General features: G+C 37.7%; 2 protein-coding genes and 1 non-coding gene across 3 annotated transcripts; 1 reads left to right on the forward strand and 2 right to left on the reverse strand.

Annotated features, from left to right (window-relative positions):
* Nucleotides 1-14,982: 14,982 nt before the first annotated feature.
* On the reverse strand, nt 14,983-17,103 carry LOC138873967 (uncharacterized). Its single transcript, XM_070152462.1, has one exon. The coding sequence runs from the start codon at nt 17,101-17,103 to the stop codon at nt 14,983-14,985; it is 2,121 nt and encodes a 706-aa protein (XP_070008563.1).
* Nucleotides 17,104-53,787: 36,684 nt separating this feature from the next.
* Nucleotides 53,788-59,533, forward strand: LOC104235863 (uncharacterized). Its single transcript, XM_009789691.2, has 3 exons — nt 53,788-54,892; nt 56,737-56,904; nt 57,884-59,533. Exons 1-3 carry the CDS (start codon nt 54,338-54,340, stop codon nt 59,531-59,533), a joined length of 2,373 nt encoding a protein of 790 aa, XP_009787993.1. The 5' UTR covers nt 53,788-54,337.
* A 2,875-nt stretch (nt 59,534-62,408) lies between these two features.
* On the reverse strand, nt 62,409-62,480 carry TRNAH-GUG (transfer RNA histidin (anticodon GUG)). The gene has a single exon. It is a non-coding gene; the product is annotated as a tRNA-His (tRNA).
* Between the last annotated feature and the right edge of the window lie 2,227 nt (nt 62,481-64,707).

Below are 64,707 nucleotides of genomic sequence, written 5' to 3' on the forward strand. Positions count from 1 at the left end.
ACCACCAATCTTAGTCCCGCCCAAGCCAGGTAGACCCTTACTACTCTACCTTGCAGTGTTGGATGGAGCTTTTGGCTGCATTCTAGGGCAGCATGACGAAACGAGGAGGAAGGAACAAGCCATATATTATCTCAGTAAGAAGTTCACCTCGTACGAGGCTCGGTATTCTTTATTGGAGCACACCTGTTGTGCTTTGTCTTGGGTAGCTCAGAAGCTGAGGCATTACTTCTGTGCCTATACTACATATCTCATATCAAGGATGGATCCTTTGAAGTATATATTTCAGAAGCCCATGCCCACTAGAAAGCTAGCCAAGTGGCAAATCCTGTTGAGTGAGTTTGACATTGTCTACGTAACTCAGAAAGCAGTCAAGGGACAAGCACTGGCAGACCACCTCACTGAGAATCCCGTGGATGGAGAATACTAACCCCTGAAAACATACATTCCTGATGAGGAGGTATCATTCATAGGAGAAAACATTGCAGAATCCTATGACGGTTGGAGAATATTTTTTGATGGAGCAGCAAATTTCAAAAGAGTCGGCATAGGAGCAGTCCTAGTATCAGAAACTGGTCAGCATTATCCGGTGTGCGCCAAACTCAGGTTCCCATACACCAACAATATGGCCGAGTATGAAGCCTGCATCTTAGGACTCAAAATTGCCATTGACATGAACGTTCAAGAGCTTCTAGTAATCAGAGATTCAAACTTACTTATACATCAGGTACGAGAAGAATGGGCAACCAAGAACTCCAAGATACTCCCGTATCTACATCATGTACGGGAATTGAGAAAGAGGTTCACGAAGACGGAGTTCCAACATGTTCCTAGAGTTCAGAATGAGTTCGCCGATGCATTGTCTACCCTTTCATCTATGATACAACATCCAGATAAGAATTTCATTTATCCCATTCCAGTAAAGATCCATGATCAGCCGGCTTATTATGCCCATGTTGAAGAAGAAGCAGACGGAAAATCTTGGTTTCATGATATTAAGGAATATTTGGCAAAAGAAGAGTACCCAGAGCTTGCAAATCCTACTCAGAAATGCACACTTCGGAGATTGTCCAACAACTTCTTTCATAGCGGAGGAATCCTATGTAGGAGGACTCCCGATTTGGGACTATTAAGATATGTTGACGCGAAGGAAGAATCCAGGCTACTAGAGGAAATTCACGCTGGGACCTGCGGTCCACATATAACAGTTTTGTCTTAGCAAAGAAGATACTTCGGGCTGGTTACTTTTGGATGACCATGGAAACAGACTGCATCCAGTAGGTTCGGAAATGCTACCGCTGTCAGATACATGCAGACATGATAAAGGTACCTCCAAAGGAGCTTAATGCAACAAGCTCACCATGTTTGTTCGCTACTTGGGGATGGATGTTATTGGACCAATCGAGCCTGCCGCTTCCAATGGACACCAATTTATCTTGGTAGCCATCAACTATTTCACTAAATGGGTCGAAGCAGCATCTTACAGAGTAGTGACTAAGAAAGTCGTGGCAGATTTTGTCCGCGACCACATTGTTTGTCGATTCAGAATTCCAAAGTCAATCATTATTGATAATGGCCCAACCTCAACTACAACTTGATGAAAGCTATGTGTGAAACTTTCAAGATCAGATACAAGAATGCCACAGCCTACTGGCCACAAATGAATGGAGCTGTAGAAGCCACCAATAAGAATATCAAGAAGATAATAAGGAAAATGATATAGAAGCATAAACAGTGGCACGAAAAGTTATCATTTACTCTATTGGGGTATCGCACCACAGTCCGCACATCAACCGGGGAAACCCCTTATATGCTAGTTTATGGTACAGAGGCTGTCATTCTCGCCGAGGTAGAAATTCCTTCCCTAAAGATCATACAAGAAGCTGATCTCGACGATGCAAAGTGGGTGAAAATTCGTTATGAGCAATTAGCTCTTATAGACGGAAAGAGAATGAATGTCGTCTTCCATGGTCAACTCTACCAGAACAGAATGTCCAGAGCCTTTAACAAGAGAGTTAAGCCAAAACAATTCACACCGGGGTAGCTGGTGTTAAAGAAAATTTTTCCACATCAAGATGAAGCCAAAGGAAAGTTCTCTCCCAACTAGCAGGGTCCATACATGGTTCACCGGGTTCTGACAGGAGGAGCCCTCATACTTGCAGAAATGGACGGAGAAGTCTGGCCAAAGCCGATTAATTCAGATGTAGTCAATCATTACTATGTGTAATATTTATGCTTTCCTTATATAATATAAATTGAACTACGCCTGACCTGATTCCTGTTTAAGAGGGGATACGTAGGTAGCCCTATGGGTTCGGTCACAATTCAATAAAAATTTCATCTCCCGCGCAATTGGGAACTGGGGCAGAATTTTGAGGAGGACCCGCAAAATTCCGTAGCAGGAGAGGTTGCAATGTCCTGAACCACGTCACAGTCATCGGTTTATCTAAAAGCTATTTCTAAGTTATACATTTATGTCATACTTTTACAAAACCATGCATATTTATTATCGAAACTGCTTTGTTTAGCAACGCTACCCCAATGATACATACATTATCACCAGATCAAAGCCGAGCAGGTCAAGCAAAGCCAGCAGGGACACAAACTAACCTTCCCTTTACAAAACTCACGATTTTTCTTTGGATGCATGCACTAGGATTGCGAAATCATTAAACACAATATATGCCCATGAGACAAAATATTGTTCAAAATATGACTCTCTGAACCGTTGCACTTGCAAACATTGCCATCAGCATACACCAGTGATGTCTCATATGTCACAATGCTCCCAGTAATCACAACATTGCAATCTGCTATCAGCTAAGAAAACTCTACTAGCATTCGTTATTTCATTTTTTGCATAAGGCTACCATTCTGCCTTCCAAGACTAAACGATGTCTCCATCTGCATTTTTGCATAAGGCTACCATTCTGCCTTCCGAGACTAAACGTTGTCTCCATCTGTATTCCTGCATAAGGCTACTATTCTGCCTTCCGAGACTAAACGATATCTCCATCTGCATTCCTGCATAAGGCTACTATTCTACCTTCCAATCTGCATAAGGCTACCTTTGCCTTCCGAGACTAATGATACACTCAAATTACACTTTAATAACTAGTGTAAGGCGGTCGGTGTCAAATATAATAACCTAACTAGGTTAGGGTCGAATCCCACAGGGAATAGGTGTGAAAAGGTTACTCAAATAGTGTGTTACTTGACTAAAGTCGTAATTCTATCCGGTTAATGGTAACAAGAGTATTAATTGAGTTTGGTTTGAAGAAATAACTAATTGTGATATTGAGAATGTAAATAGTTCGTTTAAAGAAACCAAGGTTGTGTCCCCATTAATGAAGTGTAATGCTATCGGTGTTAATATGATATATTTCTAATGGAAGGTTCTTTTGATATGCAAATGATTTCTAAATGACTACCCAATATTTTCCAATAGTTGGGTAGTATTACCTCTTTACGATTTTTCCAAATATAAAAGAGTTGCAATTAAGAATAATCAATATATGCCAAATAAAATCCACTTATTCCTAAGCGATTATATTAAACAAGGTTTAAAGCCTTGAGTCTTTGATATTTACTTCTACCAAATTCCAACCCACTTTCCCAAGCAAAGTAAGAATTTAAGGGCACTTATTAATGTTTGCAACCACCAACAATAAATGAAGAATGAGAAGTAAATAAATATCAACCAACCATTATACATATATTCAATGTTAAACACTCATTAACATAAACCCATTTAGGGTCCACAACCTTAGTATTTAAAGTTAGCTACACATACTAAAATACAAAAGGAAGAGAATATTTAATGTCATAAAGCTTACAAAGTGAAAGATTCTTGAACCAAAAGCTTCCAAAAGAGAGGAATATTAAAGCCTTGTATTGTAGCTCCCAAAATCAGACCAGATGCCCCCATAAAACTCCAATAAATCTATTTATAGTTGGTCAAAATTTGGGACAAAATTTGGATAAAAATACCCTTTTGGTTAAATATGCGATCGCGTATCTGTCGTATAACAGACATGCGGTCCGCATTCTTGACATGGCCATTGCATATTTCAACCCTAGTTTCCAAGCCTTCATCGCATTCATTGTTTGCAGTTCGCATTGTAGAAATGCGATCACATTTCGCGTCGCATTTTCTACCTTCAGCAACCCTTATGTTAAGTTTGCGGTCAATTCTGCGGTTCGCAAACACATTATGAGATCGCAGACTGGACCGCATTTCTTGTCCTAGACTTTGCCCAGAAAACTATTGTGGTTTGCGAGTTCATGGTACATTCTACGGCTCGCATGTTGGCTTTACGATCGCATATCCATATTGGCGATGCCTTTTTGCTATTTTCTTGTCTTTTTGAATTCATTTCCATGCTCTTAAGTCCTTAAACCTCATACACTGCAAAAACACTAAAATTATATAAGTATAAAAGATAATTGCATCTAAAACAAGCTAAAATCTAAGCAATTTGTATCAAATGTGCCGAAATTCTCCGACATATCAACAACCCCAACTTAAACTCTTGCTTTTCCTCAAGAAACTAAGACTACACTATCCTATTCTAGACTCCATCTAAAAGATATGAAACAATAGTGACCATGGATGGTGTCTGTTGTTAGTACTACAAGCATGCATTTTTTATTGTCTTACCCTTCCTGAACCATCAATATATACAAGGAAACTAATCAACTTGTGAAACTTTGAGCCTCAAACAATGTGACAAAATGTTAACCTCAGCTGAGTGCACTTGCCTTTGACTCAAAAACTCAACTTTTGTCCAAACTCACAATTCATATGCCCTCACTAGAAATAAAGTCCCAAAATCACAATATTCACAATGACAACAAAAGGGATGAATTCACAAATACACTCACCCTCAAAAAGAAGGTTTCAAGTGTTATAACATACCATACCATAGGCTTGCCCTTATTTTAATTCATCGCTTTATTCTAAAACGCTCGGTTAGAGATCCCATAAGGACTTTTTAAGCTTGTAATGTAGGGTTAGGGAAGGGTCGGATAAGCATTTGGGTACAAGTGAATACACCCTCCTTGAACACTAATCACATGTTTCTTTCTTGTGCTCTTTGCTTCTTTTCAAAACACAAAGCTTTCATTAGCATCAACTTCTCTACCATTTAGCCACCTCAACTACCTCTTTTATTCTCTTCAAGGCTCCTTATGTATAAACACTCACAACTCTTATACTTTCTTCTTTTTTTTCTTTTTTTTTTTATATTTTGCTTTTGGAGCTTGAGTAGTTTCACATTTTGAGGTACACTTTCCTATGCACATTGCACAACCTTGCCAATTTACGGCTTGACCCACACCCCCAAATTAGGCTTTTAGCCTCATTCTCAATGCTCAAGGAGGGATGGATTCAAAAGAGGGAATTATTTCACAAAAAGGGAAAGGTTTGTAATGAGGTAGCCAAAGAAAAGGTTAAAGGCTCAAATGGGGTGACTAGTGATACTATTTATACAATAGGTGGCTTGAAAGACTAACTAGTTTTCCAAAAATGGCAAAGACTGCCTAAGTTCATTTCTCCAACCAAATGTAATTATTAAAAGCATCGAAAAACCAACCGGACAAGTTCTAGATGATAGAAGTAAACACAAGAATTATTTACACAAAGAACTCACACACATGGCACACGAACTGTTTGGCTTACATAGTTTGAAGCCCTCGAGTCAACACTTGGCAACTCAAAGCTTTCATCACATATACATGTATAACTCTAGGTAGACATGGAGTCACAGAGCGAGTCTCAAGTTCACCCAGTTGATATCTCTTTTTTTTTATATTAATGGAAGGGTATATGCTATATACAAACACACATGCTTGAACCTACACAAGTATACCAAACCGGACAACATGCTTCATTCTACTGACCTGGTTCTACTATTATACCCTTGGAAAAGAACCCAGCAAAGAAAAACCAAGGGGAATTCATTGCTAATTACTAAATATGGAAACACAAATGAGTACAAAAGTTTGCTTATAGCACAAAAACATAAATATGTACAATAGTTGTCAATTTCACAAAAATATATACAAGGATACCACCCCAACTTAAAAGCATGCATTGTCCCCAATGAATAAGAACATAGAATAGAGTTTAGGTGCTCCCTGAGGTGCACTAAGCGCTATGGGGGTTAGAAGCCAACTGAGTGATGGTGGGGTCACCCTCTGATGCTGAAGCTGATGCTGAAGCTGGGATTGATGAGATCTCAGCCTGAGGAGTGGCCTCCACTAATGGAGGAGGGATCTCTGGCTGGCCCAGTACTGGATTTGTGGCTTGTGAGCTGCTAGCCTCGCCCGCTAATAGCTGAGTGGCCGATGGATCTATAGGGGCGGCCATATTTGCTAGCGAATGTTCTATCGCCATCTAAATTTCTGCTTGCTCCTCGTCCTCAACTGTAGGAGCAACAATCTTGTGATGACCCGGTCAGTCGTCTCATGAGTTACCGCTCTGTTTCCCCTATTTCTGCTTCTTTATGCATTGTTATCCATGTTTGGGGGTATCGAGTTGGTCAGATCGAGTCCGGAATTAGTTTGGTGAAGTTTGAGACATCTAGTCTCTTTTAAGAAGGCTTAAGTTAGAAAAAGTCAACCGGATATTGACTTATATGTTAGAGGGCTAGGATGTGAGTTCTGATGGTTCGGTTAGCTTCAGGAGGAGATTTGTGACTTAGGAGCGTGATCGGAACGGGTTTTGGAGGTTCAGAGTAGAATTAGGCTTGAATTGGCGAAGTTATTATTTTAGCGATTTCCGGTTGATAGGTGAGATTTTGATATAAGGGTTGGAATGGAATTCTGAGAGGTTTAGTAGCTTCATCGTGTCATTTTGGATGTGTGTGTAAAATTTCAAGTTATTCGGACGTGGTTTGGTTGGGTTTTTGATCAAAAGCGTATTTCGGAAGATTTTTAAAACTTAGGCTTAAATCCGATGTGGTTTGGTAGATTTGATGTTGTTTGAGGTGTTGTGATGATTGGAACAAGTTTGAATAAGCTATTGGGTTATGTTGGTGCTTTTGGTTAAGGTCACGGGGGCCTCGGAATGATTTTGGATGGTTAAATGAAGAGTTGAAGTGTAATTGCAGCTGCTGAAGTTGCTGCTTCTAGTGTTTTTGCACCTGCGGTTTGGGGACCGCAGCTGCGGTGCCACACGTGTGGGAGAATAGCTGTAGAAGTAGTTTTAAGAGGATTCATCAGGATCCACAGATGCGGTTGTAGGGCCACATCTGCGAGGCCGCAGGTGCGGAAGCTTGACTTTAGATGCAGTTTGGGTATTTTAAGTGACTTCTATGGGAGCGGACTAATGGCCACAAATGTGGTACCGCAAATCGGTTATGGGACCGCAGATGCGAAAAGGACTGGGCAGAATGTATATATTCCTTCCTTCACGATTTTTGAAGGGTTTAACCATTTTTGAACTCAAAATTGGGAGCTTTGGGCGATTTTGAAGAGAGAAATCAAAGACACTTCGTTGAAGTAAAGATTTTAGACTTAAAACATATTTCTATGGTAGAATTTCATGAATTAAGGCTGTAATTAATGGGATTAAAGGGCTAAAAAAGGGAGGATAGGGCTTGAGTTTAAGAGGCCTTTAATGGAGGATTTGAGGGGTCATTTGGACTCTGATTTTTGATGTTGTTGATATGTATGAACTCGTGGGGAGATATGGAACCCGTTGTTATGAAAATTTCTGAATTTCGAGAAGTGGGCCGGGGGCTCGCGTTTTGGCCAATTTTGGCATTTTTGGTATTTTTCGATTGTTTTTGCTTGGGCTTTGATCCCTTAGCATATTGTGATGTATTCGATCTGATTTTGGATACATTCGACGCATGTGGATGCCGATTCGAGGGGCAAAGGCGTTGCGAGGTAGAGGTTTAGCTGGTTCGAGGTGAGTAATGATTGTAATGATGCTCTGAGGGTTTGAAACCCGGATTGCACATCATAGTGCTATATTGAGGTGAGACACACGCTTGATGACGAGTGTGGGGTCGTGCACTATTGGGGATTGTGACTTAGTCCGTCCTGATTAATGATTTTACTGCGTATTTGACTAAAACTTATTTGTTATCACCATGATTTGGGTTGATTGCCATACTTGGGATTCGTGCTAACTATTTGAATCCTTCGGGGATTTTTATTACTATTTCCTCACTGTTTTGACTTATTACTTGAACTCAGTCATGTTATTTTTCCACTATTTTACTACTCAGCCATTTTTACTCAATTTTTAGACTTAAATGATGTTTTTAAATGATGTTTGGGCTGAGAAATACTATTTTACTATTGCCTGAGGGGCTTGTGATAATATTTGGACTGAGTAAGGCCTAGGGCCTCGTTGTGAGGATACATTGATACTGATATGAGGCCGAGGGCCTGAGATGCATATATACGTCATGAGGTGGCTTGATTGATATGAGGCCGAGGGCCTAGATTTGATGCCACGAGATGGCTTGATATTGCGGCCGTAAGGGGCCCCTCCCGGAGTCTGTACACCCACAGTGAGCGCGGGTACCCATTGTGATGTGAGATCGAGCCTGAGGGGCTTATATTGTTCTGAGATTAAGCCCGAGGGGCTAGTACTGTTCTGAGATGTTGCCCGAGGGGTGGATTTGTTGATATTGTGCCCCAGGGGCGAACTTCTATTTGTTTACTTACCTGTCAATTACTTGTTTTACTAGTTGAAAAGGGATTTACTTGACTCTTCACTATTTCACTGTTTTTAAGTGATTTTTACTGCTTCGTTATAGAATGCCTTGTGTTTTACGTGTTTTCTTACTTTCAGACGTTATTTATATTTGTTACTCACTGAGTTGGAGTACTCACTTTACTCCCTGAACCCTGTGTGCAAATTCAGGCGTAGCCGGTACCGCTCCTGAGTGTTGATTCCTCCAGTTCCAGGCGTATTTCAGAGACCACGAGGTAGTTGTTGACGTTCGCAGCCCCGTCTCTCTACTTCTCTATCCTTTCTATTTCATTTCAAAAACTTGTAGTATTTTATGACTTTAGTATACTAGTATTATGGTTTAGAGATGCTCGTGACTTGTGACACCCTGGTTAGGGCTGTGTCGGGTTGGACTTTCCGCATTGTTATCGATATTTCCGCTATTCAGTATTGTTTAAATCATGTTTAGACTATTTTTATGTGGATTAACTGCTTTAAAAGTTGAGTTGGGTTGCACTGGCTGGCCTTGTCTTCACAAGAGGGGCCATCACAACCGGATTCGGGGTTAGGGTCATGACAAATCTTCTTGCCCTTCTCCTGAGGGCCATCATCCTTTGTGGACCATGAAATCCTCTCTCTCGTCTTCCTCCTCACCCTCGGACTCTAAAGAATATCCGGAATCCTCCTCAGAAGGAATCTCAATATGTGCAGGAGGAGCTGAGGGCTGGGAAGCCCCGGCAGTTGGAGGTACAATATCCGTCATCAGAGTGGAGAAGTCAAGGCCCAAATCTAGTGTTGTTGTGTCTGCTCCCTGCTCACCTTCCTTGGGCAGGAAGGATGATAGATCGAACTCCAAAGTCTGCATCTTGTGGAGCTCGGTCTTCATAGTGGCAACTTCCTCCGGGAGCTTAGGCAACTCACTAACCTCACCTCGCTCTATCTTCTCAACGCTCAACTCAAGATGTTGCAGGCGATCCCCATAAGTTGTTTGTTGTTGTTGGAGTGCTGTCACTGAGGACTGTATAGGAGTCAAGGCCTGTTTGATGAGGTTGGGCAAGTTCTTCAGAAGCTGTTATACCTTAGCATTGGCATGCTGAGCAATGAGACCAAGCCTCGAGATGGCTGGCAGTGCAGCAGAAAGCTGAGCAGTGGTGGACTGAGAGGCAGGCTCTGAAGTAGAAGTAGATGCTACTGGACCTTGAGAAGTCACAGGAGTTTGGGAGTCTGAAGGCTCTACATTAACTGGACCCTGAATGTGAACCTCTGGGGGAGCAACAGCATCACTAATACGCGTGATATCAATGTCCCTCATCTCCTTCCCTGTCCTGTTAGTGTGTGGCATGGTAGGGACCTTCACAGCTTTACAGAGGGTTGTGATCAAATAGGGAAATGGAAGCAAAGTGGCGTGCTAATTTTCTAGGATCCCTATCTCTTGGAAGATAAGAGCTCCCACATCAATCGTAATACCCGCCATAATACATGCAATGAGAAGAGCTTTCTCAATGCCTATGTCAGTCTCGTTCCTGGACGGTATCAGTCGAGAGGTGACAAAGTTAAGCCAAAATCGACTCTCTCGTGTGAGATCCTCCTTGTATATTTTATGCACAGGGTTGATCCAAGCAGGGGTCCTCTTTGTTATCACCGAAGCAATCCAACTACGCTCATTTTCCCTATTTGCCCATTTGGCAGCATACTCAGCTGCGCCCAATCTCCAGCCAGGGAAGTACAATTCATTAATTGTCTTACTGCTGTAGAACACACTCTGCCCCTGAACCAGTACAGTGTCAATAAAAATCATGTTGATTTTGTGGTGCGCAGTCCGGGAGGCTCCATATGTTGCATAGAACTCATGGACATGAGTTTCATTATATTCAACAGGCGGTTTAGTGAAGCACTCCCATTTTCTTGCTTTGATATTCTCCCATATATGGGGGTACTACTCTTGTATCCCGTTCAAACTCAATTGCTTTTCGGCCAGGATTTTCCGTTTGGTGAGCCCTTCTCTATACAGAGCCCTAAACCCATCAATCCCAAATCGTAGTTGGAAGTCATCTCCGTATTTCATTCTTGCCTCAGCCTGTAGGTCAACTGAGGGCAAGATCTCCTCCTTATCAGACTGGAAGGGACATGGAACATTAGGGTCCGTTCGTGATCGTTTTACTTGTAACGCATGATGACTGGAGGATGCCCTTTTCTGGGTAGAGGATGCATGTTTCTTGGGAGCCATATCTGCATAAAACTGAAATGTGAGCGACATTGTAGGCAACAGTGAAAAGAAAACAGAAAAATTCAAGAAAAAGTTAAAGATGCGACAGGTTATACGGTCGCATAACCACTATGCGGACCGCAAACTTGTCACAAACTTGATAGTTCACTATTGATCTCCGTCTGCGATGGGTTATGTGATCGCATAACCACTATGCGAACCGCATAACCATCGCAGACCTGATTGCTCAAAAAAACCAAATCACAAAATGTGATCGCAAATTCCACCGCAAAGTGGAAAATGTGATTGCAAAATAGCCGCAAAAAGCAAGGTTTTAAATTGGGTGTTCTGTTTCAGTATGCGGTGGCTTTGCGGTCCGCATATCAATTATGCGATCACAAACGTCGCTGCATTTGATCATCTTCCTCAACCAACTAGGGTTAGTTATGCGGTAGGAATGCGGATCGCATTTTGATTATGTGAGCCACAAACTTCATCGTCCCCAACGATTTAATTCAACCCTCAATAATGGCAGTCCTAATTCTTAGTACCCAGCACCCCAAACATATTTCCTACCCAAAAGACTATCACAATATGGGAAGACATCTATTTACAAACCACAATCAAGAATAAAGAAAGGAAATAGAAAAGAAACACAGGAGAAACAAAGGCAAAATTGAAGATAAAAAGAATTTAGGGCAATGAAACATACCAGTGAAGATGAATAAGCACACTAAGGAGATGAATTCTCAAGTGTTTTCGTCCTTCGTTAGATGCCACTAGCCGTTTTGCCCTTTTTCGTTCTTTGTTTGCCCCTTTTTCATTTTCTTTGCTTTGTGTCTTTCTGTTAAAAAAATTGTTTTATTTTGAACGTGTGAGAGCTAAAGGGATGCAAAGGATATACCTGAATGATTTGCGGTGGGTAAGTCACCGCATAACACACTATGCTACCGCATAAGTGTTATGCAGTGGATTCAAGTGAGTTGCAGAAGGGCCAAAAATGTGGTGCACTATGCAATCGCATAGCGAAAATGCGGTCCGCAAAGTGCACCAACTCGTCGCATCTTTACCACCAAATTTAGCCAAACACACTGTGTTGGTTTGCGACCAAAATGTGGTTTGCATAGTGAAAATGCGGCAGCATATGTGTAGCAAACTACCCAAGGTAATTTTTCTTCCCTTTTTCATGCAATCTTATCCTGTGTCATGACCTTTTGAATCCCCTAAACTCTAACACACACTTTAAATTGCTCAATTAAATCTATCTAACAAAAAATTAAAGACTCAAAGGCCAAAAAGGATGTTACCACACATGGGTTGCTTCCCATGAAGCGCTTGGTTTAACATCGCGGCACGACGAAGTTGGCGTTCCTTTGGATTCACTCATTGGTCGGGCACAGACCATCTTTGAGAGCCAGCTGCTCCACAAAATGTTTTTCTCCATCTGTACCCAAGTAGTGCTTGATTCGCTGGCCATTCACTTTGAAGGTTCGGAGCCCATCCTCCGATTCTAGTTCCACAACTCCAAAAGGAGAGAGATTTACCACTTTGAATGGACCAGACCATTTTGATTTGAGCTTGCTCGGGAACAATTTGAGTCTTGAGTTAAAGAGCAAAAGAAAGTCACCTGACTTGAACTCTCTTTTCAAGATCTTGTCATGGATGAACTTCATCCTTTCTTTATACACAGCTGCACTTTCATAAGCGTGGAAACGGAATTCCTCCATTTCATTGAGTTGTGTTAACCTCAAATTTGCAGCTTCAGCCTAATCCAAGTTCAACCTTTTTAGAGCCCACATGGCTTTGTGTTCAAGTTCTACGGGTAGATGACAAGCTTTGCCAAAGACTAACCGAAAAGGGGAAGTGCCAATAGGAGTTTTTCATGCCATGCGGTATGCCTATAGTGCGTCATCTAGCTTTCTTGACCAATCGGTCCTGTTTGCATTGACAGTCTTTGCTAGAATGCTCTTTATCTCCGGTTGGAAACTTCAACTTGACCACTTGGTTGGGGATGATAAGGTGTGGCCACCTTATGCTTGATGCCATATTTCTCTAGTAGCCCCGTGAAAGCCTTGTTACATAAATGAGACCCACCATTACTAATAATGGCTCTAAGAGTGCCAAACCGAGTGAATATGTTTTTCTTTAAGAATGCGGTGACACTTCTTGCCTCGTTGTTTGGTAAGGTAATTGTTTCAACCTATTTGGACACATAGTCCACAACTATTAAGATATATTTCATCCCACAAGATCTTACAAAGGGACCCATAAAATCAGTTCCCCACACGTCGAAGATTTCTATCTCCTTCACAAAGTGCATTGGCATTTCATGCCTCTTGGAGATTGATCCTTGCCTTTGACATTGGTCACAAGCCTTGACCATTTGATTGGTATCATGATAGATTGAAGGCCAATAGTAGCTGTATTCAAGCACCTTAGCCGTCATTCGATTTCGCCCATGATGAACCCCGATCGGTGAGTCGTGGCATGCCTTTAGAATTGGCATAATCTCTTCTTCTGGAACACACCTTCTGATGATGTTGTCAGCATAAACACGGAACAAGAATGGTTCTTCCAAATAGTATTGCCTACAATCTCTCAAAAACTTCTTCTTTTGATAGGATTCCAATCCATCCGAAATAAGGTCACTAACCAAGTAGTTGGCAATATCGGCATACCAAAGAGCAAAAGTGCTAGAACGTGCCAATATGTGTTCATCCGGGAATACATCATTGATCTCAAGACCTCCCTTTGGCCTCCCTGCCTCTTCAAGCCTTGATAAATGATCCGCTACTTGATTTTGAGTTCCCTTGCGATCCTTGACCTCGAAGTCAAATTCTTGCAACAACAAGACCCATCGAATCAACCGAGGCTTTGCATCCTTCTTTGCCATAAGATAGTGAAAAACAGCATGATTTGTGTACATTATCACCTTGGATCCCAACAAATAAGCCCGGAACTTCTCAAAGGCATAAACAATGGCAAGAAGTTCTTGCTCAGTCACTGTGTAGTTCATTTGCGCTCCATTAAGTGTCTTGCTTGCATAATAGACCGGGTGGAGAACCTCGTTGTGACATTGGCTAAGCATTGCTCCAATGGCTACACCACTGGCGTCACGCGTGAGCTCGAAAGGAAGAGACCAATCGGGTGTGACAATAATAGGTGTTGTGGTGAGCCTTTGTTTCAATTCCTCAAAGCCTTTGAGGCATTTCTCGTCAAACACAAATTTGGCATCTTTCTCAAGGAGTTTGCATATAGGATTTGCAATCCTGGAAAAACCCTTGATGAAATGCCTATAGAATCCGGCATGCCCTAAGAAACTTCGAACACCTTTAACGGAAGTAGGTGGAGAAAGCTTGGAAATATTCTCGATCTTAGCCCGGTCAACCTCTATGCCATGTTTTAAAATTTTATGCCCTAATACAATGCCTTCATCCACCATGAAATGGCATTTCTCCCAATTGAGCACAAGGTTGGTCTCCTCACATCTCTTAAGAACTTGTCTAAGATTGTTAAGACAATGCTCAAAAGAGTCACCTACCACCGTGAAGTAATCCATGAAAACCTCTAGAAAATCCTCCATCATGTCAGAGAAAATGAACATCATACATATTTGAAAAGTAGCTGGTGCATTGCACAAACCAAACGGCATCCGGCTAAAAGCAAAAGTCCCATAAGGGCAACTGAATGGCATCTTCTCTTGATCCTCCAATGCTATGTTGATTTGGTTGTAGTCGAAATATCCATCAAGGAAACAATAGAATGACCTTCCTACTAGCCGATCAAGCATTTGATCAATAACAGGCATAGGGAAATGGTATTTGCATATGGCACTTTTGAGCTTCCGATAATCCATACACACCCTCCAACCGGTCACCGTTCTCATTGGGATGAGCTCATTTTTATCATTTTCAATTACGGTCATGCCTCCCTTTTTCAGCACACATTGCACCGGGCTCACCCAAAAACTATTGGCAATAGGGTAGACTACCCCAGCATCCAACCATTCGATGATTTACTTATTTACCACCTCTTGCATTGATGGGTTCAACCATCGTTGATGTTCCGCACTTGGTTTTGTCTCACTCTCCTATTGGATGTTGTGTTCGCAAATTCCCGCGGGAATCCCTTGGATATCCGCAATTGTCCATCCAATGGCTTGCCTACGCTCCTTCAAGACTTCCAACAATTGTTCAACATGTACATCATTCGACAAAGAAGAAACAATTACCGGTAAAGTATCATTTGAGCCAAAAAATTTATACCTCAAGTGTGGTGGAAGTGGTTTGAGTTCTATTTGCGGTGGTTCGATAATAGAAGGCTTTGCGGGAGGAGTGGCTCTATTCTCCAAGTCGATAAAGAGCTTTGCTGAAGCATAAGTGTAGGACCCAAGCCCCTCCAATGCATTTACCAATTCCATATACCCCTCCATATCTTCACCATCAAAGTTCACCAAAATAGCCGCCAATGCCTCACCGAGGTACTGTTCTTCCATTTTCATTTCAACCGCATCCTCTACTTCATCAACAACATCGATCACCGAGATGCTTTCATACTCATGCGGTAGTTTCATACCCTTGCTTGCTTGGAATGTAACCTCTTCATCATTCACACGGAATTTGATCTCATTCCGTTCTGAATCCATTAGTGCTCTTTCAGTTGCAAGGAATGGTCTCTCCAAAATGATAGGGATCTCTTTGTCAACTGGACAATCAAGGATTACGAAATTGGCGGGTAAATGAAATTTTCCCACCTTCACAAGTACATCATCAACAATTCTCACCAGTCGTTTGATGGAACGATCGGCTATTTGCAATCTCATACTTGTGGGCCTTGGCATACCTAACCCTGCTTTCTTATAAATGGAAAGAGGCATCAAGTTGATGTTAGCCCCATTATCACAAAGGGCTCTTGCAAAATCATGTGCCCCAATGGTACAAGGAATGGTGAAAGATCCTGGGTCTTCTTTCTTTTGAACGGTGGATGTTGCAATAATGGAACTAACCCGATGAGTCACATTCACCACTTCGTTTTTGGTGGTTCTCTTCTTGGTGATCAAATCTTTCAAATATTTAGCAAAACCCGGCATCTCTTGAAATGCTTCCACAAATGGAATATTCACTGATAATTGCTTGAGGATGTCATAGAACTTTTTGAGTTTGCTATCATCAACCTTCCTAGCAAGTCTTTGAGGTAATGGAGGAGGAGGTCTAGGAATAGGTGGTAGAGTCTTTGGTGTCTCTTTTACCTTTTCCTCTACCTTATCCCGATTTTCTTGTTGCACTTTCAACTCTTTCGGAACCTTCTCAACTTCAACAACCCTTTGATCATCAACCTCAACTTCATGTTCATACTCTTCAACTTCAACCACTTGTTCACTCCCTCCTTGTAGTACCTTCCCACTCCGAGTAGTAATCGCCATGACATGAGAAGTTGGACCACTCCCACTACCCTTGGGGTTCGCAATTGTGTCACTTGGAAGTGTCCCTTTTTGCTTCGAATTTTGTTCCCTAGAGAGGTCTCTCATTTGCATCTCCAATTTTTGAATGGATGCGGTATGATAAGCAACAAGCTCGGTCATATTCCTCATAAAAGTGCCGGACTTCTCTTGATTTTGCAATACCCGTTCAAGCATGCTTTCCAACTTAGACTCACTTGAGGAACCTTGATTTGAATATTGACCCTTTGGAGGAACATAAGGGTTTGAACTCCGATTTGGGAAGTTGTTGTTGTTGTTCCAATTACCTTGATTTGAGTCGCCTTGGTCATTTCTCCACTGTTGGTTGCCTTGCCCTTGTGGGTGAGGCCTCCATTGATTTTGTTGTCCTTGACCTTGGTAATGTTGCCTTTGATATCCACCTTGAGAGTTGTTGACATAGTTTGCCTCCTCAAAGTTCTCATTTGATAAGGGTTGCACATCTTCCACCACATTTACTTTCTTCGTTTGGCTTTCTGTGAACATCTTTGTCAACACATTGACATTTGTGGCAAGCCCTACAATAACTTGATCTCTTTCTTGATTTTCCTTGATCATGGTGGTCAAAGAGGGAGACCCATATGCAATTCCACCTGTGGTGTCCTCTAAGTGCCATGCTTGATTATGCTTCGCCATTTTGTCAAGTATTTGTGTTACCCTTGTGAATGATTTATCCATGAAAGATCCATCAGCTGCATTCTTGGCTATAGATTGGTTCACAGGATCCAAGCCCATGTAGAATTTTTCCAACAAGATAGAATTCGGAAAACCATGGTTGGGAGATCTCACCAAATATAACTTGAACCGATCCCATGCCTCATATAGATGTTCTCCCGGTACTTGCTTGAAAAAGAAAATTTTATCCCGGAGCTCAGACTTCTTACTTTGCGGGAACCATTTAGCTAAGAATGCCCGGACAAGTTCAGGCCAAGAATGAATGGAGTTTGGTGGCATATTCTAAAGTCATTTCCTTGCGTCCCCAGCTAGTGAGTATTTGAAGCACCTCAACCTTAGAGCATCATCCGAGACGTTGTTCTGCTTATGCATCACACACACACCTAAGAAGTTTCTAAGATGTTGTGGCGGATCATCATCAGTGGAATTCCTGAAATACCCCTCCGCTTTGAGCATAAGCATTAAACCATGTTCCACCTTGAAAGTTGCAGTGCCAACGGCGGGAGGTACAGTAGCATTTGTATCCTCAATATACTCCTATATGTCCGCAAAAGGATTTTCTTCCATTTCTGCCTCCATTTCTTCTTCATATTCGGCCATGTTTTCCTATCAACACCAAGAAAAACAAGCAAAGTGTGATGGAATAGACTCAGACGTAAAGTAAAGCACACACTAATTAGTAATTTCAAAACCGTATTCCCCGGCAACGGCGCCAAAATTTGATACGCTCAAATTACACTTTAATAACTAGTGTAAGGCGGTCGGTGTCAAATATAATAATCCAACAAGGTTGGGGTCGAATCTCACAGGGAATAGGTATGAAAAGGTTACTCAAATAGTGTGTTACTTGACTAAAGTCGTAATTCTATCCGGTTAATGGTCAAGAGTATGATAAGTTGGTTTGAAGAAATAACTAATTGTGATATTGAGAATGTAAATAGTTCAATTAGAGAAACCAAGGTTGTGTCCCCATTAATGAAGTGTAATGCTATCGGTGTTAATATGATATATTTCTAATGGACGGTTCTTTTGATATGCAAATGATTTCTAAATGACTACCCAATATTTTCCAATAGTTGGGTAGTATTTCCTCTTTACGATTTTTCCAAATATAAAAGAGTTGCAATTAAGAATAATCAATATATGCCAAATAAAACCCACTTATTCTTAAGCGATTCTATTAAACAAGATTTAAAGCCTTGAGTCTTTGATATTTACTTCTACCAAATTCTAACCCACTTTCCCCAGCAAAGTATTAATTTAATGGCACTTGTTAATGTTTGTAACCACCAACAATAAATGAAGAATGAGAAGTATATAAATATCAACCAACCATTATACATATATTCAATGTTAAAAACCCATTAACATAACACCCATTTAGGGTCCACAACCTTAGTATTTAAAGTTAGCTACACATACTAAAATACAAAAGGAAGAGAATATTTAATGTCATAAAGCTTACAAAGTGAAAGATTCTTGAACCAAAAGCTTCCAAAAGAGAGGAATATTAAAGCCTTGAATTGTAGCTCCCAAAATCAGATCAGATGCCCCCATAAAACCCCAATAAATCTATTTATAGTGGGTCAAAATTCGGGACAAATTTGGACAAAAATACCCTTTCCGATTAAATATGCGATCGCATATCTGTCGCATAACAGACATGCGGTCCGCATTCTTCACATGGCCATCGCATATGTCAACCCTAGTTTCCAGGCCTTCATCGCATTCATTATTTGCGGTCCGCATTGTAGAAATGTGATCGCATTTTGCGGCGCATTTTCTACCTTCAACAACCCTTATGTTAAGTTTGCAGTTAATTTTGCGGCTCGCAAACACATTATGTGATCGCAGACTGGACCGCATTTCTTGTGCTAGAATTTGCCCAAAACACTGTTGTGGTTTGCGAGTTCATGGTGCATTTTGCGGCTCGCATGTTGGCTTGTGATCGCATATCCACATTTGTGATGCCTTTTTGCTCTTTTCTTGTCTTTTTGTGGCTTTTTGAATTCATTTCATGCTCTTAAGTCCTTAAACCTCATATACTGCAAAAACACTAAAATTACATAAGTATAAAAGATAATTGCATCTAAAATAAGCTAAAATCTAAGAAATTTGTATCAAATGTGCCGAAATTCTCCGGAACATCAACTAAACGTTATCTCCATCTACATTCCTGCATATGGCTACTATTCTCTCTTCCAATCTGCATACGGCTACCTTTTTACCTTTCGAGACTAAACGCTGTCTCTATCTGCATTTCTGTATAAGGCTACTCTTCTGCCTTCCAATCTGCATAAGGCTACCTTTCTACCTTCCGAGACTAAACGTTGTCTCCATCTGCATTTTTTCATAAGGCTACCGTTCTGCCTTCCGAGACTAAACATTGTCTCCATCTGCACTTCTGCATAAGGCTACTGTTTTGCCTTCCGAGGTAAGCTCTACCTCCATCTGCATCCGTACCTTTGCATAAGGTTATCATTTTGCCTTACGAGGATGAGCTCTACCTCCCAATTTTCTTCGAAACTAAGCGTCATCTCAAGCACTATTTATTTTGCTTCTCTCCGAGGCTAAGCTCAGCCTCTAATTTTCTTTAAAATTAAGCGCTATACCAAGCTCTATTTATTTCACTTTTCTTACGGGCTAAGCTCTGTCCTTCAATGTAATACTACATCTTTCATGGGCTGAAATATCGCCGACTCATTCAAAGGCATCATCGTTCAGAGGCACCATCTTCATAGCCCGAGAACATTATGTCATGGCCTGAGGATCCCTTTCAATCTTTTGCATATCATTATTCAAAGGCATCATGGTTCGGAGGCACCATCCTCATAGCCCGAGAATATCATTTCATGGCCTGCGAATCCTTTACCATACACTTCATGGCCATGACATCATGGTCAAAGGACGTCATCCTAACCGTCTAAAGACAACATTCATGGTCCGACGGGAATTTGCATCATGTTTAAATTATGCACGGTATTTGCTTGTATTGTTCCTAATTACAGGTAAACCGACAAGCAACAGCCATCTCGGCAGGAGCAATCCCGCTCCAGTTCCCGCAGCCATATCAAATCTAACCATTCCCACAAGCCATCCACTCATCCCCTAGATATTGCGTCTGTTCTCGAGAAGTCTCCATCGGCATACTCCGCCGATGGATCCTGAACTACATACAGTCTGATTCCTGTAAAACCAGGGATATGTAGGCAGCTAGGGTGCGGCCTAAAATTTTCTTTAAACCATTTCGCTCGGTCAAAATTGGTCATCATATCTTTACCCGACAACTCTTTCATCCTTCCCGGGTAAAGAGGGGCAGCTGTTGATATTCAATTTTTTTCTATATATTTTCAATATGCAAAATACTTTCAAAATAGCATATATATATATGTATGCATATATAAGCATGTCCAAATGTTTTATTATTTTTCCATAATTTTGTAAGGTTTTTAAATCGATTTATTTCCTTTTTTATCTATAAAATCTCAATAATTATTTCCAGAATTAGTATTTTGATGATTCGTTTATGGGGTTTTTATATTTATGCCAAAATATGGCTAAAATAAGTTTTTACATATTTTTACAAATTCATTTAGTATTTTTTTAAAGCTAATTGCATATAATTGCAATACTAGCTAATTGTGTCTTATATTCATAAAATCAAGTCTAGTATTTTTAAATTTTTAGTTATGTGTTATAAATCATGTTAGTATTTTTAATTTATTTTCAGAAACTATTTACTATTTTTTATAATTTAAAAGGGAAAAATGGCTATTTAACTCGTAACCACATTTGTATTTCAATTATAACCCAAATCAGGCCCCAATTTCCCCAGCCCAATTTTATTTTTAACCCGACCCCAACCCAATTTTAACCAACCCAAACCCGAATTACCCACCTACCTTTTTAATCTAGGTCGTTGATCATTCATATCAACGGCCACCATTCACCCTTCCATAATTAAATCCAAATGACCCCTTAACCTAATTTATTTCTCACCACCCGCCGCCCTTGAACCCCTCTCCTCTCAATTCTCTCTACAGCCTCACATAAACCCTAGCCGCCGCCACTAAATTCCACCCTAATCCACCTCAATCCCCACCTAACACATGGACTCCCATGGCCGTTTGAGATGTATACCGGCCTCCTCATCTTCTGGTGTCCCGTTCGTGTGATTTTATGGACAGATCTCAAAGAAGTATGGTCCAGTTCTTGTTCAACTTCTACTCATGGCCTTTCTCCGGCCATCCATGGCCGTTCAAGTCAGATCCTTGACTTTTCTGGCTAGATCGGTAATTTTCAAAGTCTTTCTCACTTTTTTTGGGTTCTCAGAAACCCTAAACCTTTAAGATCTTTTAATTTTCTTCATATTGTGAACTTCTTAAGTGTTTTCCCAAAGGTTCTCCCATTTTCTTTCAAAATGGCTCTTCATTTTTCAACTATTAAGGTTTTCTCTTAAATCTTTTTAAATATCTCTTCTCTAATTTTAATATTGTTTATAATTTTACTATTCAAATGACTTGTTTATGTTTTCCTTCTACTTGATTCAGCATATTGAAAACCCTAGGTCTTTTTTGGTCTTATCCGAGTCCTGAAACTGTCCTTGTTTGTTTGAATGTATACTTGTTCGATTAAGTTCTTTATTTCTGACTCTCTTTTCCTTGTTTGACTTATCTGATTTTGAGTTCTTATCATCTCTTAAACTTGACTACTGTTGAAGCCCTAATTTCTTAAAAGAGTTTCCCTCGCTTATTACTATGACTTTGAAGGACTTTACTTGTTTCTGACTTTCTTACCTGTTAGTTGGGATCGCTGCACTCTGATTCTATGTGACTACTCGACCTTGTCGACTACTGTGCTTCAGGTATATTTCTTTTACTACTAAATCCTTGCTTATTCCTACTACTACTGTATGTTTGTGTTGCTTCTTTTTGTCAACATGTTTGACCCTGCACGCATGTTCATTCCTTGCTATTTATATGTTGAAATGCAGAGTCATGACTCTTTATTGAATGATCCTGATTCCCTCAATATTGCGACTGATTGCAAAAGTTTTCTTATGAACCCTAATTTTACTCGTTTGCTTAAATTAATTTTCCCCTCCCTTAATTATTGTGATATTTTACCTTGCTGAATTCTTTCCCAAAGCTAAGCATACTTTGTACTTAGACTCAATTATTTACTTCATACTTTTATTGGCCCCTTATATGGCAATAATCAATCTATTTTAAACTGATTTCTTTCCTTAATTAACTCTGTTAGTATCCGTTTGAGCAAGTAATCCCTTGATTAAATGGGAGTACTTGTGTTAATTAATTCTGATTGTGGTTATTTCCATGTTGAGTTGAAACTTTACTAGTTACCTTATTCTTCACTCGTTTTCAAAACTATAAATACCCTACCCTCTCTTCTTTCAAACACACGAACAATTGAGTTCAAACACATGAACAATTGAGTTCAAAACACACTTACACTCAAAACTCTCTCTTTCTCTATTACTACTTGTGTTATTGCTTTGTCTAACCGGCTAAAAGCCAAGACTAGATTATGGAATCCTGCTTACTTTACCTTTCTGCACCTTACTTTCTCTACTGGTATGTCCTAGTTATTTTTAAATCCTCAACAACAACATGCTCTTTTAACTGTTTCAGTTTCCCTCATTCTTGTTTACTTCTGTTCGTGGTTCTGCAATCAAGTTACAATACTAGCATGTTGTAATATGTTCCCTTTCCCTTTAGATTAATGCTCCCCCTATGTGTGTTTTTAAAGCATATTTTGTTAGTCACTTGTTGTGTACATGTTGTCTTATGAATCCCAAACCCTCATATCCCTTCTATGTGTCTATGTTCCTTTGGCTGGTTTGTAGTCATGCCAGCATCAGCTATTGTTGTGCATTACTCAAACTTGACCCTCTTTGAATGGCTATTGATTCTGTGTAGTTTTGAGTTTTACTACTACTGCTGATTGTCACTAATTACTTTCAAAAATAGACTATCAGTCCAACTTTTTAAACAAAATCTCTTTCAACATGTGTTCTGCACTTCCACTATATTTTTAGAATCTAGGTTCTGCCCCTCTTGTGTGAGCCTTGCCTTGGGACTCTTGAGCTCCCTCTGAACTTGGACACATAAGAGCTGGACCTTCCACATTGCACCAATTCTGTTTGGTTATGCAAATCTGGGTGTGAGCACTGACCGGGATCCCTTGAGGTCCTTAGGGAACTTTGACACACCCAAGTATGAGAAAGGCTTTGAAATATTGGCACTGAAGTGGTTCATTACATAACCTAGAGAGGAAGTCAAGATCAGGCTTCCTTTGGTTGTAATTTCTTATTTCTGCACTTCTTTTGTAATTCAATCATTTGTTCTGTAATAATTTGTAAACAATATCGGGATGATTAGTGAAAAGGGTGGTTAGTCATATGTTGTGGGTAAATTGGGTAGATAGCATGCCTATAGGGTCTATATCGATTCCAAGCAAGGCCTGTTAGATATCATGCATATAGGATCTGCTCTGGTTTAAGATAAATTCTACTTGCTTTACTTTCACACAATTAGAAACCATGTCTATAGGATCTAAATGGCTTTAATAATAGAGATCATGTCTATAGGGTTAAAATCAGCTTTATAATTAGATATCATGCCCATAGGGTGTAAAGTAATTGAAGTTTAGTTTTCATTACATCATGCATTCAGATTCGTATCCCTAGAAATCATGCCTTTAAGTCCAAAGTCAGTTTTTCACTCATTCCTTCCAGTCGCTCAGCACTCGGCAATCGCACTCGCACTCAGCACTCGCACTTAATAGGTACCTACGGTCACTGGGGGTGTGTACAGACTCCGGAGGGGATCCTTCAGGCCAAGTGCTATAACAAGCCACCTCGTGGCATAAATCACTCAGGCACTTGGCCTCACTCAATCATAAATCAGTAACAACATGTTGCGGCATGCAGCCGATCCCATAAATATCCTCACAGATCAGGCCCTCGGCCTCACTCAGTCATAAATTAGTAACAACATGTTGTGGCATGTAGCCCGATCCCATAAATATCCTTGCAGATCAGGCCCTCGGCCTCACTCAGTCATCAATCTCTCCAGTCTCTCGGGCTCTCAAAAATCATATAAACAGGCCAAACAGAGGTAATGTCATGTATCAACAATGAACAGCAAGAGACGGAGGCATAATAAGCAAGAAAAGCTATGACTGAGTACAAAAAAGCAATTAGCAGCTAATTCAGTAAGTACACGACCTCGCAGGTCTCAAAAGTGATCACATAAGGCCTAAACATGATTTCTAACATGAAGTACAGTCAATTTCTATGTAAACAGAAGGAACGTGTATTAAACAGTAGGCCAATTAATTCCACAATCTCGCGGGACGGACCAAGTCACAATCCCTACGGAGCACGCCCGCACGCCTGTCACCTAGCATGTGTGTCACCTCCAAAATAGTCATACGACACAAAGTACGGGGTTTCATACCCTCAGGACCAGATTTATAACCGTTACTTACCTCAATCCAAGCAAAATCTTACTCCGCAATGCCTTTTCTGCTCAAATCGACCTCCAAACATCTCGAATCTAGTCACAATTAACTCGATTCATTCAATATATATTATAGGAATTAATTCCATATAAAAATATTAATTTTTCAACAAAATCCGAAATTAACATAAAAATCGCCTGTGGGGCCCGCATTTCGGAATACGACAAAAGTTACAAAATATGAACCCCCATCCAACCACGAGTCCAACCATACAAATTTTACTCAAATCCGACTCCGAATCGATGTTCAAATCTTGAAAATTTTATTTTTATGGAATTTTAGAAAATTCCTCCATTTCTCCTCAAATATCAATAATCTAAAGCCAAAAATGAAGATTTATTCATGGAATATAATCATAAGAGTGTCAAGAACACTTACTCCAAGAATTTTCATAACTTCTCGCTCAAAATTGCCCAAAATTCGAGCTTGGAAGTCCAAAAAATGAGGAAAATTGGACTGCTCATCCTTTACATTGTTCAGAATTTTCGGGGTACTGTTCATGCTTGTTACTCTTCACGGATACTGTACACAGATAGTGTTCACACAGGTGTGGTCACTGTTCACACGTGCAAAATATGCAGAAACTGCCCAGAAAATTTCAGTAGATAAATACAAGTTCGAATTGATCCGTTAACCTTCCGTAATCCACCTGAGGCCCTCGGGACCTCAACAAAATACACCAACAAGTCTTAAAACATCATACGAACTTACTCGAAACCTCAAATCACATCATAAAATGCCAAAACCGTGCATCACACCCCAATTCAAGCCTAATGAATCTTAGAGCGTCCAACTTCTATATTCGATGCAAACCCTATCAAATTAAGTCCGAATGACTTCAAATTTTGCATACAAGTCATAAATAACATAACGAAGCTATGAAAATTTTCAGAACTGGATTCCTACCCCGATATCAAAAAGTCAACCTTCGGTCAAACTTTCCAAAAATCTTCTATTTTCCAACTTTCGCCAAAATGCGCCGAATTATCCTACAGACTTCCAAATCCAAATCTGAACATGTGCCTAAGTCCAAAATTACCATACGAAACTATTGGAATCATCAAAATTCCATTCCAGGGTCTTTTTCTCAAAAGTCAAATCTCTAGTCAAACTTAAGAAATCTTTAGTCTTAGATTTCTAGATTTCGTTAAATGTTGACTGAAGTCAACTTAGTTGAGTTTTAAAGCTCTAGTTCACAATTTAATCCATTTTTCACATAAAAACCTTCCGAAAAATTATACGGACTGCGCACGCAAGTTGAGGAATTATTGATACCACTTTTCAAGGTCTTAAAATACCGAGATGATATTTTGGGTCATCCTATTCCAGGTATTGCATTGAGGTGATCTATATTATAAATAAACCTAGGACCCCCTTTTATTTTTTACAAGCATGTTTAGCTTATAACTCTTTTTCTAAAATCTTGCCCTTTTAATAATTGTTTGCACTTGGTGTTTAACTTAAATCCCCTCTTAATTGAGCCTTATTTGATTACTTGCTAATTGCACAAATTCACAAAAAAACTATCTGGCTGGGAACCACACTAGTGGATCCTGAGGGGTGCCTAACACCTTCCCCTTGGGATAATATCAAGCCCTTACCCTATCTTTGGTTATCAAACATAGTCGTAGTTAAGCCTTATAGGTGTCCTAGTGCACCCTAAATCATTAGGTGGCGACTCTTTGAAATACCCAATTCCCAAAAGGAAATGAGTCATTACACCCCATAAATGTCGAAACCCGAAACTCCTCTCCGACGGAAGGAGAAAAAGGGGGCGCGACAATTCAAAATGGGTGTTATTAAATATTGTTTATAGTACATTTTGGTAGTTCATACTGAAATTTGATCACATTTAAAGTTGATTTGAGGTGATTGAGATCGAATCTTTCAGCTGAAAATCGAAGAAGAACACAGTTACCTAATAGTATAGTGCTACGGTATAGAATATGTTGTAGGAGTATATAGCTATATTGCAACAATTTACTATTATAGTATACAATATACTACAACAGTATACTGTAATAATCAAAGAACAACACAATTATCTAATAGTATATCATTACGTTATATAATATGCTATAGGAGTATATAGCTATAATGTAACTGTATACTATTATAGTAGATAATATACTATAACAGTATATTATAATAATGTGCAATATACTGCAACAGTATGTTGTAATAGTATACAATATACTATAATAGTATGCTATTTTAATGTAATAATATAATGTTGAATGAAGAACATAAAATATCATTTTCATATATTGTATGCTATTTTGGTATATAAAATAATTCAATAGTATATAGTTTACTACAATAATATATTGTTATAATATACAATATGATATTAGAATTAGGTCATTTTGAATATTACTTTTTAAAATTTTTAACTGGATCCTTTTTAAATATTTTAACAAATTTCTCATGCTTTTTAATTTTTGTTTTCTCAAAAGAGGTGTTAGATGGAATTCAATGGAGATGTTATTTATTGTAGTAGAAGTAGATGATGAAAATAATAATTATTTCTCTCTTCTCGATATTAACTTTTATGGGCAGCCAACGATTTCACCTCTTGTTGGCTTTCTCAGGTTCTCGCTTCCCTCCTACTTATGTAATGTGTCAAGAATAAATTAATAGCACAATTTAATCTCACAGTTTAACAATAGCCTCTTATGACGTTCCATTTAACTTTATGAAAGTATAACCACAATCACGATTCTCCTATCTCCTTTCACTAATAATACTACCCACAGAAGGTGCAATGAGTAGGAAGAGTAATTAGTTTGGTGGGTAGAAAAATTAATGAGTAGGTAAGAGTAATTAGTTTAGTTTTTGTGGGTAAGGTTATAAAACTCTCCCCACTCATTAATAACAGCATGATTATTTATACACTGTATTAAATCGGTTATAATGCACTCCCATATTATTCGTATAAACATACTTCAGATCTAGAAGTTATTATGTTTTATTAGGATTTACCTTTTATCTTTTTATTTAATTAGTTTAACAAAAGGTCTCATACTTTTTGGTCAAACATATATATTAACAAATCAAGAGTAATAACTTAAAATGATGAGATATGTAGGCAAATGTTCTAGCCTAAACCCCTGAAATATTGTGTACTCCAAATTAATTTTTCTTGATAAAAAGCACGATAACAACAATAATAAATTCACTGTAATCCCACAAGGGGGTCTCGGGAGGGTAGTGTGTACTATAGGTGTTTATCGGGCGGGCTGGGACGGGTTGCACAGAAAAAGATCAGCCCGTCCATTATCGGACCAGGTTAGTTAGCGGGCTGGGATAAACGGACTGGTAGTAGGTTGGGAATTTTCGGGTTATTTTGGGCCCGTTCGGGTTCGGGCTTAACGGGTTCGGGCGGGCCGGACTAGTGTAATTTTTTTAATTAACTTTTGTTTTTCTTATTCAATGTTATTGATAATTAAGTGTTTACAAACTTTTAAGGCTTAGAATTAAACTTTGAAGTTTAAACTTTACATTTTTAAATTTGAAATTTATATTTTAAAATTATAAAATTAAAATTAGAAAGTAAGTGGCTACAAAAATTATTTAATAAGACCAATAGGCAAATTATTTACAAAATTGAAGTTTGCATTTAACAAGTAAATTAACGAAAAAAGAGTAAAATTAAATTTTCATGCATAATAATATTTCAAATTAATCTAACAAACTGAAACATTAAGCATAAATACGTCTAATAATTTTAAAATAACACAAATTGTCTTAAATCAACTTAAATACGAATTTCTGGAGTACGCTTAAGACAACTCTTGATATACCTCCTTAAAGAGCCTGTGCTACACTTTGGCGAAGATTTAAGACTTGACCATAGTTCTTGCACTTTACTTTCTGAGCTTTTTCATTTTTTTCTACCACCTCAAAGTGTTCCCAAACATATGAGTGCACTCTAGAAGTATGGGGCATGATTTAACTTGAAGTCTTGAATTGAGAATTTGAGTTTGAGAAATGAGAGATGAGTGAAGAAATGAAGATGGGGTGTATTTATAGTGTTTCAAAGGGTTAATTGATAGACTGAAACTTGATAGTAGATACTTGATATCATACTCTACTTGAATACTTGATATTTGATAATAATAATTTTGTAATGGCTTAACTAAATAATTGATGAAACTTGAAATAATAAGTAATTGAGAATTTGAGATTTGAGAATTTAAGAACAATAATATCAAGAGAGAATTAGAGTAGTAACTAGTAAGAGAGTGAATTGTGAGAAAAAATGAAGAAGAAGAAGAAGAAGAAGAAGAAGAAGGGGGGCCATATATAGGTTTTAAAAGGTTAAAAATGTAAATTTTCAATTATTAGGGGTGGGAGGGCTATATTTTTAATGGGGGAGGCCGAAATGGCCATTTCTGCAAAATCTGACCGTTCCCCAACGGTCATTTCTAAATTTGATCGTTGGCAACGATCCAAATAATTTTAAAAAAAAAATTCTCAACGTTAACCAAGCTGAAACGGGCTGCATCCTGTTAACAACCCGTTAACGGGTCACGGGCTTAGCTGGTACGGTGCACCGTTATCCAAAACATATTCGTCCAAAACCCGCCTCCCAACCAACCTGTCCCAGTCCGCACAATAAGCAACAATAACGGGCTGAACCGGGCTGACCCGGGTTGAAGCGGGTTGAAAAAGGACCAGCCCGGCCCGGTTAACACCTTTAGTGTGTACGTAGACCTTACCCCTAACTTCAAGAAGGCAGAGAGGTTGTTTCTGATAGACCCTCGGCTAGGAAAGATAAACGGCAGAGGTTGTTTCTTGATAAAAAGCAAATAGCTAATTATTGTTTGACTGAAATTAATTACTCCTACTTTAATATCCGTTATCTTATATTGACTTATTTTAATCATTAACAAATTTGACGACCAAATAAAAAACCAATAAATATCCAAACAGTTCAATTTCAAGTGAGCAAGACTACACCATCTGCAGCAGGGTTTCCTTTAGATAAAGTTACAAATGATAAATATGTATAAAATCTTGTGAAGTGAATTATCGGTTAAACCTGAAAGAATTTACTAGCAAGCAGAGTTACAGAGAGCAGCCATGTTGATAAAGATGGATCAGGCCCATTCTACAATTATGAAAGAACACTGACCTTGGTCTTAGGTTTGAAATTATCACTGAAGCAAAGATTGCAATTAAAAAAAAAGGATGGAATTTCTAAGTCATCTATAGCAGGATTGTATCATTTTTGCAGCTTCGGCCTAGTGCAGATTAAGGATTAAATTGAATGTGATGTTTAAAAGAAATTACTTCGATTGGAAGTGGAAACTGGAAAGCATGGCTTTACTTACCGGTAGTTGGAGAATTTTGTGCTTCAAAATCAGTGGCGTTTACACTGTACATTTCCCTGAAATTCAATTTTCGGATGGCGTTTGGTCATATATTCTCAAAATTATTTTTAAAATTTTAATTTGAGTGAAGTTTGGTTTGAAGATAAAAATCTATTTGGACATAATTTTTTAAAACATATTTCTGTGACTTATACTCATAAGTTCTAAAAACTTTCAGAAATACCCAACAATATCAAACAAACAAACTCACTAATCTTGTATACGTAGAAGTTAGAACCTTCATCGTTACTATTCATTATTATTATCACAAACGATAGTCTCTAAACATAGATAAGTTTGACACCAAATTATCATTTTTATAATAAACTACATATGCACTATCCTAAAACCATAACCTGATGTTTTAATATCAACTGCTAATACCACAATTACTAGCCACTATAATTCTTCAAACTGCAATAATAATATTACAAGATCCATCAATCCAAAAGAAAATAATAGTAGTAATAGCTGGTGGTTATTTGGGTCATAATAGATGTTGTGATTTTTTATAAAATACAAAAGTTTGGGGTAGTTTTTGAAATTGTTAAAAAATCCAACGGTGATATTTTGGGTCAAAAACAGGTTTAGAGCTAGTTTTGAAATTTGAGAATTTTGTTTTCAAAATCTGCTAAAACATGGATAAAATCTATAAACAAACATGTTTTACCAAAAAAAGTTTGGGAAAAACTTGGCAAAATCTACGGCCAAACAAAATTATATTTTGTACATGATGAAAGTAGTTTGATAGATGTCAAACGTTTACTCATATTATTTGAAAAGAATTACTCTGACTAGTCTTAACTCGCTCTTTCATTCTTGAATGTATATTTTGCCTCATAGTTAGTATTTCGCATGAGGTAAAGTTTATGGAAGAAAGGATCTGAAAAGAGTTCCTAGCTAGATCACTTAGGCCAATTCGTTAAATTTTGAATATTTCATCTTTTTTTTTTTTTTTGCATCTTTTATATGTGGACTACGAAGAACTATGAAAATGATTACTTCCTCTACAAAAGTTGAAGATTTTAAAAATTTTAAAAAAAACGTGTTTCTTCTTAAACGAACTTTCCTCTTCCTTCAAAATATGATTGTACTTTTCTTCCACTTATTACATGTAACATAACTAGCCAATATTTAAGAAAAAATTGCAAAACCATAGCAGTAATTATTGATTATCATTTCTGGCAATTAAATATTAATATGTTGTAGCAGCTTCCAACAGCGGAACCTTCTTTTTGCCGAGATTCATGCTTATTTCAGTGCTTAATTGCATGTATTTCGATTATTATTAGTTTGATATATTTTCTTTTATAAACTAATATTTTACTTTTTATTGTAGTAATCATAATATCACCAATACATCACTAATTTATAAGCAGTGGAAGATAAAGATTTAGGGCCCACTTTATGATAGATAAAAATAGGATTAAGAAAATATATAGTATCAATCTGATAGGTATAATAATGGTTTATTTTATTTGAAGTATTTTTTCCAAATGAACCTATCAATGTATTTCAAGAATTTAAATGTATGCCATATGTATTTGAATATTTAATTCTATAATGATGGTATAATTTAAGTAACAATAAATATTTCAAGTATGATTATATCACTGGTATGCATTTTTTATTATTAACTACATAATATCATTGGGAGGTCTTATATATTGTATAATGCTAGTATATTAATAATTTATTGTGATGATTATAATGTGTTGTCATGTATTTGCAAATTATACATATGGTATAATTTTAATATAATAATGATACGCCGTATTATACTAATATAATAGTGGTATATACTGTGTGGGATAATACTGAGTATGATGTTGTTGTTGTTGTAATAATGGTATCTTAATGTTTTAGACTTTTTAGATGTGGTTTCTTTTATGTATATTAGTTTTAATATTATACATGAAATAATAGCTGTATAATTATAGTATCATGGGTGATTTATATGCCATTCGAGCTGTTAGGTGCCATCACTGTCTCCCGGGTGGAAATTTCGAGTGTGACAGTTGGAGAACCTGGTAGTGCTTTCATGAAGTAAGTGATATTCTAATGCATTTTTACTTTAGAAAGAGATCCATAGAAAGAAAAAGGAAATGATTCCATCTGTGTTGACTTCACGAAGCAAATCAAGTTAGAATTTTTAAGGTTCGGAGAGAATGCGAGAGAATAGTTGGAAGGCTAAAAATATGGCAGAAATTAGGGAGTACTGAAAAAGTATAGTTTTAGTATAATAGTGTGATAGAAGATTAACAAATTAATATGGAACAAAACTGATCCCTTGATTTGTGGGAAAGTCATGAACGTTTAATTTTTCAAAATCTATTCTATTTGTAAATAAATCTGCTAAATTTGGAATAAATGACAAATGCTTTCCTTTATATAAATAGTCTCACAAAAGTGCTCTACGATGTAAAAATCCCTTGTGTGAGGAAAATCATTATTGGGTTGGGTCCGTCTATAAAGGGCGCTAACTAGCCCGTTAACCCATTAGCTAGTCCTCCTCCTAAAATACTTATAAGATATAAATACACCATTACAGGTGTGGAAAAAGATAGCTTTTCCATTAAGCGATGGCTAGGGTTCATGTGCAGTTCTTTACATTGATTTTTAAGCTGCAGAAACAAGGGAATTCATTCGTCACGTGAGGGTTCTCGTGACACAAGTCGTAGTTATTGCAGATCGATCTCCATAAGTCTCCTAATTTAGTATTTAGGGTTAAATACTTCACTTCGAAACAGATATTTTCTAAATACTTTCTTAATTAATATCCAAGCAAGACTAAATGCTAGGAAGAAAAGAGAAGGAACTCTGTGAGCCAGCCAGCTCTGGTGAGGTTTTTTAGATGCTGCTGCATTAATGGCAATTCACTCTTTGGATATGTTGAATCAAATGTTATCTGCATTTAACCAGTGGTTTTTATTCTTATTGTAATTCCATCATATTACTAAGAATATATGAACAATCTCAACTAGGCACTCCAGCCATCTCCTATTATTCTCACTTACCATCAACATGATCATACAAGGCACACTTTTTTTCTTTTTCTTTTTTCTTTTTTCTTTTTTCGTCTTCAGACTACTTATGCACACCTTACGTATTCCATTGAATACTTGTTATCTGAAACCAATACAAGCATCGGATAACTCCTTCCTCCAAGATGTAGAGATGTCAAAAAGTTCAGTCCACAAACTTATTTAGTAGTGTATTAATTCTTAAACAAGTAGTTTTATATAATTGTCATTTGTCAATAATATTTTGGCCCCTACTTCTCCGCTTGAAAAATGCTGGCTCTACAAGTAGACAAATCGTCCAGAACCCTCTAGTGTGTGTGTATATATATATATATATATATGAGGAAAATGTTCTACGTGCGATACGATGGATGTAAAACATTAATAATTCGGTGATTAATAGGTATAAGCAGCAACGTACGCTTATATGGAGCAAAAGCATAAATCTTACTATTGGTACAAAATCTATAAAAAGAATAAATGACGAAGCAAAATAAGATCATGAAATTAGATTATATGTGGTTTAATTTACATTCCCAAGCAAAGAGGGAAGTCGATTAATTAGGTGGAAGTTCCTACATTTAATTCTAGGGGCCAGTGGTACAGTACAATGTTGATAGTGCTAAGAATTTGGAATTTTAAAGTTTCTGCTATGCTAAAGAATATTCAAAAAATTTACATGTATAAAATTATATATATTACCTACTTAAGTAGTACTCTATCCGGTTCACAATAAGTGACCAATTTGCTTTTTCATTTTGGTTCAAAATAAGTGTCCAGTTATGTAATCAAGAAAGAATTCAATATATTTTTACAAAATAACCCCTATATTGTACATACCCCTAAAAAGTTTTCTTACTCCTCACATTAAATATTTAATTAGGGATAGTTTAGTCATAATAGGTATTTTTGTATAGAATTTAGTATTTTTTTAATGGGCGTGCTAAAAGCAAAATGAATACTTATTGTGAACCGGATGGAGTATAACTTTATGGTCTCCCTGCTACCTGCAGGGAAGGGGTTCCCAGATTTGGTAGTTAGGGGAATTTATATCTTAGTTTGATGAAAAACTTATTTGAACTATATATATATATATGACATGTATCTTTTACATAAGGTTTATTATTTAATCATAGATAATTGATTTAAATTTTACTTTAATTTGACACTTAATTTGGTAAATTAATATAACTTGGACGTTCATGCACTATGTTTGAATTTCATTTTTTTTCACCAGAGGCGGATCCAGGATATGAAGGTTGCGGTGCCACTATATATATATATATACACACGCACATACCTACCACTAGCCAAAAAGATCGAATAGGAAGAATGGATGATTCAGTTAATTTTTGGTTAATCCAGTTAGGTCTTTTATTTAAAAGAGGAAAATAAGTTCGATTTTAGTTCAACTTTTTTACGCTTGATTTACTAATTCTAGATAAAAGTACAAAAAAAAAATCACGAAAGTACGTCTGCAATTAGAAAATTTTCTTAAAGAGTAGCTTAATTACTATATAATTTTTGTTTGATTTGATTAATTATTATTATTCCATACAATTTAATTGTTGCGTTATATGATAATTATTTCCAAAGCCAAAATTTTAAAGTTATCAATCTATGAGAACCAACTTAAAACCTCTATTAATCAAGACATTTTTTTCAAAAGCCAACAAATGATACTGCTCAAGTTATATTCCAATATATAAATTTATCTTGTATCACTAGAAAGAGAGAAACTATAGATTACTAAGAATTTTAAAATTACGTATTGAAAGAAATTTCTTATGAAATAAGATATAATTGTAGGATGCATGTCACGATCCGGATTTCTCACCCTTGGGAGTCGTGATGGCGCCTACTAATGAGAGCTAGGCAAGCCAAACCTTAACTATCTAATTCCTTACCAAATTACTTCCTTTTAACAATTACGAGCAATAACATAAAAATAGCAAAACTTTAAATAATTAAGCGGAAGATAACCATGAAATGTCTGAAGGCTACGTCTACTACAACTTTTAAAACCTCAAATACCCCAAAACCTGGTGTCACAGTATCACAGACTGTCTAAGAGTTTCTACATACAAGGTCTGAAGAAATGCAACACACTGTTTCTGAACAAAGGAAATGAAACAGGAAATAGAGATAGAGGGAGACGCCAGGCCTACGGACGCCTACAGGTCTACCTTGGGTCTCCGAGTGGACTGAAGGAAGCCCTCCAACTACTATCCGAAAGCTGCTCCGGGATCTGCACACAGTGTAGAGTGTAGTATCAGCATAACCAGCCACATGTGCTGGTAAATGCCTGGCCTAACCCCGGCGAGGTAGTGACAAGGCTAGGACCAGACTCCAGATAAACCTGTGCAGTTCTATAATATATGGCAGAAAAGTAAACAGATAATAAGCAATTAAAGCTAGGGAAGGGGAACATGCCTCAGGGATAGCTGATAAAGCAAAATAGCAAGGAATAAATAAGGAAGCTCACAATATAACTTCTAACACAAATAAGGAAAAGTAAAGACAACTTTCACTTTCAGTTTCCATCTTGTTGCAGACGTGCAACCCGATCCCATTTCTCATATCTTGTAGTAGGCGTACCACCCGCTCCCATTTCATAATATCTTATGGTAGTCGTATTACCCGCTCCCATTTCATAATATCTTGTGGTAGGCGTACCACCCGCTCCCATTTCATAATATATTGTGATACGCATACCACCCGCTCCCATTTCATAATATCTTGTGGTAGGCGTACCACCCCCTCCCATTTCATAATATCTCACAATTTCAAGAAATCCCGGAAAGGGAAAATAATCAATATAATAACATCCCGGTAAGGGGACACAACAATGTAATAATTTTCCCGGCAAGGGAACAACAATATTGAAATAGTCATTCCGACAAGGGAGAATCAGCTATAACCAATCTCAACTTAGCTTGTACTCCGTTCAATTATTGAAAATGCTCAATCATAGAAGGTCATTATGTAAAGCACCCAAGTGTCATTTAAGAACACACCAACTTTCAATTTAAGACTCATGGTCATGCTTGACACCAACTTATAGATACTCGTCACCATGCCTATACGTCGTACTCAACAAGAAGCAAATAGCAAATATGATTCAACTCATAATCCCTCAAGCTAGGGTTAGACCAAACACTTACCTCGATGCCTTGATCACCACTCAAGTCTCAACTATAGCTTTACCCCTTGATTCCACCACCAATCCGCTCGAATATAGTCACAAGTTACTTAATTACATCAATAAGTGCTAAATGAATCAACCCCAATTCATGAAAATGAGTTTTTCAAAGTTTTACCCAAAAGTCAAAAATCATCCACGGGCCCACGTGGTCAAAATACAAGGTTCGGACCAAAACCCGATTACCCATTCTCCCACGAATCCAAATATATAATTTTTTTGAAATTGGACCTCAAATTGAGGTCTAAATCCCCAATTTTAGAAAAAAACCTAGGTTCTACCCAAAACACCCAATTTTCCCAATGAAAATCTTCGATTTGAAGTTGAAATCATGTTAAAAGATGTTAAGGAGTGAAGAAAATGAGTTAGAAATCACTTACCAACATTTTTGGAGAAGAAAGGTTGTTTGAAAAATCGCCTCTTCTGTTTTTGGGGTTTTGAAAAGTGAAAAATAATTGAAATTCCCGTTTATTTATATCCCTTTCAGACCCCCTGTGCATACCGCATCAAATGGACCGCGGTCGCACAGGCCTCCCTGAAGAGCTGTTGTTCAGCACCCTGTGCAGACCGCACAAAGGCAACTGCGGTCGCACAGCCTCCACGCGGACCGCACAAAGGCGACCGCGGTCGCACGTGATTTCTCGCGGACCGCACTAGAGGGTTCAGAGACTGCAACTTCCTGAACCTGCAACATATGACTTTCTAAGCCTAAGGCATCCCGGAACCCAGTCGAAACTCACCCGAGTATACACACAACCTCAAAAATATCCTACGGACATATTCGTGTAACCAAATTACCAAAATAACATCACGAGCATCGAATTAAACCTCGAGATCAATAAAATTTCTCAAAACTCTTTTAAACATCAAATTTCTCAATTAAAGTCCGGATCACGTCAAACGACGTCCATTTTTAACCAAATTTCACAAGAATGACTCAAGTCATACATAAGACCTGTATCGGGCGCCAGAACCAAAATACGGGCCCGATACCATTGCTTTCTAATCAGTTTTCATTTCAAATTTCCTTAAACAATTTCTGAAAATAATTTCACTTAAAAATTTATTTCTCGGACTTGGGACCTCGGAATTTGATTTCGGGCATACACCCAAGTCCCATATTTTCCTACGAATCCTCCGGGACCGTCGAATCATGTATCCGAGTCCGTTTACCCAAAAGGTTGATCGAAGTCAAATTAACTCATTTTAAAGTCAAGACTTAACATTGTTTACAGAATTTCATATTTAAGCTTTCCGGTTGCGCACTCGGACTGCACATGCAAATTGAGGATACTCTGAATGAGGTTTCCAGGGCCTCGGAAGCACAGAATTCAATTAAAAATAGGTGATGGCCCTTTGGGTTGTCACATTCTCCACCTCTAAAACAACTGTTCGTCCTCGAATGGACAGAAGAAGGAAGTACCTAAGTCAGGGAAAAGATGAGGATAACGGCTATGCATGTCGGACTCGGACTCCTAGGTCGACGCCTCAGGAGGCTGACCTCTCCACTGAACACGAACCAAAGAAAAACTCTTCGATCTCAACTGACGAACCTGCTGGTCTAGAATAGCCATCGGCTCCTCCTCATAAGACAAGTCTTTGTCCAACTGGACAGTACTAAAATCTAACACGTGGGATGGATCATCGTGATACTTCCGAAGCATGGACACATAAAATACTAGATGCACGACTGATAAACTAGGCGGCAATACAAGTCTATAAGCCACCTCTCCCACTTGATCAAGAATCTCAAATGGACCAATGAACCTAGGGCTAAGCTTGCCCTTCTTCCCGAATCTGATCACGCCCTTCATAGGCGACACTCGGAGTAATACCCTCTCACCAACCATAAAAGCCACATCTCGAACTTTGCGGTCTGCATAACTCTTTTACCTAGACAGAGTCGTACGAAGCCTCTCCTGAATGATCCTAACCTTGTCCAAGGCCTCCTGAACTAGATCCGTACCCAACAACCGAGCCTTCCCCGGCTCAAACTATCCAATCGGAGATCGACATCGCCTACCATACAAAGCCTCATAATGAGCCATCTGGATACTCGACTGGTAGCTGTTGTTGTAGGCAAACTCTTCTAAAGGCAAAAACTGATCCTACGAGCCTCCAAAGTCAATGACACAGGCTCGAAGCATATCTTCCAAAATCTGAATAGTCCGCTCGGACTGCCCGTCCGTTTAAGGATGAAATGTTGTACTCAACTCAATCTGAGTGTCCAACTCTCGCTGAACTGCTCTCCAGAAATGCAAGGTAAATTGCGTACCTTGGTCCAAAATGATAGTTACAGGCACGCTATGAAAACGAACAATCTCTCAAATATAGATCTCAGCTAACCTCTTGGATGAATAAGAGACTGCCACAGGAATGAAATGCGCTGACTTGGTCAGCCTATCAACAATGACCCAAACTACGTCGAACTTCTTCTGAGTCAGCGGAAGTCTAGTAACAAAGTCCATAGTGATCCGCTCCCACTTCCACTCGGGAAGCTCAATCCTCTAAAACAATCCACCAGGCCTCTGATGCTCATACTTAACCTACTGACAATTCAAACATCGAGCCACATATGCAACAATATCCTTCTTCATGCTACGCCACCAATAATGTTGCCGCAAATCCTGATACATCTTCGCGGTGCCTGGATGAATAGAGTACCGGGAACTATGGGCCTCCTCTAAAATCAACTCTCGAAGCCCATCCACATTAGGCACACAAACTCGCCCCTGCAATCTCAAAAATCCATCATCACCTAAGGTAACCTGCTTGGCACCTCCACGCTGCACCGTGTCTCTAAGGATACACAGATGGGGATCATCAAACTGTCGATCACGGATACGCTCCAATAATGAAGATCGAGTGACCGTTCAAGCTAATACTCGTCTAGGCTCAGAGATATCCAATCTCACAAATCAATTGGCCAAATCCTGAACATCCAACGCAAGCGGCCTCTCACCGATCGAAATATAAGCAAGACTGCCCATGCTGGCTGACTTTCTACTCAAAGCACCGGCCACCACATTGGCCTTTCCCAGGTGATATAAAATAGTGATATCATAATCCTTCAACAACTCCAACCATCTCCTCTGCCTCAAATTCAACTCCTTTTGCTTGAACAAATACTGAAGACTCTTGTGATCAGTGAACACCTCACATGCCACGCTATACAGATAATGCCTCCAAATCTTCAATGCGTGAACAATGGCTACCAATTTTAAATCATGGACCGGATAGTTCTTCTCATGAATCTTCAACTGCCTCGAAGCATAGGCAATGACCTTGCCATCTTGTATCAACACTGCACCAAGCCCAATGCGAGAAGCATCGCAATAAACTGTTTAAGGCCCTGAACATATGGGCAAAACCAACACCGGTGCGGTAGTCAGAGTTGTCTTGAGCTTCTAAAAGCTCGCCTCACACTCGTCCGACCATCTGAACTGCGCACCCTTCTAAGTCAACCTGTCATCGGGGCTGCAATAGATGAGAACCCCTCCATAAATCGACGATAGTAGCCTGCCAATCCTAAGAAACTCCGAATCTCTGTAGTTGATGCTGGTCTAGGCCAGTTCTTGACTGCCTCAATCTTCTTTGGATCAACCTGAATACCCTCTGCTGATACAACATGACCCAGAAATGCAACTAAACTTAACCAGAACTCACACTTCGAGAACTTAGCATATAACTGACTATCCTTCAGAGTCTGAAGAACCACTCTGAGATGTTGCTCGTGCTCCTCCTAGCTACGGGAATATATCAAAATATCATCAATAAAGACTATCATGAACGAGTCCAAATAAGGCCTGAACACTCGGTTCATCAAATCCATAAAAGTTGTTTGGGCATTTGTCAACCCAAATGGCATGACCAAGAACTCATAATGCCTGTACCGAGTGCCGAAAGCTATCTTAGGGACATCGGATGCCCTAATCCTCAACTGATGGTAGCCATATCTCAAATCGATCTTTGAAAATACCTTGGCACACTGAAGCTGATCGAACAAATCGTCAATCTTCAGCAGTGGATACTTATTCTTGATGGTGACCTTGTTCAACTACAGGTAATCAATGCACATTCTCATCGAACCATCCTTTTTCTTAACAAACAAAACTGGTGCACCCCAAGGCGAAACACTGGGTCTAATGAAACCCTTCTCAAGCAAGTCCTGCAACTGCTCCTTCAACTCTTTCAACTCTGGCGGGGCCATGTGATACGGCGGAATAGAAATGGGCTGAGTGTCTGGAGCCAAATCAATGCAAAAGTCAATATCCCTATCAGGCGGCATACCCGGAAAGTCTGAAGGGAATACCTCAGGAAACTCACAAACCATGGGCACAGAATCAATAGAAGGAACCTCAGCACTGGAATCATGAATGTAAGCCAAATAGGCCAAACACCCCTTCTCGACCATACGCGGAGCCTTCACATAAGTGATAACGCTACGAGTAGAATGACCAGGAGTTCCTCTCCACTCTAAACGAGGCATACCCGGCAAAGTTAAGGTCACAGTCTTGGCATGACAGTCTAAGATAGCATGGTAAGATGATAACCAATCCATCCCCAATATAACATCGAAGTCGACCATGTCTAGAAGCAACAAATCCACACGAGGCTCAAGACCCCCAATCACAACTACACAAGAGCGATGGACTTTATCTACCATAATAAAATCACCCACCGGTGTAGACACATAAACAGGAATACTCAATGAATCACTAGGCATGACCAAATACGGTGCAAAATAAGATGACACATATGAGTATGTAGATCCTAGATCAAATAACACTGAAGCATCTCTATCACAAACCAGAACCGTACCTGTGATTACTGCATCTGAAGACTCAGCCTCGGGCCTGGCTGGAAGGGCATAACATCGGGCCTTGGTCCCACCACCCTGAACTACCTCTCTGGGATGGCCTGCTGCTGGCTGGCCTCCACCTCTGGCGGCCTGAGCTCCATCTCTAGGACCTCTACCTCCACCTCTAGAACCTCTACCCCCACCTCTAGCTGGTTGGGCGGTCTGTGGAATATCTGGTGCCTGAACCAGAGCACGAGAACCCTGATGCGGAGAACTGCTCGAAGCTCGAGGGCAATACCTAGCAATGTGCCTTGGGTCGCCACAAGTAAAACAAGCTCTCGACTGCTGGGGCTGACGACCCTAAAAACTTTGAAGCGGTGGTGCACTGAAGGTGCTAGTGGTGCACTGAAGTACTGCTGGTCAAAATACTGCATCGGAGGACTACGGCTACCGGAAGCACCGTGAGAAACCTGAAGAGCTGACTGAAAGGGCTTAGGAGGATGGCCTCTACCATATGAATCTCTACCTCCAGACGAGGTACAACTGGATCTGCATGAATGACGGGGCCTCTTATCCAACCCATAACCACCTCCATGTGACAAAACCATCTCAACTCTGCGGGCCACATTGGCCGCCTCCTGAAAAGTGATCTCACTCACGGCCTCCTTGGCCATCTGAAGACGAATCGATTGAATAAGACCATCGATAAACCTCATCACCCTCTCTCTCTCGGTAGGAAGTATGACAAGAGCATGGCGAGCTAAGTCGATGAACTTGGTTTCATACTGGGTGACCGTCATGGAACCCTGCTGGAGGCGCTCAAACTGCCTCCGATAGGCCTCTTTCTGAGTCATGGGGAGGAACTTCTCTAAAAACAACACTGTAAACTACTCCCAAGTCAAAGATGGCGACCCGACTGGCCTAGCTAAGCAATAATCCCTCCACCAAGTTTTGGCAGATCCAAACAAGCGGAATGTAGCAAAATCGACCCCATTGGTCTCAATAATACCCATGTTCCTGAGAACCTCGTGACAGCTATATAGGAAATCCTGGGGATCCTCAGAAGAAGCACCGCTGAAAGTAGTAGTGAAGAGCTTGGTGAACCTATCCAACCTCCACAAAGCATCGGCAGACATAGCCGCTCCATCGCCGATCTGAGCTATGGCACCCGACTGAACTGCTCCAACTGGCTGAACCACTGGTGTTTGAATCTGGGGAGCTACCTGCTCCGGAATGTGTGTAGCAGGAGTCTAAGCCCCTCCTCCAGCCTGAGAAGTGGTTGGTTCTACAAGAAGCAAACCTGCTCGAGTGACACTCTCCATGAGGCCCGCCAATCGGACCAGAGCATCCTGAAGAACTGGGGTAGCAATAAATCCCTCTAGGACCTGAGCTGGGCCCACCGAAACTGCTGAGGATGGAACCTCCTCCTCAAAATCAACCTGAGGCTCCACCACTAGTGCTGCTGCTCGGGGCTTAACTCTGCCCCTACCTCGGCCTCTAGCACGGCCTCGCCCTCTGCCCCTAGTGGAAGCTGCTGCTAGAGGCTCGGGCTGCTGAGTAGTAGATGAGGAAGCGCGTGTTCTCGCCATCTGTGAAAGAACAGAGTAGAAATTCAATCAATATTGGGAAACAGAACCGCACGACAAGAAAAAACAAATGTGAAGTTTTCCTAACTTTGTAACCTCTGGGGAATAAATATAGACGTCTCCGTACAGATCCCTCAGACTCTACTAAGTTTGTTTGTGAACTGTGAGACCCATGTAACCTAGAGCGCTGATACCAACTTGTCACGACCCGGATTTCCCACCCTCGGGAGTCGTGATGGCGCCTACAAATGAGAGCTAGGCATGCCAACCCTTAACTATCTAATTCCTTACCAAATTACTTCCTTTTAATAATTACAAGCAATAACATAAAAATAGCAGAACTTTAAATAATTAAGCGGAAATTAACCATGAAATGTCTGAAGGCTACATCTATTACAACTTTTAAAACCTCAAATACCCCAAAACCTGGTGTCACAGTATCATAGACTGTCTAAGAGTTCCTACATACAAGGTCTGAAGAAATGCAATACACTGTTTCTGAACAAAGGAAATGAAACAAAAAATAGAGATAGAGGGAGACGCCAGGGCCTGCGGACGCCTATAGGTCTACCTTGGGTCTCCGAGTGGACTGAAGGAAGCCCTCCAACTACTGTCCGAAAGCTGATCCAGGATCTGCACACAGTGCAGAGTGTAGTATCAACACAACCGACCCCATGTGCTAGTAAGTGTTTGGCCTAACCCCGGCGAGGTAGTGACGAGGCTAGGACCAGACTCCAGATAAACCTGTGTCGTTCTATAATATATGGCGGAAAAGTAAACAGATAATAAGCAATTAAAGCTGGGGAAGGGGAACATGCCTCGGGGATAGCTGATAAAGCAAAATAGCAAAGAATAAATAAGGAAGCTGACAATATAACTTCTAACACAGATAAGGAAAGGTAAAGACATCTTTCAATTTCAGTTTCCATCTTGTTTCAGGCGTGCAACCCGATCCCATTTCTCATATCTTGTGGTAGGCGTACCACCCGCTCCCATTTCATAATATCTTGTGGTAGGCGTACCACCTGCTCCCATTTCAAAATATTTTGTGGTAGGCGTACCACCCGCTCCCATTTCATAATATCTTGTGGTAGGCGTACCACCCGCTCCCATTTCATAATATCTTACAATTTCAAGGAATTCCGGCAAGGGAAAATAATCAATATAATAACTTCCCGACAAGGGAACACAACAATGTAATAATTTTCCCGGCAAGGGAACAACAATATTGAAATAGTCATTCCGACAAGGGAGAATCAGCTATAACCAGTCTCCACTTAGCTTGTACTCAGTTCAATTTTTGAAAATGCTCGATCGTAGAAGGTCATTAAGTAAAGCACCCAAGTGTCATTTAAGAACACACCAACTTTCAATTTAAGACTCAGGGTCATGCTTGACACCAACGTATAGATACTCGTCACCATGCCTATACGTCGTACTCAACAAGAAGCAAATATCAAATATGACTCAACTCCTAATCCCTCAAGCTAGGGTTAGACCAAACACTTACCTCGATGCCTTAATCATCACTCAAGTCTCAACTATAGCTTTACCCCTTGATTCCACCACCAATCCGCTCGAATCTAGTCACAAGTTACTTAATTACATCAATAAGTGCTAAATGTATCAACCCCAATGCATGAAAATGAGTTTTCCAAAGTTTTACCCAAAAGTCAAAAATCACCCCCAGGCCCACGTGGTCGAAATCCGAGGTTCGGACCAAAACCCGATTACCCCACGAGGTTCGAACCAAAACCGATTACTCATTCCCCCATGAATCCAAATATATAATTGTTTTGAAATTGGACCCCAAATTGAGGTCCAAATCCCCAATTTTAGAAAAAACCTAGGTTCTACTCAAAACACCCAATTTCCCCCATGAAAATCTTTGATTTGAAGTTGAAATCATGTTAAAAGATGTTAAGGAGTGAAGAAAATTAGTTAGAAATCACTTACCAGCATTTTTGGAGAAGAAAGGTTGTTTGAAAAATCGCCTCTTACGTTTTTGGGGTTTTGAAAAGTGAAATATAGCTTAAATTCCCGTTTATTTATACCCCTCTCGGACCCCCTGTGCGGACCGTATCAAATGGACCGCGGCCGCACAGGTCTCCCTGAAGACCTACAGTTCAGCACCCTGTGCGAACCGCACAGAATTTCATATTTAAGCTTTTCGGCTACGCACCCGAACTGCGTACGCAAATCGAGGCTACTCTGAATGATGTTTCCAGAGCCTTTGAAACACAGAATTCAATTAAAAACAGGTGATGGCCCTTTGGGTCGTCACAATGCAAAATGAAGGCTAATATTATGAAATTTAAAAAGAGAAAGAAGATAGAGGGATTTAGTAGCAAATAACATGAAGCAAAAATAGGTGGGAAAAATGAGGAAAAGAAAAGGAAGAAGAAATGAGGACCCAAGGCCCGACAGAGAATAAAGGAAATTTAGGGCTAATATGTAGGAAAAAGAATTTGAAACAAATGAAAGGGTAAAATGCTGCTGTAGGGAATTGAACCTGAATTCGTGCTCTATATTAGAGACTTCAATAGCAACGTTTGAACCATGGCACCCACATGTTACACAAGGTGTCACTTTATATATATAACTCATTTTTTATATATATCAACATAGTTATTAAGAATTTTTGCCAAAGCGTGTGGGTGGCCCCAAACCAACAAGGTAGATTCGCCCCTGTGTCTCACTAACCAAATTAAACTAGAAAGTTCGGGTTGTTTTCACTTATATACATTAGAAAGTCCATTTAATTAACAACACTAAATTAGTTGATCCCTGGGTAAAATAAGAAAAGAGGAATTAACGGTGGTTTTCTTCATGCATGGCGTTGTCACGTCATTTTCGTAGTCATCAATCAAGGCTGAAGTTGGAATTTTAAAGTGTATGAGTTTTGAACTTGCTTTGAAATTAATTTTTTTTATAACTATTGGATTATCAATTAGATATTCATACATATTTAATAAATTTGTATATATAAATATAAAGTCTAATAAAAAATTAAAGCTACTTTTATTGTAACGTAACAAATATTGTAGCCCTCCCCCTCCCCCCCCCCCCAATCAACCTTGTTTCGACAATAATGACACAAATTGAATGTATACTCTAATCGTGCCTTGCTAAAAAGGGAATTCCATTTTTAAAAATTTGAAGAGGTATGAAGATATATAGGAAGTAGTAGCAGATTAATTGGTCGCCTGCTTCATTTTAATCTTTTTAGAATTAATTGGTAAATCTTAATTATTTGTACTAATGTTGATTAATTATATTGTCGTATCACAATTTATTTGGTTGCCTAGGGAGACCCACGATTTGAAGGTGACAAGGGTAAATTAATGAGCAGACTGCTCGACCAACGCCCCATTAATTAGACTTTTGATCAAGATAAAATATATGACTGTTTTCAACATTATATACACATATATATCTAAAAAATTTGCTGAGGTTAACGAGGTCCGATGACCCCTCTTCTCTATGCAAAGGTCCACTTGAGGAAGAGTACAAGTTAGACTCGCGGGACAAATAATTTCTTTTAATAAGCATTCATCAATAAACTATAATAAATGGCAAATAAGAGTTAAATTAATAGCATAAAATTATTACACTATCGTTACATATAACTTAATTTCATAATTCATAAAATCGGTCTTCCAGAAATGATCTCGAGCAATATTGAAACCTTATAGCTAAGAAGTGCATCGTTATCAGGCCTTGGTCAAATTTGGGCAAGAAATTTAAGCTTATTTATTTTATTAATCCTAAATATTTTAACTTTATCTATTTTACACGTCATATATAATGGATTTTGAGCCCTTTGTATGTTACAAAGTATATCAAATTACTATTAATATTTCTAAATAATAGCGTCCAACTATGAATAGTCCTACTACATGTCTGCTTGGAGAATTGACGTGTAATCCATTAAGATACCACATGTTTATATGAAATGATAAAACAAATTGAATTTCCTAGAATTTGTCTAGTAAAATAAATTTAGTCAAAATACTCGAGGAAATACGAAATGAGGTAGCCTGAAGAACAAACTTCGGGTTAATCAAATAATCAATACAAGAAATTCACGTCATGCCGCTTCCTCTAATTCCCCGATTTGTTCAATTTTCTATCATTAGGAAAATGACTTTTTATTTTCAAATTAAAATAGAATGTCATCTTCACACATTTCTACTCTTATGAATATTTTAGAATATTTAATTGTTTGCATTATTCCAAGATTTTTGGAGGACGAACGAAGCTCTAATTTATTTTAATCTTTATTGTGTCAGAAAATGTACCATTGTGTTTGGCCATTCTATTTGGATTTAATTAAAATCAGAGGTCAAATTAAAGAAAAGGTAATGCCAAAAATTAAAGAAAACTATCATCGTCATTGCTGTAATCATGTAATGTACATTGAATTTTTTTTTATCCTCTTTACGGCAGCTTCATATACATATGGCTTTGTTTATTCTGAAATTTGAAGAGGTATTTTCGGGTTGGAACTGCGTATCAAAATAAGACGATTAATTAATGACTTATAAAAGCTAAAAATCATCAGTTTAAGATAGATTTTGATGAAAACCCTATGAACTGATCATCGAAATGAAGATACAATCGTAAAAGACAGGGGCGGATGTAATGTGTTACCGAGGGATTCAATTGAACCCATAATTTTCGGTGCGGAGTAGTAATTTATGTGTAGATATCCATTAAAATTTCAAAAATGAACCCATAACTTTAAAAATATAATGAGTTAGAAGTTAAAAACCTTAAAAGTTGAACCCATAGAATTTAAATCTTGTATAGTAAAAGATATATAGCCAACAACTTATACATGCACCATATTTGTATAGCCAAAAATTGCATATTAAGCTGAAGGATACATAATAAAGGATAAAAGGTATATGAAATAGTCAGGGGCGGAGTCACAAGCCGAACAACGGGTTCAGCCGAACCCAGTAATTTTTGATCAAATAGTATATTTGGTATTTAAAGTTTATCAAATATGTACAAATATTAAAAGTAGAATTCAGTCACTAACATTTGAAGTTGTGTTCTAAAATTCAGAACCCATAAGGTTGGAATCCTGGCTCCGTCTCTGAAAAGAGTAAGGTTGCTATTTGCATATTAAGCCTAAAGGATAGATAATAAAGGATAAAAGATATAGGACATAGTCGGGTTGCTAATTACAAAGGATTGCCAACAATTTCAAGGATAATTGAGAGTTGGAACGTACTTAATATCTAGGTAATATCAAGGTTACATATAGTTAGAAATGACTAGATAATCATTTTGAGTTTAACTTTTATATATTTACGGTGCGAATTCTTTTATACTATCAGATTATTTAATTAAAATTTAATTGCATGTGACTTTCTATAGGATAGATTTCTTGAATAACTTGGAAAAGATGTTATATACATTTCACAAACGATAAATTATATTAATAATATAAAAATCTTTTACAGTATGTATATGTTAAATTCATCAAATTTATCAACCCTATAGTTAGAGGCGGATTCAGAATTTTAGGTTTATGGGTTCCTACAGAAATCTCAAGTTAATATGAACTTAATTAACGGACTGGGTTCCAAGCTAAATATTCATATACATTTAATGAATTTTTCAATACAAATACCGGATCTAGACAAAAGTTACTGAGTTCATGGGAACCCGTAACTAATGCACTTGATCTGCCCTGCCTATAGTATAGCGAACAATATACAAGGACAATCAAGAGTGTCTATTATCTAGTTTAGAAGTATCATGCATGTCAAATCTCAAGGATAACAAACGATAATGTTCATTGTGCCCTTCGATTGACATGGTGTGACAAGTTTAATCTTGTGATTATATATATATATATATATATATATATATATATATATATATATATATATATATATATATATATATATATATATATATAAGCATGAATACAATATCGATTTACAAAAATAGCCTTAAACATTTAATTTATATAAGATTTAATTTATATAAGGACGGAATCGTAATCACTTATAGTATAATATTAAATTTTGGATGAGTTATATATATAATAGGATATATGATGAACCGAATAGCCAATGAAGTAAATCAAATCCAACTTTCATTAGAAACGCATGTCTATAAAAAGTTTCTTTTTAAGAACAAAAATCTTGCATCAAATCTTCCGGATTTTTTAGAAAAAATATTCCTATTCATATTAATCGTCCAACTTTTGCTTCTTCTCAATTTTTATCTACTAAATTTTTGAAAGCTAAAATGTTATTTCAAAGAGATAATCTATGTTGTATAAAATTATACGTTTAGAATTTTACTAAAAATTAGAATTTTGAAGTCCACTAACAATAATTTTTTTTAATCTATTTATCTATATCTATATTATGATAAAAGCATGAATACATTGTCGGTTTACAAAAATAACCTTATATTATTAAGCATAATAGCTCATAATAAAAGAACATAACCGAAATTTTAGATATTATCCTTATAATCCTATATCATGATATAATACTATGTGTTAGGAATCCTACATGATTACCTTTAGGAAGCTTATTAGTATAATTACTTTGGGGCTGTTTAATTCATATAAAATTGAACAAGTAAATATCGTTAGTCATGTAGTCCTATTACTTTTAGGATATACTTCTTTAACATTCCTATTATTAATTTAATTTGAAAACGTATTATAATGTCCTATTACTAATTTAATTTAAGAATGTATTACATTATCCAAATTCATTTAGAAAAATGAGAGCCTATATTATTATAAAATCATAATACAATATTAATATATTAAAATAGCCCTAAAATATTAAATGGAAGAACTCACAAAGAAAGGACATAACTGTAATAACCTATTTTTTAGACTACATACATTCTATGCTAATTTTTAATATTTAAGATTTTAAAATTAATAAAATTTTGTCTATTAAATTCTCATTAAAAATATCTACGAAGGTTTAATAAAATAATTTTTGTAAGAATCATTCGTATTGGCAGTACATTACCACTACATAATGTCTAATATGAAGAAAAAATAAAAGTAATATTAAATGGACTGCATAAAGAGTTAAAATTGAGAAAAAAAAATATCATCACGATTATTTATTTTATATTCGAACTATTTTCCTACTCAAATAATATTTTTTAATCAATTTTCCATGTAATATTAAAAAATACCCAATTATTAAACAACAACTAAGGGGTGGTTTGGTTTGAATACGGCTTATGCTGGGATAAGTTATACTGGTATAGGGTATGGTGGGATTGTTTTTTATCCGTTTGGCATGTTGTATTAAATATGCAATTCCATAATTTATAAGAAGAATGTATAAGTTATACCAGTGCTAATTACCCCACTCTCTATAAGGTATAAGTTATTTCGGTGTTAATTTTAATCCTGGAATAACTTATACCTGATTTGCTAACCAAACGAAGTATTAAGGTGGTATTAAATTTTTATACCAGCACTATACCTTCTTATACCTCATACCAAACGACTCTTAAGAGAATATTTAAGAATATAAATGTATGAGAAAGAGAAAAAAAAATGGTTGGTAAGAGTCAATACCACTAATGATTTTACAAACATAAAGATCTAAAGTGAAATGTCATATCAATCTTTTACTATTTAAAAATAAAATTTATGGTGAATAAACTTATAATTAATATTAAATATTCAAAACAAGAGATGAACTAATATTAAGATCTGAATCAACATAGAATAAATTATCTTTTATGGTAAAATAAAATAATTAAATCTTTTAATTAATTATTTAGCAAAGAATTCAATTCAATTATTTCTTAAGTTTATCATTTGAGTAAAATTCCTATTCTAAGTTAAAAAAATCTTAGGCTATATAAATTTATTCCATAAAAAAGAGCGTTAGAACACAAAGTAAAAAGGTTAGTATATTATTAAGAATCAAAATGTTATACAAGTGTATGAGGAAGCACAATCAAAGTTAAATCCTAAACAAGAACAAGTTTTCAAGTCTATATTATAAAGAGTCGACTCTGGTATAACATGATTATTCTTTGTAAATGCCTCCGGCTGAATCGAAATAATATTTCTACGTCATGAATTACTTGCAAATATCATATCAAACGGCATGACATTGTTAGCAATAATAGCAAGTGGTATACCAACAACGATTTTATTGTGAGGCCACCCACTTTAGATTTGATATACCTCTTCAAACAACTTAAATAACCATCACAAATATATTAAAGCAGAGCAATTTATAACTGCCCATAGTTCTAGAGATATATTGGATATTAATGAACTGTTTGGTGAAAAATTAATGGTTTGGGGGGTGATCTCTGTCAAGTACTATCAATAGTTCCATAATCGACAGAAGCTGAGACTATAAAAGCTAGCTTGGTAAAGTTATACTTCTAGCCTCAAACAAAAAAGATTCAACTGACAAGAAACATAAAGTAAGAATAGATCCAGTATTCAGTGTCTTCTTGCTTAGTGTCGGAAACGAAGAAGAGTATCCAATAAAAGATGATTTGGTTCTTCCTTAACATTTGGTTATCAATTCCAATGGTAATAGTAGCGCATTTAATAACAGAAATAATTCTATAATTAGATTTTGTGCAAATCGCATGATAGAATTAAAAGGATATCTTAGCTAGCAGAAATAAATATGTTGATCAACTAAATAAAATGTTGATTGCAAAATTTTATAGTAAAAATAAAATGTTTTCAGTTTTTGACTCAGCAGAAAATGATACCAATAATTACTACCAAGAATAATACTTAAATACTTTAATACCAAATGGTATTCTACCATACATGTTTGTTGTCAACTTTCGTATTTCTTATGTATGTTAGAGCCACTGTATATATAATAGACTATGTTAAAATTGATTATCTATTGTATATAGGATAATTTTGAAGGAAAAATATGTCGTCATGCTACTGAAAACTTAGATAAGCCGAATAGCTTATGTAATAACACACATATGGTATATAGAAGTTTTGACAATAACGTTATACATGCAAAAATTATAATACTGGTTAATGTGCTTCTAAGTATATTCGTATCCCTGAATTCACCTTTCGTCTTCTGAAACTAAGAAATATCCTTTTAAATTTGTGTGCAAATAATTTTTAGTATGTTTATGTTTTGCATATATAACAAATAAAGTATAAGGATAAACTTCCTAAATATTGGACTATATTTACCGCAATATGTTTTATTGCACGAACAATTGTATGTTGTACTTTCAAGATGGATATCAAGATCAGCAACAAGAGTTCTGGTTAAGGCGGAGCAACCAACACGTTAGGAGGAAAAATACAAATAAAAATATTGCCACAAAGAAGTGTTCGTTAAGATACCATCATATTAAATATTTTTAAACTATAATATATAATTATCTAATTAACATGACAAAATTGATTATTTGTGTAAGTTTTGATGATATCCTTTTATTTTAAATTTATATATTATGATAATGTAATAATATTTTTCGGCATTTAGATGATTGCTGTATTAGTATACATAAAATTTCTCTCATTAATTAAATTTTATGGTTCATCCATATAAATAAATGTTTAAATCATCCCGCACCATTATTAACGTGCAACGCACGTCAGGGGCGGACCCAAGTGGTGAGAAGTGGGTTCAACTGAACCCGCTTCGTCAAAAAATAATATTGTGTATATGTATAAATTATGGCTAAAGCAAGGTAAATTTTATATAGAAACTATTGTTGAATCCGCTTATACCGCTTATGTTAGTTATGGACTTCTCCGACTGAACCCGCTTGCACAAAATTCTGGGTCCGCTACTGACTCACGTTCATAAATAGTAGTATATATATATATATATATATATATATATATATAGAGAGAGAGAGAGAGAGAGAGAGAGAGATAGATAGATAGATAGATAGATAGATAGATAGATAGATAGATATGTTCAACTTTTTCCCCCTCATATTTATACGTAATTTGAGTCAAAAGTAATGGATTTAATTTAATCTATAAGGTTCGCACTAGATCTCACGTGTACCTAAGTAATGTTTAGATGTTGAATGAATATTACATGCCACCTTTTCCTACATACTTGTTTGTAAGCAAAAAGGTTTAAACTAACTAAACAATATCAAAGATACCTGGAGTTAATTAGGAGAGTTTTTCTTTTACGTTTTTGAAGCATCTAGTAAAATAATATGGATTAGTACTAATATACATAACTGCAGATCTAAATCTAAAATAAGAGTGTCTAATTAATACTATGTTGCAACCTGAACGAGGTGATCGAACAATTTTCTATTACTTCAACTCCACCGGCCAAGGTGAGAGGCTTACAAGTGTAGAGGTTCCCTCACTAAACGGGTAGGCATCAGAGCCTCACAATTTTTGATGAGGGTCTACATACTTATTAGTGATTAATGACATATATTATTGTTATTTATAAATCAACATTAAATTTTTAATCATTTTTTGGGAATTTGAAAATCTATAAAACAAGGAATAATGACAAATTATTGGATGAATCCAAAGATATGGTTTAGTACTCAATTAAGTAGGTTAAAAGTTAAATCATATAAACCAGGTAGACACAAAAATTATAATGGACTTTCTCCCATCTGCCCAAGTCTTGTTCCCTAAAGTTATCTAGTACATGTGTTGCTGAAAGGTAGCGCATGTATCTAGTGCAATAGTTAAGGCTCGTGCAGAAGTTGATCTTCTCGATAGTATTATTCGATACCTGTATTACTGGAAGATAACAGATACTCAGGAGTGCAATAGTCGACATACGTACAGCTTGATCCAAACATCACCGTTAGTTTTAAAAGGGGAGGGGGGAGGGGGGAGTGCCAATACTCTCCAAATAACTAACCAATTTAAGAAAAAGGAATAAACGAAAAGCTTAACTTCACTGTTTCTTATACTCTTTGTCCTTCAATTCCATTAAAGACACCCTAAGTAGTTTAGACAATTAAAATGAATATTTCCCTTAAGATGAGGAACATATGCTTACATCTCAAGGTTGTTAATTAAACATCCGATACTCTTTTAGAATTAGCTAGAACTAATTTATTCCCCTTTATTCCGTGAGCAATATTTTACTCTTTAACTGAGCTAAAAATTTGGATATCCAGATGTACGAGTGTGACAGTTTAGCTTCTATAAATACTTCTCCTGCTCAAGCCTAGAGGACCACTTCTACTTTGTCACTAACCAAAAATTACAAAACCATTCTCTATTCAATAAACTACTGAGCCTGCTATATAATTACTTAAATTCATCCTCTTTCCCTCTCGTTATTTCACAAAATACCTTCCTGAACCATTGCATAAATTTATCGTGCATGTCCATATAGCCATATATTGTGACGTGAGGAGAATAGTCGTCTTGTTGGTAGCAGATGAATGTCCATATAGTTGTTTAATGGCCCTGAGAAAGTAGTCATCTTGTTGCTAGCAAGTAAATCATATATGTCCATATACAACCATATTTAGTGGCGTGCAAAGAGTAGTCGTCTTGTTATTAGCAGGTGAATGTCCATATAGTTGTTTAGTGGCGCTGAGAAAGTAGTCATCTTGTTGCTAGCAAGTGAATCACCTCCATATAGCCATTTAGTAGCGTGCAAAGAGTAGTCGTCTTGTTATCAGCAGATGAATGTCCATATAGTTGTTTAGTGGCGCAAAGAAAGTAATCATCTTTGTTGATTGATAGGTGGAATCCTCTACTTAGCCATTTAGTGGCGTGCAGAAAGTAGTCGTCTATCATGGCAACTACCATGGTGGCGAAACGAGCACGTGCCATGTGGTGGATGAGGCTGCACTCCGCCATTCGAACCGCCTTAGCATGCACCATAGTGGGGTGTGTCACACTATATAGTCCACCTTCACTTGCGAAGCAACTAGCATTTCCTTCATTTTCTTACGTTACATCTATTTTCATAGTATCCGATGCCACTTTAGGCCATGCCTTAAGGGGATGTTGGCATGCATGTCTTGCCACAATTCAAGTCATGCCTCTTTCCATGCTAGGCTTATGGCTACATGGCTATGTCACTACCAACGATTTCTCGCCGGAAGTAGCCGCCTTAATGGTGGCGGTGAGCGCGTTTTTGGTGGCGTTGCCGGCGAGTACGGACTTGATGTGTAAGAGAATTGCTTTTGGACAGCTTGTAATAGTGTATGTTGATGTTGTTATTCATGGGGTTTATGTCAATTCGGCTGTATTGCACCCTCTTAGAATTGGTTCTAGCACTGCCCTTGGAGCTGTGGCTTCTATCTTATCTCTGTTGTTGCCCTATCCCTGGCTAGCTTATCATGAGGTATGCATCAAACTTTAATCAAGTTTCAAAATACTACTCTCTCTCGACGGTTACATGTGGTTATCTTTTAGTATAGCCTTTTAAACTGCTAAATCTAATTTTGTACGACGACCATTTTGGTTGATTGAAAAATGATCATTTTTAAACATGGATATTTGATAAAAACTGATATTCTTAATAGGATTTAAGTTATATATATCGATAGTCGATAAAATAGTGACTTTTTTACAATATTAGTGTAATTTAACATGTTAAATATTTCTTTTAGGTTATTAATCAATATATACTAGTGTCAAGTAAAATTACCAATAATTATGTGACTCGATTTTGTAAATACTTTTCGTACCACTAACGCATAGAATTTAAACTCCTTTTAATATGTACCATAATGACCATTCAATTTGTTTTTTCTTTTTATACTTCGATGTAACCGAGGTTTACAGCTCACGTTGAAAAGTCAAGTAAATCACTTGTTTTAACCGTATATTCGTCATTTAGGTATATTTTTTAATTTGCTCAATGGTTTAGTTTGTCCAGTATTAGTAATATTTTTCTCTAGAAAATTCTTAAGATGTGTAGTGTAAACTTTAGTCTGGTCGATCAAGACACTGATGAAGTATAGTAATTTGGATCTTCTAGGAAACGTCCATTTGGCGTATGGACATACATTATTTGCAAATCAAAATTTGTTTTATAACTTTATAAATTATTTTAATTTCAAATTTCAATTTGAAATGAAGAACTTGAAGTTGAAAAAATTAAATTAACTTGCTTTGAGCTGTATTTCGAGTAAAATAATGGTCGTTTCACTCACAAAATTTTTAACTCTTTTTCCAAGTGAAATTTATGTCCAAACACAACTGCCAGCCTCTTTTTCAATTTCAAATTCTTAAGTATAGTGCAACAGAAAAGGAACAAAATCGTAACGTGAAACTAACAGTAAAATTATTGATGATTTCTTGACATATATATATATATATATATATATATATATATATATATATGCATAGTGCATTACTTTGTGGTAGATAGAAGTGCCCTTATTCCTATGGCAAACTGATTGATTATGTGCTTGGTATGGTTCTCTTCTATGGTCCATACACATCACAAATGTTTCCAGTCTGATTGAGCAAAATTATAAACGTAAGGGGAATTAAATTTCCACATTAGAAATACCTTTCTAACCATTTGGGAATAAATATGTAGGGTCAGTAACATATAGTTGTTGCCTACTTCATTCAATGTTTTGATAATAGAATTTATAACATCATTCTGTCCTGTTACTATTATGGAACAACGTGCTAGATTTTCACCTCATACGGCTCCTTGACGGCTCCTTGAGATCGCAAAATAAATACTGTAGGACCATAGTCTTAGACCATACTTCGTGTTAGAATGTTTCTGTCCAAGTAAATCTCAAGTGTCAAAGCAAATGATGTTAATAAATCTAAGTTAAAATGATGTTAATAAATCTAAGTTGTGCATCTACTGAGAATGGGCAGTCTGGTGCATTAAGCTTCCGCTATGCTGGAGGTCCGGGGAAGAGCCGAACTACAAGGGTATATTGTATGCAGTCTTACCCTTCATTTCCGCAAGAGGTTATTTTCACGGCTCGAACCCGTGACCTCCTAGTTACATGACAACAACTTTATCAGTTACACCAAGGCTCCCCTTCCCCTACTGAGAATGGATGAGATAAATTAATTCCCTTTTCAACTTATTGTCTGGTAATTAAACAACTAAGTAGTTTTCTAAGATCATAGGCTAATTTACTACTGCATATTTAGATTAAAAATATGATACAAGGTGATGATTGCTAATATTGTGAATAACATTGTCAACAGGTGAGAAACCTATACAAAATCTATGCAGAAAATGCTTCAAAGAGAATAAATTTATATTTGAAAGCAATCCATACTCAAGATGATCAGATAGCCATGGAACTAATATCTCAGGCAAAGCCCTCTGCTGATACAGGAACTAAGCTTCTTGAGACTATCAAATTCTTGGAGGTAAGCTCATGAGATCCCTAAAAAAGTTCTCAGGCTTTGAATTCATCAGTTGTTTGGATTAATTTCACGTATGATCACTAAATTGTATCCACCATAATAGTAAAGTCATAAAATTGTTTTTGCCACTGAACTTTACCACTATTATCGTAAAACCTATGTTGCTCAGACTCTCCGAAAATGTTGTCGAGTTCATGTCGGATCCTCCAAAAGTGGTGTATTTTTGGAGTATCCGACACGGGTGTGGCAACATTTTGGAGATTCAGCATAACATAGTAAAACTACTAAACTTACCTATTATAATAATAAAAATTTAAAAAAATATTTTTGTCACCACATTAAAGTAGCTGAATCTTACCCATTATAACGGTCAAAATAATACGGGCTAGCCAGTTTTCGGATTGTTCATTCAAAAATAACCAGCATTTGCCAAGTCATTGAAAAATAGCCATTATTTTGCTGCAACAGAGACCGGTCCAACATAATATACTGGAGTTTGGTGCACCTGTCCATGAACTTCCAGCATATTATGTTGGACCGGTATACTTTGCCGGCTCTAGTATAATATACTGGAGTTCCAGCAAAGTATAGTGGAACTCCAAACTCCAGTATATTATGCTAGAGTATTTGCCGGATTTTTAACAGTGTTTTCGTTCAGATTTATCTTTACATGAAAAGTGGCTAAATTTCGGTGACTTTTGAAACTGTGGCTATTTTTGAATGACCACTTGTAAATCTGGTTATTTTTGAATTTCTCCCTTGTAACGGTAAAGTCGTCAAACTGTACTAACCATAACGACAAAACCTACCGATCAAGGTGACTTTACTGTTTTAGCGGAAGAATCTTGTCAGGTTACTGTTATAATGAGTAAAGTTCAGTTAGGTTTGTGACTTCATTGTTATGGTGGATACAATTCACTGACCATTTGTGAAATTAACCCATTCTTGTTCATAATCTAAAATACCTTCCTAATTTGAGCAGGAAGGTTTGCAATGGGAGAAACCTTGGCTGAGATTCTTGATTCCCTACACAGATCCAGGACATGGTTTGCAAAACATGGAAGTTTCAATGAAAGGAATGGAAATGGCCTTAACTTCTTACCCTTCTTTCCTCACTAGAATGATAGATGAAGAGCTCTTTAAAGTCTCACATAATGTTCTCATGTTTCTTGGTGAAAAAATGGGGCAAGATAGATCCATTTTTGCAGTGACAGAAGGGGAGTTTGAGAAAAGGTCTTCTAGTCTACCCCATGAACCAATTTTACCAACCAAACTAGATCAGCCAGCACTTTTCTTCTTATCCTGTTTAAAAATGTGCACGAGTGATTCTGATACGATCATACCTATAACTGATCAACGATCAGGAGATGCAATGGAAAGTAATAACAGATCGTGCTATGAACGAGTCTGCATCAATTGGACTGTGCCAATGATCAACGAAAGAATGGTGATATTCGCGTTTAAGTGTTCATTTTCACTAGGGCTGGCCGTGCTACTTGGTCTGCTATTTAATACAGAGAATGGATATTGGTCAGGCCTAACAATAGCACTCAGCTTTGTTACCGGAAAACAAGCAATTTTCACAGAAGCAAATGCTAGAGCACAAGGAACAGCCATAGGATCAGTGTATGGTGTACTTGGCTGCACTATTTTTCAAAAAGCCGCGCATATAAGGTTCTTGTCTCTCCTCCCTTGGATTATTTTCACCACATTTCTAAGGCATAGTAGGATGTTCACTCAAGCAGGGGGAACAGCAGCAGTAATAGGTTCACTACTGATTTTGGGCAGAAAGAGTTATGGTCCACCTAGTGAATTCGCCATTTATAGACTCACTGAAGCCTTCATTGGACTAGCTTGTTTCGTCGTTGTTGAGCTTATTATGCAGCCAACAAGTTCAGCAACTTTAGTTAAAAAGCATCTCTATCTGATCCAAGGAACACTCAAAGATTGCACTGAACACATGATTGTTGATTCAAGGCAAAAGGGGTTAATGGAAAAGCAAAGGAATCTGAAATCTCAAGTCCAAGATTTGGAAAAGTTCATTAAGGATGCAGTGTTGGAACCTAGTTTCTGGTTTTCACCTTTTCCAATTACTTGCTACCAGAAGCTCCAAAAATCTTTGTCAACAATGGCAGATGTTCTGTTTTTCATGGCTTATGATATTGAATTCCTCTCACAAGCATTCGATAGCTATTATCCTGATAGAAAGGAACTTCAACAATACATAAACAAGGACTTACAGCATCTTAAGAATGCCCTAAGCTCTGCAGTGAGCTGCTTTGAGAAAACCATTTCTATCAGACTGTTAAAAGCTTCTCAAATCCAACCAGAGCAGAATATCTTGAATGACCTTGAAGAAGGGAATTCATCGTGTCCAAATGAGTGTATCATTTCTTCTACAAATGATGAGGAGATGGAGATGGTTCTAAGTTCTTTCCTTGAACACTCAAGGGAGGTTTGTGGTAAAGTAAGGGACATTGCAGGTATAGAGCTTAGAGAAACCATAGTTGGTTTTTTGTGTTCTTTAGAATTTTGTATGAGCTTTTTGGAGAGGGAAGTAAGAGACATAGACAGAGGGATAAAAGATTTGGTGAGATGGGAAGATCCTCTGGGTGAGCCAATTTGTTCATAAAAAGAAAGAGACATTACCAAAGTTTTCTGTAAGTTAGGAGCAAATCCTTCAGAGCCAAGTTATATAACCTTCAAAACCAAAAAGCATAAGGCTGTAGATCTAAAATAGGGGTTTTAGCATTTTATCATCTATAGTTATTTTGCTTTTCTTTTCCCATTTTAATTCCCCTTAAAATTCAAAGATAACATGTTATTCCGAATCTTCTCTACCTCTGACTTCGGGTAAGAAACGTTTTTCGATCAAGGCTAACCTGAAAAAAGCGACACAAGCAAATTACAGAAACAACAATATCTTTTGCTTTTAACAGGAAAAAACTTCTAAGACATTAAAACAATGGTAGAAAAGGAAAAGATTTAGATCCTTTACTCCATTTGATAATCCTGTGAATCCATACACTGATAAATAGTTTTCGACAAGAAGCAGTCAAGATACAACTCCATGTTCAGTAGAAAATGTTTCTGCCACATCAAAGTTCATTCATCTAACATATAGAGATGCCAAGGTAAAGAACATAAGTATGGTTGCCGAAGCTAACTCTAAAGAAACAGCTTTCAATTGCCTTCATATTTTGGGTCTGCCATCACATAATGGTAAGCAACCACCAGCACAAAGATAAAGATACCAAGAAAGTTGGCGAAGAAGCCCAGGTCCTGGTCGTCAATCATCTGTAACATTCATGGACAAAAGAACCAAAATATCAGACAAATCAACCACCATACTTGTCGCTCTATATGTAGACAATAAAACTCTGAAAAAGGATTAGTACAAAGAGAAGGATAGTCAATAGAAAGTGACCATCTATTCTAATCTACTTCTTATTTAAGTTCAAACATCATGTCAACTGTTGTTGAGTTTCTTTTCCTTTGACACGATCTAAAATCCTTAACAACTCCATCCTCAGCATTCATACTTAAAAGTTTTATGCAGCCACACACTCCAAATAACACCTGCTCTTTAACAATCTAAAAGACATTATATGGCTAGATAATTAGTCAGCCAAGCTGTTCAACAGACTCTACCAGACACCAAAGGCAACCGAATAAAGCACCAAAATGAGAAAGGCAATATAGAAAACAATGGCAAAAAAACAAACACACCAACACACTAAGCACTCATTTTACATGGAGAACAATGAGAAAAGAAAAGACTAGAGATATCCATGATTAGCGTAACAGCGTATTATCTAGCGGCATATGAGTGCCCAAGTGCTAAGATGCCGGCAAATGCCAGAGACTTGCAAAGCTCGAGTCAACGCACACATGCCAGCTCTTTCTTTTTAGGTACATGGCCTTATCTTCTCCTTTCTTCTCCCTTACTTTCTGTTCCTAAAAAGTCAATCCAGCAGCAAAAGGTTAAGCTTAGTTCCCTCTTCTCCTCTTCTTTCTTTTCCTTTAGTTTCCTTCAAATAAAGTCAGAAGCATCATTTAATGAAGCTGTTTGTATAGTCTAAAAAAAACTTTAGGCTCGTGAACAAACTACATTAGGGTGTTAGTGTCACATTACACTTTCCTTTCTTCTCTTTTCCAATCAATCCTAAAACAGGTACTCTATTTAATACTCCCCCTACATCTTCCTCTTCTTTCTTTTCTTTTAGCCCCTAATTAGGATCATTCCAGATGAAAGATGAAAACATTTCCTCTGAAATCCAGAAATTGAAAACCCATCTTGGCCAAATGTCTCCATCCCCACAGACTCATAAGGGATTGCACATGCTAAGAAAGCGTAGTTTATGCTAAATACCAGCAATTCGAGGTTTCCAAGTTGAGCTAAAACTGCAAGTAAAGTTCAAAGACCTTTTACACATCACCAAGTATTGATCTGGTATTATCAGGAAATTATTCTTGGCAAAATTGCTTTAGCTATCTTCAATAGCTTATATATTTTTTGATGAAGTAGAATTGCCAATAACCAACCCAAAATGGGAAAAGGCTTCCATCTTTTTAAGGGGCATAAAGCCAGTATCTCCTTAGATTTCTTCACTCATACTAAATCACTCACTTCACCAACATTTAGACATTATTTTCACTCGTTGAAACTCATTGAACACCACAACATACCCAACCTTACAACTCTACATTCTAATCGTACACCACCAAACTTCATGTCAAACAAACAACAGAAGATGATCTTGGAATTATCTCCCTTGTTAACATTTCCATCCAATAACATTTTTCATTATTTTACGTCATAGAAAACAAACCCTACGACTAGCTCAACATTTGCAGCTCTTGAAATATCTTACCATATTTTGCCATTATTTTCATACCCTTCAGAATCCTTGATTTATAGTCTACTGATTCTACCCTTTCAATTTATGTTCTTTTTCTTCTACATAATTCATTCAATTATTACGAAAACTTCCTTTTAACAATTTTCGTTTTCCGCACACACATTTGATATTTATATGTCATTCCTTATGGAACTAACAGAGACGCCAAAAATTAATTTAATCGGGAATAACACTCCAAACAGCATGAAACAAAAGATCAAGCATTAATTGCAAAATATAACGAAAAATCATCAAGGAATACAAAAATTCAACAAAAATAGCATCTCAGAATATGCTCAATAGAAATTGGGTGAATTTTGAGGGGGGACAAAGAAGGATTCAAGCATCAGGAAAATGCAGTATAGATCGAGAGATAATGAAATTATTTGATTTGCTATGAAAAAAGAACAAAGAACTTACAGTGATACTAAGACGAAACGGAGAATTGGTGTAAAATTCGAAGAAGCCCAACAGGTACGATCTCGATTTTCTTCTCTTTTGGGAGACGTTGGATCTATTTAACCCACCGTTGACGTGGGTGAGGGTGACTGGTAATTATACGTCGTCGTTTCTCAGAAGGCGGTAACTTGAAAAATAAAAAGTAGATGTGGCTGCTGGGATTCGAGCCCAGGTCTCTACGGCCACAACGTGGAATTCTCACCACTAAACTACAGCCACTTGCTGGCGTTAATTGCAGAAAATATAATTAAGACCTATAGTTTATTACGATAATTGAGGTTAATTTCTGTCTCGGATTAATTAGTTTGATTATTTTGAACTTTCAGTTTGAGCCTATATGTTAGACTTTTTAAAATAAAACAAAAAAATGTATCATCAAATAATGTATTTTCAAACTCTATACGGTTAAAACCGGGCTTACCCGATTATGCTATTTGATCGAGATAAGGGAACTGCATCGAGTGATTGCCTCGTAATGAATCGGATTAGAGCACGGAGACGAGGCATCGAGTTCTAGGATCGAGGTGTCTGCCGATATCGAGGCCAACATCGACCAAGACCAAACGTGACAGACTTCGAGCAAGGCATAGTAACGGAAAGGCGAGATATCCGTGATTGGCCGGAGATCATGGCGTAAATCCCGGAACAGATCAAATCAAGGACGGTTATCTAGTTAATCATGGGATTTACTTCCATGTATCTTAAATAGGATTCCTCTACTATATAAAGGGGGTCCTAATCATCTTGTAAACACCTTACATTCACGAATATCAAAGGAATATAATATCAAAGGAATATCAAAGGAATATAATATTTCTCAACTTACTTTCTTGTTCATCATCTTATTGTGCCTTTAACTATTCTTTCATAACTAGCTCTTAGGGTGTCTGAGCTCGAGGGCCCTGTCCAAATGCTGGTTTGTTTTATATTATTGTCAATTTGCATCGCTTATATTTACGTTTATCAATTGGTATTAGGTGAAATCACATATCCTTAAAATCACAATATAAGTTTATTTGTTATTCAAATTTTAGGGTAAACAGTTTGGTGCCCACCGTGGGTCCCGAACCCACGACCACAAGGTTAAGAGACTTGGTCTTCATGGCAAGAACAAACACGTAGTCGCCCCGGGAAATGGAGTACCTCCAATCAATCCCGACATACCACAGGCCGCAGATCCAGTTGATGTCAGTTCTCGTGTAGCCATTAGTGAAGATTTAGGCGCCGACCCTGCAGAGATGCCCGGGCAGCCGATCAGAACACACAGGGTGGTGAAGAAGGCGGGATTAGCCTTCGAATGATATTTGACATGTTACAAACTCGGCAGGCTGCGATAGCGCAACTCCAAAATCAGAATCGAGTACCAAGCAGAATCGAACTCTATACATCACAGAAAGTTATTCATTGGATCAAGGTTGTACAGAAGAAATTGAACGATAATGGATCAGGAACTGACCCCGCCATCATGAAGATACTCGAGGAGCTCACTAAACAGATTGAATCAGGAGAAAAGAAAATCGAGGCTAATGATAAAAAGGTATAAACTCACAACTCGTGGGTTGATCAAATACCGGGGGTACCCCCGATTCGGAAGGGTTCGAATTCGAAAAGGTTCGTACAGAAGCCTTTCCCACCAAGTGCAGCTCCGAAACCTATTCTGAAGAAATTCCGCATGCTAGAAATTTCCAAGTATAATGGAACCACTGATCCTAATGAGCATGTCACTTCTTATACATGCGCAATAAAAAGAAATGACTTAGAAGACGATGAAATTGAATTTGTTCTGTTGAAAAAAATTGGAGAAACTTTATCGAAGAGGGAAATGATATGGTACCATAATTTTTTGCCTAATTCCATCAATTCATTCGTCATGCTTGCTGATTCGTTCGTAAAGGCACAGGATGGAGCAATAAAGGTCGCAACTGGGAAATCAGACCTCTTCAAAGTGAGACAAAAGGACAATGAAATGCTAAGAGAATTCGTATCTCGGTTTCATATGGAATGCATGGACCTACCCCATGTTACCGATGATTGGGTTATCCAAGCCTTCACTCAAGGTTTTAACGAGCAAAGTTCGGTAGCATCACGTCAACTAAAGCATAATTTGATTGAATATCTAGCGGTGACCTGGGCCGATGTGCATAATCGATACCAGTCAAAGGTCAGAGTCGAGGATGATCAGTTGGAGCCCCTTCCGGTTCCGTTTACCCGAATAAATCGGAAGGCAAGATTCAAAAAGACATCGATAGAGAGACCCGATCAAACAGAGATTGGTACCAACCATATAGCGCAGATCGTAGAAACAACGGACTGGGACGTAATCCCGTTTGAAATGATCAAAGGAATAATTGAGGTCAAAACTCCCGGGGGCTCATGAGTAAGGGTGGTTTCGATAAATATGTCGAGCCTAAAGAAGCGCCACGGTTATCAGAGTACAACTTCAGCG

The sequence above is a fragment of the Nicotiana sylvestris genome, chromosome 7 (genome assembly GCF_000393655.2).
Source record: "Nicotiana sylvestris chromosome 7, ASM39365v2, whole genome shotgun sequence".
Taxonomy (NCBI): domain Eukaryota; kingdom Viridiplantae; phylum Streptophyta; class Magnoliopsida; order Solanales; family Solanaceae; genus Nicotiana; species Nicotiana sylvestris.

Bases quoted from the DNA above. Each gene is read 5' to 3' on its own strand.
- LOC138873967 (XM_070152462.1), bottom strand. From the start codon at position 17,103: ATGGGCTTGGATCCTGTGAACCAATCTATAGCCAAGAATGCAGCTGAT.
- LOC104235863 (XM_009789691.2), top strand. From the start codon at position 54,338: ATGGCAACTACCATGGTGGCGAAACGAGCACGTGCCATGTGGTGGATG. The intron at 54,893-56,736 runs GTATGCATCAAA...CATTGTCAACAG, and splicing joins CCTGGCTAGCTTATCATGAG to GTGAGAAACCTATACAAAAT. The intron at 56,905-57,883 runs GTAAGCTCATGA...TAATTTGAGCAG, and splicing joins AGACTATCAAATTCTTGGAG to GAAGGTTTGCAATGGGAGAA.